Below are 72,089 nucleotides of genomic sequence, written 5' to 3' on the forward strand. Positions count from 1 at the left end.
GCTCATTGTAAAGAACTCTCCATGGGGAATAAAAAAATGATAATGATGATGTCATAGGTGCCTCCATTTTGACGTCATAATTCGACAAGTAGAAAACTTCATCCGATCAAGATGAAATTTCTTGAGTGTACTCTTGGAATGAATTAGTATAGGAAAAAATAATTATGACGTCATCGGTCACTTGGTTCAGCCGCCATATTTGTTTTAACACTGAAGCCTTAAAAAACACTGAAAATACATCCTGGCGAAGGTTTGCAATCTCCGATTGCTCTTTCTTGTTCTCGTTGTTATGGGGTTGGCTCAAGAAAGGTCATGGCTTTTCATGAAGACAATTTCAAGAGAGATTTTCTTACCGTTACCATAGAGACTGAACCTTACGATGTGCCTTCCTGTATTCTTCATGAATCCTAAGGTCTTCGTTCCATTTCCCAAACCCCACCTACGTGTGGACACAGCAGCCAACAACACCAACAACTTACACACACCGAGCGATTCGTGTTCTGATGGGAGCTGTTCTGGTGCGTCGCGTGCTGGTTTGTCTCCGTCTATTTATTACGTACTTCTGATGGTGGAGTATGGGTTGGGTCGAAGAAGATGCGTGCAGTGCCACGTGACATCATTCCCGACATATTTTGGTGATTCATTCCCCACATATTTTGGTTCTTCGTTCCCGACATATTTTGATTCATTCCCCACATATTTGTTTGTTCATTCCCGACATATTTTCGTGATTCATTCCCGCCATATTTTGTTCTTTTTCTCGACATAATTTGGTGATTCCTTCCGACCATATTTTTAGTTTTTTTTTAAACAAAACCCGGAATGTTTTTAATGAAATGTTATATCTGTGTCGAATCTGCGGCTTCGAAATTTTGAATAAACTCTTGAATAATCGTTTGGGCGCTCAGTCCAACATGGTGTTGTTCGACTGCACTGCACTGCACTGTACTGCACTGTGAGTGTGAGGTACCTTGAGGTACTGTACTGCACTGCGAGGCTGTATTGTACAGTGTACTCCACTGTGAGGTACTGTACTGCACTGCGAGGCACTGTACTGTACTGTGGGGTATTGCACCGTACCGTATTGTACTCTACCGTACTGCACTGTACTAGTACTGTACGTCATGAAGCGAGATCTCTCCGGTGAGGAACACAGCGCGAACCCCCCGGGATCCCCGATCTGCCCCGATGGAGGAAACGCGCTCATTCCGGGAGCTTGTGATGGGGTCCACGGGTCGAGGGTCGGTCCATCCGAGGACATGGAGTTGGGACCCGGTACGTGACCTTCCTATTTATCCTCAAGTTCTGTTTACTTTGCTCTTCTGGATTTCGTACGGTAATGAGATCCGTGCTGTGCAATATTTTAGTAAAACGAACTTTGTCTCTGTTTCTGGCCTATTGCACGCAACGTTATTTATTTATTTATTTTGTATACAGAATCGAGGCTCATGTAACTGTAAGAGCTAACACATGAAACATGAAAACATGCACAGACACATAAAACATACAATAAAGTGAGCAGGAGGCAAGAGGGGGAGATAGATGGAAGCACACAAGCACAACAACAGTAGAGAACAGGGACGTCGGTAGATCTGTGGAAGGGGGCGGGCTGGGGAGGGGGAGGGGACATTTGCTTTATACCATGCTTATACATGGTATAAAGCAAATTAACACGACTAGGAATTTCAGGAAATAAGTTGGGAATTGAAAGAGGTGGATTTGCGGTGTTTTAATGGGGGCAGAAAAGATCAAGGTTTTGGATGGGGAGAGATAAGAGATGGTTTAAAGACCTGGAGGGAGGAGTGGGATTGAAGAGAGTGTGGGAGTTTGTTCCAGAGGTGGGAGAGAAGAGGAATGAAGGAGTGAAGGTGAGCAGAGAGTCTTGATTTTGGCAGTTTCACCAGAAGAATGATCATCAAGTGATTGGCTAAACCTGTAGAATTTTTCATGCTGATTATGACGTCATCGGTCACGTGGTATGGGCGCCATCTTGGGAAAAACCTTCAAATTTGCCCCTTTATCTCCAAAATGACTCGATGGAAAATGTTGAATCATGGCTCATTCTAAAGAACTCTGCATTGGAAACAAAAAATGTATACATCGAGATAGCCGAAAGTGCTGACGTTACGAGGTTAGAAATCGACAAATAGAACCCTTGATCCCACGTATATAACATTTTTTGTGCATGCACTAACGAAAAATAAATTCAGAAATCCAATTTTTTTTGGCGTGATAGACACGTGGTTCGGCCGCCATATTAATTTTTTTTCATGAAAAACACAAAAGCATTTTTCTCCAAAACGGCTGAACATATTGAAGCCAAACTTTGCGTGCATGATTGCATATCCATGCCGAAGAAAAGTTATCGTGACATCATAGGTCACATGGTTTAGGAGTTACGACGTTTTGAAGCAGAAACTTTGAAACCTATCTCCTCACTCATTTTTGAAGTTATAGAGGGGAACGTTCATGGGTATGTTCTCCATGACTGGAAGTTAAAACCTTATTTGGGAAGTTGCGATAAGTCGCATGGTTTGGCCGCAATAATTAATTGATCGAAAATCTTAAAAACCTATCTCTTGAACCGCTGCATTGATTGACTTGAACCTTCAATGTAATGTCACTGTCATCAAGGGGAATAAGTGTTTAAAATTACAACATGATTGGTTGTACGGTCTGGAAACCAATTGTTATTGTTGGAAGAAGAAGAAGAAGAAACTACATTTTTTTTCTTCTCAGGCCATGTCAATGATTGCGCCACTGTCAATTTTCGGATTTATTTCCTTTAAAAATCATTTTCTCTGCAGTGGTTGGACAGATTGACAATACATTTTCACCATAGGAGTGCCTCGGGTTGTAGAATCTTTTAATGGTAATTATGACCGCCCGTCACGTGGTATGGGCGCCATCTTGGAAAAAAACGAAAGACTTTGCACCTCTATATCTTCAAAAGCGCTGCGTAGAAAAGTTTGAGACGTGGCTCTTTGTAAAGAAATCTCCATTCAGAATAACATGTGAATGATAATGTCATAGGTGCCTCCATGATGACGTCATAATTCGTGAAGGAAAGAACTTCATCCGATCAGGATGAAATTTCATGAGCATCATCTCGGGATAAATTGATGGGAAAAAAAGAAAAGATAATGACGTCATGGGTCATGTGGTTCGGCCACCATATTGGTTTGGAGAAAGCCTTAAAAACCACTAAAATCCCTTCTCCGAAATGGCTGAACAGATTGAGGCCCAACTTTACAAGCAGCACCACATACCCGAACAAAAAGTTCAGGGGTGCTGCTGTCGAAGGTCGCATGGTTTGGGAGCTATAATTTTTTGAAGCAAATACCTTTAAAAGCTATCTCCTCACTCATTCGAGAACATATCGAGTGAAAACTTCAGAAATAGGTTCCGCATGTCTGGGTGCTAAAACGACCTTTTGGAATTTGCGAGAGGTCACATGGTTTGGCAGCGATAAATAATTCAATGGGAATCTTACAACATTGATCCGCTTCATTGATCGATGTGAAATGATCAATGGAAAAAGTGGATAAAAGTTCAACATTATAGATTGTTCGGTTTGGCAGCCATAAATTAATTGAAGGCAAATATTTAATTTTATTTATTTATCTTGAACCACCTGATTGATCAGAGTGAAACGTCAAACTAATGTAGATGTCATCAATTGAAATAAGTGTTTAAAATTTCAACATGATTGGTTGTACGGTCTGGAAGGTAGCCGTTTTTATTGTGTGAAGAAGAAGAAACTTTACATTTTATCTTCTCCAGCCATGTGACTTTCGGTTGAGCTTTAATTATGATGAAAGTTGGGTTGTATCAAAGCGATGTATAAACGCAAGGTTGTATCAAAGTGTGTCCGATGAAAGCGGGGTTGTATCAAAGCGTGTGCGATGAAAGCGAGGTTGTATCAAAGCAATGTTGTTTCAACGTGAGGTTGTATTAAAGCGTGTCCAATGAAAGCGAGGTTGTATCAAAGCGGGGTTGTATGAAAGTGGGGTGTAACAAAGTGGGGTTGTATCATTGTGTGTCCAATGAAAGCGGGGTTATTTCAAAGCTTGTCCGATGAAAGCAGGGTTGTATCAAAGCGTGTCCGATGAAAGCAGGGTTGTATCAAAGCGTGGCTGGCGAAAGCGGGGTTGTATCAAAGCGGGGTTGCATCAAAGTGTGTCCAATGAAAGCGGGGTTGTATCAAAGCGTGTCCGATGAAAGCGGGGTTGTATCAAAGTGGGGTGTAACCAAGCGGGGTTGTATCATAGTGGGGTGTAGAAAAGCGGGGTTGTATCAAAGCGTGTCCAATGAAAGCGAGGTTCTATCAAAGTGGGTTGTAACAAAGCGGGGTTGTATCAAAGTGGGGTGTAACAAAGCGGGGTTGTATCAAAGCGTGTCCAATGAAAGCGAGGTTGTATCAAAGCGGGGTTTTATCAAAGTGTGTCCAATGAAAGCAAGGTTGTATCAAAGTGAGGTTTTATTAAAGCGGGTTTGTATCAAAGCGTGTCCAATGAAAGCGAGGTTGTATCAAAGCGGGGTTTTATCAAAGCGTGTCCAATGAAAGCGAGGTTGTATCAAAGTGAGGTGGTATTAAAGTGGGTTTGTATCAAAGCGTGTCCAATGAAAGCGAGGTTGTGTCAAAGCGAGGTATCAAAGCGTGTCCGATGAAAGCGAGGTTGTATCAAAGTGGGGTGTAACAAAGCGGGGTTGTATCAAAGTGGGGTGTAACAAAGCGGGGTTGTATCAAAGCGTGTCCAATGAAAGCGAGGTTGTATCAAAGTGGGTTGTAACAAAGCGGGGTTGTATCAACGTGGGGTGGAACAAAGCGGGGTTGTATCAAAGCGTGTCCAATGAAAGCGAGGTTGTATCAAAGCGGGGTTTTATCAAAGCATGTCCAATGAAAGCGAGGTTGTATCAAAGTGAGGTGGTATTAAAGCGGGTTTGTATCAAAGCGTGTCCAATGAAAGCGAGGTTGTATCAAAGCGGGGTTTTATCAAAGCGTGTCCAATGAAAGCGAGGTTGTATCAAAGTGAGGTGGTATTAAAGCGGGTTTGTATCAAAGCGTGTCCAATGAAAGCGAGGTTGTATCAAAGCGTGTCCGATGAAAGCGAGGTTGTATCAAAGCGGGGTTTTATCAAAGCGTGTGCAATGAAAGCGAGATTGTCTCAAAGTGAGGTTGTGTTAAAGCGGGTTTATATCAAAGTGTGTCCAATGAAAGCGAGGTTGTATCAAAGCGAGGTTGTGTTAAAGCGGGTTTGTATCAAAGCGTGTCCGATGAAAGCGAGGTTGTATCAAAGCGGGGTTTTATCAAAGCGTGTCCAATGAAAGCGAGGTTGTATCAAAGTGGGTTGTAACAAAGCGGGGTTGTATCAAAGTGGGGTGTAACAAAGCGGGGTTGTATCAAAGCGTGTCCAATGAAAGTGAGGTTGTATCAAAGTGAGGTTGTATTAAAGCGGGGTTTTATCAAAGCATGTCCAATGAAAGCGAGGTTGTATCAAAGTGAGGTTGTGTTAAAGTGGGTTTGTATTAAAGCGTGTCCAATGAAAGCGAGGTTGTATCAAAGCGAGGTTGTATCAAAGTGTATCCGATGAAAGCGAGGTTGTATCAAAGCGGGGTTGTATGAAAGTGGGGTGTAGCAAAGTGGGGTTGTATCATCGCGTGTCCAATGAAAGCGGGGTTATTTCAAAGCTTGTCCGATGAAAGTAGGGTTGTATCAAAGCGTGTCCGATGAAAGCAGGGTTGTATCAAAGCGTGGCTGGCGAAAGCGGGGTTGTATCAAAGCGGGGTTGCATCAAAGCGTGTCCAATGAAAGCGGGGTTGTATCAAAGCGTGTCCGATGAAAGCGGGGTTGTATCAAAGCGGGGTGTAACCAAGCGGGGTTGTATCAAAGTGGGGTGTAACAAAACGGGGTTGTATCAAAGTGGGGTGTAACAAAGCAGGGTTGTATCAAAGCATGTCCAATGAAAGCGGGGTTGTATCAAAGTGGGGTGTAACAAAGCGGGGTGTAACAAAGCGGGGTTGTATCAAAGCGTGTCCAATGAAAGCGAGGTTGTATCAAAGCGGGGTTTTATCAAAGCGTGTCCAATGAAAGCGAGGTTGTATCAAAGTGAGGTTTTATTAAAGCGGGTTTGTATCAAAGCGTGTCCAATGAAAGCGAGGTTGTATCAAAGTGGGGTTTTATCAAAGCGTGTCCAATGAAAGCGAGGTTGTATCAAAGTGAGGTGGTATTAAAGCGGGTTTGTATCAAAGCGTGTCCAATGAAAGCGAGGTTGTATCAAAGCGAGGTTGTATCAAAGCGTGTCCGATGAAAGCAAGGTTGTATCAAAGCGGGGTTTTATCGAAGCGTGTGCAATGAAAGCGAGATTGTCTCAAAGTGAGGTTGTGTTAAAGTGGGTTTATATCAAAGTGTGTCCAATGAAAGCGAGGTTGTATCAAAGCGAGGTTGTGTTAAAGCGGGTTTGTATCAAAGCGTGTCCGATGAAAGCGAGGTTGCATCAAAGCGGGGTTTTATCAAAGCGTGTCCAATGAAAGTGAGGTTGTATTAAAGCGGGGTTTTATCAAAGCGTGTCCAATGAAAGCGAGGTTGTATCAAAGCAAGGTTGTATCAAAGTGTGTCCGATGAAAGTGAGATTGTATCAAAGTGGTGTTGTATCAAAGCGGGGTTGAATCAAAGCATTTCCGATGAAAGTGGAGTTGTATCAAAGCGTGTCGGATGAAAGGCGGCTGTATCAAAGCGTGTTCGATGAAAGTGGTGTTGTATCAGATGAAAGCGGGGTTGTATCAGTTCAAAGCGGGGTTGGTTCAAAGCGGGGTTGTATCAAAGCGGGGTTGAATCAAAGCGGGGTTGTATCAAAGCGGGGTTGTATCAAAGGGGGGTTGTATCAAAGTGGGGTTGTATCAAAGGGGGGTTGTATCAAAGTGGGGTTGTATCAAAGTGGGGTTGTATCAAAGCGGGGTTGTATCAAAGCGGGGTTGTATCAAAGCGGGGTTGTATCAAAGCGGGGTTGTATCAAAGCGGGGTTGTATCAAAGTGGGTTTGTATCAAAGCGGGGTTGTATCAATGCGTGTTCGATGAAAGGGTGGTTGTATCAAAGCGTGTTCGATGAAAGTGGGGTTGTATCAGATGAAAGCGGGGTTGGTTCAAAGCGGGGTTGTATCAAAGCGGGGTTGTATCAAAGTGGGGTTGTATCAAAGTGGGGTTGTACAAAGCTGGAAGGCGGAGGAAACAGGACATCACTGCCAGCAGTTATAAAGTGTTGTTCTAGTTTAATTTTTTTTATTATTTCAGTAATTATTCCCGATTGAGAAATGGGTGTAGTCGAGGAATGAGAGATGTGGGACATTCCCCACTGCCAATTTTACCTGTAAGTTCAATGATTACAGGGCATAATTAATATGTGTTCAAAATGATTCACATATGAAATGTATGTATCTTTGTAAACACCTCAACAACCATCGCCCATCATATAATAAAACACACTGATCATTTGATGCAAAAATATGTTTTCTATCCTCCAAAAATATTCACCCTATTAAACGCAAATGTTGATATATTGTCATCTTATCTTGGAACATCTAACATCAACACATTAATTAATTAATTAATTAATTGTATAGAATGTCTCTTTGGACATTAAACTCTGAAGAAAGGTCATAGGGACTATTGTTATTACCTGTTATTAGTCCCCTACCGGTGTACACCGGAGGGGACTATAGGTTTGCACGCCGTTCGTCCGTCCGTCAGTCTGTCAGTCTGTCAGCCCGTCAGTCCGTCACGCAAAGAACAGTTTTCCGGACTTTTTTTCTAAACGCTTAATGCTAATGATTTCAAACTTGGCACATGGTCTCCTCATGATAAGTTACAGGTCAAGTTCGAACTTCACGACGTTTCGATCATTAACAAAGTTATGGCACTTTGAACTTTGGGAATTCTGATAATTCTGATGATCCTTAACTCAGTGCCATTTTAAGTTTTAATTTCCTTTAAAAAAGATTTTCTCTGCAATAATAGGACCGATTGAGATCAAATTTTCATCATAGGAGGGACTCGGTCTGTAGAATATTTTAATGGTAATTATGACGTCACAGGTCACGTGGTTCGGGCGCCATATTGTTTTTCGTGAAAACACGAAAACCCCTTTTTCTCTGCAACGGCTGAACAGATCGAGGCCAAACTTTGCAGGCAGAATCGCATACCCATGACGAACAAAAAAGTCAGCGAGCATGACGTCATGCGTCACATGGTTTCAGAGTTATGACGGTTTTAAGCATGAACCTTTAAAACCGAGCCTCTCCCTCATTTTTGATCCAATCGAGGGGAAACTTCACAGATCTGTTCCGCATGTCAGTCTACTAAAATGTCCTTTTGGAATTTGCGATAGCTCACGTGGTTTGGCAGATATCGTTAATTAAACGAAAATATTTTTAAAATGGATATCTCTTGTATCGCTTTATTGATCGACGTGAAACTTCATACTATAGTAGAAGTCATGAAGAGTAACAAGTGTGCAAAATGTCAAGATGATTGGATGTACGGTCTGGAAGCTAGAAGTTGTTATTGCGTGAAGAAGAAGAGGCGTCTAGTGTGCGGATTTAATTATTTATCACATGTACAGACTGAAAGCATCGTTGGACACGACCTGTCGCGGTCATTTTAACCTCAAATAAAATTCTAATTTAAGATTTGTCAATAGCTGAGGTATATTAACAAACGAATAAAACAGATTTGGTCAAATTCTGACTTTTTAAACTCGATCACATTTGACAGAGTTGTGACAAGCTGAGGAAGAAGAAACCTAGCATTGGCTTCTCCAATGTGCCATAAAAAAAATGGATATCTCTTGAATTGCGAGTACCTCAGACCGTGAGTTGGTAATAATTTATATAATTCACACAGTGCCCTGGTGTTGGGCTAGCGGCTAGGGTGCCGGCTTAGGATCCCAGGATCCTGGGTTCGAATCCCGGTCGATCGCTGAATTAACGCCAGGGGGGTTGACTCAGCCTGTCATCCTTCCGAGGTCGGCTAATTGAGTACCAGTTCACTGGTAATTCCCTGTTTGTCGTTAAAGGCGGCAAAAAGGGTTGGCGTCAGGAAGGGCATCCGGCCGTAAAACATTGCTTCAAAAAGGGGACCAAAAAACAACAACAACCACGGTTCCCGAAAAAGGCCAACCCCCGCTTGCGGGGAAAAATGGCCTCTAAAGGTGGTTTTTTTTTTTAACACAGTGCAATACGTGCAGGCCGCTCCACGGAGCGACCTTGCGGGCTTATCAACGAGGCGAGGCATGACACACGTGTCTCAGCATTCCTCAGATCAGGTTTGAAAACCAGCATCAACCGTGCATAAATTTGCATATTCGATCATTTTTGACAAAGTTATGGCACTTTGAACTTTGGTAGGGGACATGTATTGCAGCGCAATACTCAGAATGCTTGTTTCATCTTTTTTTAACTTGTATAATTTACATATTTACATGTTGATTTGTAATACTGAGAGAGAGAGAGAGAGAGAGAGAGAGAGAGAGAGAGAGAGAGAGAGAGAGAGAGAGAGAGAGAGAGAGGGAGAGAGAGAGAGAGAGAAAGAGAAAGAGAAAGAGAAAGAGAAAGAAAGAGGATGAGAAGCTTGTTACATACACGTCAGGTGGGTCGACGACAACCGTTGACTACCTGATGGTGCGTAGGCGAGATAGGGGGCACCTCCGGGACACAAAGGTGATCCCGGGGGAGGAGGCTGTTTCACAGCACCACTTGGTTGTCTGCGACATAAGGTTGAAAGGTGCGAGGAGAGCTCGGCGGGTGAAGTACCAACCGAGAATGAAGGTGTGGAGGTTGAAAGAGGTGACAGTAAGGGAGGCATTAAAAGAGAGGCTGAGTAGGGTAGAGGATGATGTGGTTGAGCTTGAAAGTGGTTGAGCTTGAAAGTGGTTGGATGTCAATGAAAGCTAGTCAGTTGGGAGCCGTTGGTGAGGTATGTGGATGGACAAAAGGACCACCGAGGCACTCGGAAACATGGTGGTGGGATGATGAAGTTGGAAAGAGGATTGACGAGAAGAGGAAGAAGTTCAAGGAGTGGCAGAAGGCGAAGGGCACGGGAGCAGAAAAAGCAAAGCATGAAAGTTATAAGGCAGCCAAGAAGGCTGCAAAGAAAGAGGTAGCAAAGGCGCAGGAGGCATGTAGGAAAATGTTCGGAGAACGCTTGGATGCGGAAGAGGGTCAGAGAGCGGTATTCAGGATTGCAAAGCAGATAGCGAAAGAGAGGTGTGATGTGATGGGGGTGAGTTGCTTGAAGGATGAAGTGGGACAAATCGTTGTGGACCCAGATGGAATTAAAGGAAGATGGAAAAGATATACGGAAATGCTGTTGAATACAGAGAATGAATGGGATGGCAACATAGAGAGTAACCCAGTTTTAGGACCGGCAGAGAAGATAACCGAGAAGGAAGTTGAGGAAGCAATAAAAGCAATGAAGAGTAGAAAAGCAGGAGGGCTGATGGGAGTTGTGGGAGATATGTTGAAGGCAGCAGGAAGTTGGGGTGTGAAGAGAATGACAGAGATCTGTAATCTGGTGGTGAAAGAAGGCCGCATTCCAGTGGATTGGGAACTGAGTACCCTCGTCCCTCCATACAAGGGGAAAGGTGACCCTCTGGAGTGTGGCTCGTATCAAGCGATAAAGTTATTGGAGCATGGAATGAAGGTATTGGAAAGGGTGTTGGAGAGGAGGATAAGGAAGAAGGTGAAGATCGACGAAATGCAGTTTGGATTTATGCCAGGAAGAGGAACGACAGACGCGCTCTTTATTGTGAGGCAGTTGCAGGGGAAGTACATGGAGAAGACGAAAGAAGTTGTTTCTTGGGCTTGTTGATCTGGAGAGAGCATTCGATAGGGTTCCACGCGAAGTATTGACATGGGCATTGAGGAAGTTAGGAGTGGAGGAATGGTTGATCAGAGTGGTGATGGCAATGTACAAAAGAGCGCACACAGCTGTGAGGACGAAGGACGGGAACAGTGGTGAGTTTGAGGTGAAGGTGGGAGGGCATCAGGGGTCGGTACCAAGTCCACTACTATTTGTAGCTGTGATGGAGGTGCTGGCTCAGAACGTAATGGAGGGTTTACCGTGGGAGTTGTTGTATGCAGATGATCTGGTGTTTATTGTGGAAAGTATGGATGGACTGAAGGAAAAGATGAACAAGTGGAAGGAATGTATGGAGACAAAAGGTCTGAAGGTGAATATAGGAAAGACGAAGGTGATGGCAAGTGGTAAAGCATGTGGTGAGGTGGAAAGAACTGGGAAGTGGCCATGTGCTGTGTGCAGGAAGGGTGTCAGAGTGAACTCCATTCAATGTACAATGTGCGCTGAGTGGGTTCATCAAAAATGTAGTGGTCTGAGAGGGTCATTAACCAGTGTGGCAGCTGCATTCAAATGTAAGGTGTGCACAGAGGGAGCTGCAGATGGAGGAAATGTTGAGTTGGATCTTGGAGACAGCGTGAAGCTGGAAGGTGTGAAAACATTTTGCTACCTCGGAGACATGCTGAATGGAGGAGGTGGATCAGACAGCAACAGTTGCTAGAGTGAGATGTGCATGGAAGAAGTTTTGGGAACTGAGTGGCGTGCTGATGAGAAGGGGAGTTTCGTTGAAGCTGAAGGGAAAGGTGTATGCTGCATGTGTGAGAAGTGTTGTGATTTATGGGAGCGAGACATGGGTAATGAACGTTGAGCAGCAACGAAGGCTGGAAAGGGTGGAAATGCGAATGGTTCGGTGGATGTGCGGAGTATCGTTGAGAGAGAGGAAGACAAATGATGAATTGCGAAAGATGATGGGAATAGAGCCTGTGATTGATGCTGTGAAGAGGAACAGGTTGAGATGGTTTGGTCATGTGTCGAGGAAGGATGAAAGTGACTGGTTGAGAAGAGTGATGGAAATGAATGTAGAAGGAAGTAGAGGACGGGGAAGACCGAGAAAGACTTGGCTAAAGATGGTGGAAGAAGAAATGCGGGCAAGGGGGTTAACAAGGAGAGATGCAGAAAGGGCAAAATGGAGAAGATTGTCATGGGGACCGCAAGGCTAACCCCCGCTCCAGCAGGGAAAATGGCCTTAAAATGCATGTTGTTGTTGTTGTTCTTGTATAATTTACATATTTTATTACTTGGCACAAAAGTGATTCTTTACTCTTAAATATCTTAACACTTACCGTGCCTTCAGAAAGTATTCACACCCCTTGACTTTTTCACATTTTGTTGTGTGGGGTAGTTTAATTTATTAACCTGTGGGTTAACACCTTATTAACATTTATTAACCTGTGGCTGTGTGGGTTCACACCCAAGTTGGCAGAACCATGTTTACTGACCTGTGGGTCGTGCACATGACCGTTTTAGCTCAACCAATGTGATTGCAGTTTGATCCTCGCATCGGCGACCACAAAGGTGCTGGTAATTATGGTATTAAATTTATCCCCTTCATTATTTTAGATCCCTCCAGGAAAGCCAAAGAGCCGAAAAAATGTTTGAGTTGCGAGGAAATGCAAAGCAAAGCAGACACGGCTGGAGTACCGCAAGGCAGTGTTCTGGGCACATTCTTTTTCCTGATCTTCATCAATGATCTCCCTGACTCTGGAAAATCCTCTATATTGATGTGCTGATGAGTCCACCCTCAGCGGTGACATCCCTCATCCTTCAGATTGGCAAGCTGTGGGCTCTTCCCTTTTCCTCAGACCTAAATAAAATAACAAGCTGGTTGAACACTTGGAATATGTCTTTCATTCCTGACAAATCTGTCACTCTCACTATCTCTTCCAAAAGGAACGTCTGGCAAACACTCCTATCTGCTTTCTTAACAATCCTCTTTAGAGGACGTTCAGTGATTTAATCTCCTGGTTCTCACTATCAGCCATGTTATTTCTTGGGCAACCCACTTTTTAAAGTTGGCCACCAAAGCCAGATGCTAACTGGGCATCCTCCATTGTACAGTGCCCTTCCTTGGCACACCTGAACTCCGAGCCACCTACAAGGCCTTCATCTGCAGCTTTATAAAGTACTGCTCTCCCCTCTGGCCTGCCTCTCCTGCTCTCTCCTCTGAGCTGGCTCCCCTGCTTCACATATTGCTCGGATTGATGCCATGGAAATGAAGGTGTTAAGGTCATTGGAATCTCCAAAAAGATCATTGGAGTCAATTGGTCAATCAATTTGCCATTGCAGACTGGTCGGTGGTCTCTGTCTTCTACCACTTCCTTTTTGGTGTTGTACCCTCTGCTCTTCCCATGCTTTGGCCCTCCCAGGTTTCTGCAGGGCTCACACAGTCCACCATCAATGGTGAAACTACCTTAATCCAGGATCACTGTTCACCTCTACTCATTTGTTCCTCTTTTCATCCACCTGTGGAATCAACTTCCACATCCACCGCAATCTCACTCTTCCCTCCAGGTCTGCAAGGCAGCTGTTCACCACCATCACAGACCATCCCCGATCCTAAACAATGATCTTTTCTGTTCTCGTTAACCCCACCCAAGTCCATCCTCCTTGCAATTTTCCAGTTTTCCCTCTTTGGAGTTTCCTTCTGTATCCATTTTGTTCAAGCCATGCATGTGTGTCTTGTGTCCTGTTTTTGTTTATGTTCTGATCCGTTCACTGAAATAGCTCTTCGATGAGTTACGCCAGTGTATTCAAAAAAGAAAAATCACCATACACCTTCGAAAGCAGAGGTAATAAGAAATTACACTGAAGAAAGCTACCTTTACTCCGCTATCCCGAATGTCAACTTTTTTTTTGTTCTTTTTTTTTTTTTTTTTACTGAATCGAGGCTCGTGAAAGAGCTAACATTTACTTCACAAACAAATCAACCAGACAAACAAAATATATAAAAAGAGGGAGCGGAAGATAAGATGGGGAGAGAAGGGGAAGTGCACAAACACAACATTTGAGAGCAGGGAGGTGTGTGGGAGGGAGAGGGCTTGGGGGGAGGAGGCGTGGGAAGGGGGTGGGAGAAGTATAAAACACAAGGACACCAAGGACCTCCAGGACAGAAGTTGGTATTTCAAAAAAGTGGAATTGGGGTGAAATTAGTGGCGGTAGAAAAGATCAAGGTTTTGGATGGGGAAGACAAGAGATGGTGGTGAACAGCTGTTTTAAAGACCTGGAGGGTGGAGTGGGATTGAAGAGAGTGAGGGAGTTTGTTCCAGAGGCAGGAGAAAAGTGGAATGAAGGAGTGAAGGTGAGCAGAGAGCCTTGATTTTGTCAGTTTAACCATAAGAGGGTTGCAGGCAGATCTTGTGCGACCTGTAGGAATATTTGCGGGACAGAGCCCAGAGAGAGCTGGTGGGGCAAGGCCAGAGAGTAGTCGGTAGAAGACGGAAAGACCACCAACCTGCCTGCTGTGAGTGAGTGAGAGGCCCTTGGAGTTAGCTTCATCGCGGGAGATTCCAATGATTCTGAACGCTTTGGTTTCAACAGCGTGAAGACGAGCTAGGTGTGAGGCAGGAGCACCAGCCCAGAGGGGAGAGCAGTATTCCATTGAGCTGCGGATGAAAGTCTTGTATGTGGTGAGGAGCTCAGGTGTGCCAAGGAAGGACTTCGCACGACGGAGGATGCCCAGTCGGCGACTGGCTTTGGAGGCCAGATTTGAAATGTGGTTTTCCCAGGAAAGATCATGGCAGATAGTGAGACCCAAAAGCTTGAGTGACAGAACTTCTTGGAGAGGATTATTCAGAAAGTGGATGGGAGGGTTGTCCAGTCGGTCTTCTCGGAGAGACATCGTAAGAGTGTGAGATTTGTCAGGATTGAAAGACATGTTCCACTTGTTTGCCCAGTCTGTGATTTTGTCCAGGTCTGCAGAGAGTGAGGAGGCTGCAGACTGCCGATCTGAGGGATGTAGAATGGAGCTACAGAGAGTAGAGTCATCAGCAAAGAGATAGAGAGGATTTTCAAGAGAGTCAGAGAGATCATTGATGAAGACCAGAAAAAGCACAGGGCCCAGAACACTGACTTGGGGAACTCCAGCCTGAACAGGAAGAGGAGATGAGAGAAACCCATTCAGGGCCACACGTTGACTACGACTAGAGAGGAAGTCCGCCAGCCATGCGTGGAGATTTCCATGGATACCAAAAGAGGAGAGTTTGGTGAGCAGAGCGGGGTGCCAGACCGTATCGAAGGCACGTGATATGTCAAGGGAGACAGCTCTAATTTCCTGTTTGGCATTAAGGACCTCCATACATTGTTGAGAAAGCAGAAGCAGCATGTCCAGAGTAGAGTGACCAGGTCTGAAACCAAATTGATGATCAGAGATCAAGCAATTGAATTGATCAAGCAGATCAAGTTGAGTGAGAGGGTTCGAGAGACGAGTGAGAAGGTACAGATGAGAAGAGAAGGAGCTGGGGTGCGCTACGAACTGGCATCTCCCCCATGAGCCATTTATTACATACGGAGCATCCCAGTCCCACCGCTATATGCAACGTCCGCTCGCTGTCAACGATACGCGCTCGCTGCCTGCCAGGCTTTTCCCGCCACGACGCGAGTCGACTCCTGGAGCCGGACCTCGACGCCTACTGTCTGCCTGGGCCTTCTCATTCCTTGCAGTCATTCCTGCCTGCTATTCCCCTTTCGTGTAAGTCTGTGTGTTTGTCCTGGTCGTTGATAATTAAGACTGTTTTAAGGTTTGCCCTGTGTATCTGCTTTTTCCTATTTGTAAATGCCCTTCTTTCGTTTCCTCCTTTAGAATAGAAATAAACCTGTGTTCTTCTTTTACCCTTTTTGGTTCTTTGGCTTCCTCTCATCCGGTCGCTTTTGTCTTTTCCCTGATTGAATACCTGTGGCACGATTCGGCCAAACGCTCAGAATCGGGTTAGTCGATTGCTAACGGCTCGAATCGCGGATTGCTAAACCGCTCGGCAAATACCATCTTGTCCGTGGTTCGAGCGGTACTTGTCTCCCTGCTTTGCGGAGGGATTGGTAAAGGTGTTCGGGAGAACACCTTGACCAATAACCCTGACCAATTTCACCCCGCAAAGGAGCGTTATAAGTACCAGGACTAGAGACGGCCAGCTTAACAGGCCAAGGGGATTAACCCCCCCTTGCTTAGGGGAGTGCCGTCTCTGAGATCCGTAACAATTGGTCTTAACAAGAATATCTTAACAATATCTTAACAAGCCTTGTACATACTAACTTGTGGTCACTTGTCCCAAATTGCACTCTTACTTCCACCTCCTCCACCATATTGTGATAATTACTTCGAAAGATGTCATACACTGCACCCTTCCCCTCTCCCTGATCATGGACCCAATATATCCCTGGCAAATTGAAATCCCCAATAATTAATACTCTTCCCTTTCCCCGTATCCTTCTGATTTCTTCACCAACCCTTCTTTCCTGCTCTTCCCTCCCACAAAGAGCCCAATCGAAGCATTCTGTGAGAAGGGTAGTGGCTTATTCCAGCACATAACTAGTGGTCTTTGTTGGTGGCACAGGACGACATAAAACAAAACAATATAACTCTCCATTTTGTTCCATTGCATTCTGCTGCAGCTCTTCCATGAGCTTCAACCATCTCTTCAAAAAAATGGAAAACCGCAATGTGTGAGCACAGACTACCAAAAGCAGTATTCTGTGGAGGACTTTCATCTAGCTCTAGAGCAAGAGGCAGTCAGCGGTTGCGGTACAAATACGTTGTCGGCACAAAAATGCATCTCGTGGCAGCCGGTGTTGTGTACAGTGGCATCACCTGGTCCGATATGGAGCATTACATGCTGAGTAAACTTAGACCCTGAAGAAACAAGCTGGCCTCCAAAGGGACCAATGAAGCTTTGATCAACCCCGCTCCGGCTACCATCAGATCTGCACACTGTGCGTATCACTTTTGGGCCCTCATTGGCCTTCACTCTCACCAAATTGCTTTCCACTGTTGAAACTGTCTTCTCCTTCACTCATGTCATCGTCAAAGTAAATATCCAGCTACACCATTTCTTGTAGTGTCTCCCTTGTTCTCTGTGATCATGTAATCATTGTGCTGTTTTGATTCATTAGCTGCCGCTATTGTAGTTAAGCTTCAGTCGTTCATTCCACCGGTCAATAAATTACTTGCTGGACTTGTGTTGTGATTATGAGTTTGTTTAGAAATACCCCTTAAAGAGTTTTGAATGGTATGTTTTTGTTTTCAGATTTTATTATTGAAGTGAAGGTGGAGTCCGAGTTCATTGATGATTATTCTTCGCTTGTCAAAGGTCTGCACAACAAAAACCTCAACAATCCTCCTGTTATAGTTCAATGTGAATAACATTGATACAAATGCATTCAGGAGTAAAAATAACTACCTGTTTTATGGTTTGCAGGTGATGCTCACCTGGTTAAGTCCCAAAAATTCAAAAGTTCCTTTCTTCAGACTTCCCAGGATGCTTTGAACAATGAGCGTGTAAAGCTGGAAGTACGTGATTCTCCTCCCAGGGAGTCCAGCAAAGCTGCTCAGCTGCTCGAAGGTAAGCCGAGCTTCATCAAGAACACGTCATATTGTTTACTTGTTTCACTTGTTCTTTGGATAACAAAATGACTTCAAATCCCTCCACAATTACAAATCCATTTGAATGATTTTCACCCAAGTGGAGTTGTTTGTGTGATCGAGACATGTACAGTCACGTCAAAAAGTAAGTACAGTACACCCCATGTAAAGATTTGACTTTTTCAACATATTTCAACATACAGCTATTTGATCTTCATTTCAACAATATTGATAGATAAAGGTGATATAATACAACAAATATCATGAAATATTTACATTTTGTAGTCGATTGTATAATTTAAATAAACATAAATGCAAATTTTGCATGTGGAAAAAGTAAGTACACCCCAACATTTATCACCACTTCAAATACCTAAAATTAGAATCAGGTGCACCAGCTCAGGTGCAAATGATTAGAACATCGTTAGAGAGGATCTTGGAGGAACCCGTCTTATTTAAACCTCAGACATTTCGTTTGGTTAGCACTTTGTTGTTGAAGTGTGTGGCGTCACCATGCCTAGATCAAAAGAGCTCTCTGAGGCCTTCAAAAAGAAGGTTATGGGTGCCTACGAGTCTGGGAAGGGATTTAAAAAGATCTCCAAACAATTTGAAATCAATCATACGACTGTCCGGAAGATCATCTACAAGTGGAGAAGATTCCAAACAACTGCCAACTTGTTCAGGCCAGGCCGCCCCAGCAAGTTCAGCCCGAGAGCAGACCGCAATATGCTGAAAGAAGTCTCCAAGAACCCCCAGAATGTCATCACGGGACCTACAGGTAGCTCTTGCCACTGTTGATGTCAAAGTGCACGAGTCTACCATTAGAAAGAGGCTGCACAAATTTGATCTACATGGGAGGTGTGCCAGGAGGAAACCTATGCTGTCCAGAAAGAACATCAGGGCATGACGAAAGTTTGCCAATGAACACCTCGGCAAAGACCAGCACTTCTGAAACAATGTGCTCTGGACAGATGAGTCAAAGGTAGAGCGATTTGGCCACAGTACCAGAAGACATGTTTGGCGAAAACCAAAGACAGCATTTGACCACAAGAACCTGATACCAACTGTAAAGCATGGTGGTGGAAATATTATGGTTTGGGGCAGCTTTGCTGCATCAGGGCCTGGGCAGCTCACCATCATATAATCCACTATGAATTCCTCATTGTACCAGAGGGTGCTTGAGGATAATGTGAGGCCATCTGTCGGAAAGTTGAAGCTCAACCGAAGGTGGACCTTGCAACATGACAATGACCCTAAACATACCAGTAAATCCACCAAGGAATGGCTGAAAAGAAAGAAATGGAGGGTTCTGGAATGGCTGTCAAAGCCGGGATCTAAATCCCATTGAGATGTTGTGGGGGGATTTGAAACGAGCTGTGCATGCAAGAAAGCCCTCAAACATCGCACAGCTGAAAGAATTCTGCATGGAGGAGTGGGCAAAAATTTCTCTCAGTCGATGTCAGAGACTGGTAGACAGTAATAAGAAACGCCTACTTGAGGTTTTTTTTTTTTTTTTTTTTTTTTTTTTTTGTATACAGAATCGAGGCTCGTGAAAGAGCTAACATTTATTTCGCAAACAAATCAACCAGACAAACAAAATATATAAAAAGAGGGAGTGGAAGACAAGATGGGGAGAGAAGGGGAGGCACACAAACACAACATTTGAGAGCAGGGAGATGTGTGGGAGGGAGAGGGCTTGGGGGGAGGAGGCGTGGGAAGGGGGGGGGGGGGGGGACCAAGGGGTTGTTTCTGCCAAAGGGGGTAATACCACCTATTAGGACCAAGTGGGACCAAGGGGTTGTTTCTGCCAAAGGGGGCAATACCACCTATTAGAGGCAAGGGTGTACTTACTTTTTCCACATGCGAAATTTGCATTTATGTTTATTTAAATTATACAATGGACTTCAAAATGTAAATGTTTCATGATATTTGTTATATTATATCACCTTTATCTATCAATATTGTTGAAATGAAGATCAACTAGCTGTATGTTGAAATATGTTGGAAAAGTCAAAACTTTACATGGGGTGTACTTACTTTTTCACGTGACTGTATATCGGATGCATTTCAAATACCCAGAAAGAATTTTGAACTTTGTGTTTCTGGCCTTTGCTAAGGGTTTATTTGACACATGAATCCAAAGTTTGAAACATCTGAGTTTCACCAATGCATGGCACGCTGTGGAAATAGTGTTGGAAATCAATTGAGATTACGTTGATTCATCAAGTTTGAAAGACATGTAAATGACTTTCTAATCATTTGATATGAGATGCGTATTCAAGATTGTTTCATCACATCGGACAAGTCTGTCACAGTCAATTCAAAAACTTGTGACCGAGTTCCTCATTGTTAAACTCACTTACATGTCTTGCGGAATTGTGTTCTGTAACCCAGTTACGTGATAATCTTGAACACATCTACGATCTGCTCGTTCCTCAACTGCAATGCAGTAAACCTGGACACTTTCCTCCAACATCTTAGATCAGTTTTTATGGGCTGAAATTGAAAATCCACGATATTTTGGGTGGGTAATCCTCGGACCCCCTGGAGTAAAATAGGCCATATTGTTTTTCCAAGTTTTCCAATTTTCCCAAACACGATGGAATAATATTTATTTTTTGCGGTACCGTTTTTGCGGTACCTTCGAACGGACAGACGGACAGACAGACGGACGGACATTTGGTGACTTATAGTAAGATTGGTCACAGTTTTGACCTCACTGTTTTTCTGGAAAACCGTTGTCATTTCATTGGCCATCTGATAGAACTTAACAATCCCTCTGTTTTTTTTGTTTTTTTTGTATACAAGATCGAGGCTCAGAAAGCTAACATTACTCACAAAAAAAAAATGGACACATAAAACATAAAATAAAGGGAGCGGGAGACAAGATGGGGAGAGAAAGGGATGCACACAAGCACAACATTTGAGAGCAGGGACATCGGGAGAACTGTGGGAGGGAGAGGGCTTAGGGGGAGTAGGCATGGGAAGGGGGAGTGGGAGGGCGTGGGGGGTGGGGGAGGTATAAAGCACCTAGACACTGCTAGGACTTCCAGGAAAGAAGTCGGTATTTCAAAAAAGTTGATCTGGGGTGAATTAACGGGGGTAGAAAAGATCAAGGTTTTGGATGGGGGAAGACAAGAGATGGCGGTGAACAGCTGTTTTAAAGACCTGGACGGAGTGAAGAGAGTGAGGGAGTTTGTTCCAGAGGTGGGAGAAAAGAGGAATGAAAGAGTGAAGGTGAGCAGAGAATCTTGATTTTGGCAATTTCACCAGAAGAGGGTTGCTGCAGATCTTGTGCGACCTGTAGGAATATTTGGGGCACAGAACACAGACAAAGCTGGGGGAGCTAGGCCGGAGAGGAGTCGGTAGAAGACAGAAAGACCACCAACCTGCCTGGGGTGAGCGAGTGAAATGCTCTCGGAGTTAGCTTCATCGCGGGAGATTCCAATGATTCTGAAAGCTTTCGTTTCAACAGCGTGAAGCCGAGCTAGGTGTGAGACAGGAGCACTGGCCCAGAGGGGAGAACAGTATTCCATTGAGCTGCGGATGAAAGCCTTGTATGTGGTGAGGAGCTCAAGTGTGCCAAGGAAGGACTTTGCACGATGGAGGATGCCCAGTTGGTGACGGGCTTTGGAGGCCAGCTTGGAAATCTGGTTTTCCCAGGAAATATCATGGCAGATAGTGAGATGCAAAAGCTTGAGTGACAGAACTTCTTGGAGAGGATTGTTGAAAAAGGAGATGGGAGGGTTGTCCAGTCGGACTTTTCGGAGAGACAAAGTGAGAGTGTGAGATTTGTGAGGATTGAAAGACATGTTCCACTTGTTTGACCAGTCTGTGATTTTGTCCAGGTCTGCAGAGAGTTAGGATGCTGCAGACTGCCGATCTGAGGGTTGAGGTATAAAGTGACAGAGAGTGGAGTCATCAGCAAGTTCCTTGGGGAGATCCAGCCTGAACAGGAAGGGGAGATGAGAGATATCCATTCAGGGCCACACGTTGACTACTAACAGAACGGAAGTAGGCAAGCCATGCGTGGAGATTTCCATGGATACCATAGGAGGAGAGTTTGGTGAGCAGTGCGGGGTGCCAGACCGTATCGAAGGCACGTGATATGTCAAGGGAGACGGTTCTGATTTCCTATTTGGCATTGAGGACCTTCATCCATTGTTGAGACAGCAGAAGCAGTATGTCCAGAGTTGAGTGAACTGGTCTGAAACCAAATTTATGATCGGAGATCAAGCCATTGGAGAAGAGGAAGGATTTGATATCCGAAGCAATGATGGATTCCATGGCTTTGCTGAGAATTGGGAGCAGGCTGATTGGTCTGTAGTTGCAAGGATCTGTTTTTGCACCTTTTTTGTGTAAAGCGGTAATGATGGCTGATTTTCAAGCTGATGGCAGATGACCTTGAGCAAAAGAGAGGGTGAAGAGAACAAAGAGAGGGTGAATAGAACAAAGAGGGTGTGAAGGAGCGGCAGAGCAGGATTTTAGGACCCGTGGGCTGATACACTCTGGTCCAGTTTCAGAATCAGAGTCGAGGATTGACAGAAACTTCTCCACCTTGTCAGGAGAGAAGGACACAGAGTCCAGGAGCAGTTGGTTATGACTGGGTACGGTGGGTGCAGAGAGAGACGCGTTTGGGACACAAGATCTTGAGGCAAACACAGAGTTGTCATTCTGCTTTTTCATTCAGAAACAGATTTGATCAGATGCTACCAGGATTTGGAAGAGGGAGACAGGTTTGAGAGTTCATTTTTGAGAGTGTAGAGATAGTGTTTCCTGGCTCTCCTGAGGGTGGACACACACTTGTTCCGGGCTTTGTGAAAGGAAATGATATTTCCTTCCGTTGGATTTGCTTTCCAGGAGGCGAAGGCAAGTTGTTTCAGGGCAACTGCCTCACCACAACATTCCGTGTACCATGGACGGGAGGAAGGGTATGACAACTGAAGACGAGATGGGATAAATCTGTGCATGAGAGAGAGCAATTTACTTTGGAAGAATTCCCAGGAAGAGTTGATTTCAGAGGCAGTGGAGATGCGAGACCAGTCCAGATGATTGACGGCTGCTTAAAGACCGTTCCAGTCAGCCTGAGTGAAATGCCAGACTCGTCGGCACTGAGGAGGCTCTCTGAGAATGGCCAGAGAGATGTCCACTTTAACATGCATGTGGTCAGATGAACCGATTGGAGCATAAGAAGAGCAGCAGACATTTGCAGGGAAGTTTATCATAACCAGGTCTATAAGGGAATAAGCTCCGTTGACTGAGATCCAGGTCGGCAAATTGACAGATTGTGTCAGTCCCAGTTGGTCGCAGAAGGCCTTTGCTGAGGTGCCATGGCTGGTGTTACGGGGTCCTCCCCTATCACCTGGTCTCGGTAAACCTCCGGACCCCGAGAGGGTCCCCGGCAGAAAAATATGTTATCCTTTGTTGAAATTAATCAATAATGAAACTCTCAATGAAACCATCAAATGAAACAATTAAATCAATAATGAAACCACACCAAGGGTTATGAACAAATATAATATTAAAAGCACACCAAAAAGCACCCTACAACAAAGGGGCAATCAACCCTGCGATCCAATCTTAAGATGGTACCCCAGCTCAGACTCACGGCACCCCCAGGGACTGGAGCAGAGCCCTTCTCAATGTCTCCAAAACACAACGGTGCTCCCGGCGTAGAGGCGATGGCGATGAGGCGGGAACGGAGATGTAGGTAAGGCGGGGACCGTCACGTGGTCCCAGCCAACCGCAATTGGCGGTGGAAAGAGGAATCCCCAAATACGCTATCCAAACGTGCACCGACACCGTGTAGTCGCAAACCGCACCGTATTCTTCAAAGGCCGCTGTCGCGCACCCACATCTTCAGCAAACCACCGGAGGGCTGGACCAGCGGATGTGACTAATCAAGGGTCCGTGAACGACGCGTGAGGTCCCCAAAATGGCGGTATCTTCTTCCTCGGGTCGCAGCCGCTAGGCGAAGATTCTCCGGAATCTCCTACCTGTACCTGGCTTCACAGGCTTTTCCACGACACCAGCGGTATCAACGATCGCACGAGATTCCTTTCCAGGACTCAAAGTTCCCTCTCCATGGACGCTCGACCAAGCTGGGTGCGGAGCTGTTCCCCCAACACCTCCTTTTTTTTTTCGCCTTGCACGCTCTTCTTCCTCGCTCCCTTTTGCCTTCCGGGTCACCATCCGATTTCCGGCCACATTTTACCAGGAGCGCTTTTAAACCTTTTAACCACAATAACCCTTACTGAGAACCAACAATAAGAATAATACCAACAATAATTAGGGCCGAATCCGTAACACTTCCCCCCCATCAAGAAAGAAAGTTTGAACACAGCGAAAACTTTCTTTGTCGGCAAATTCTTGAAACCAACACAAGCAAACAATGTTTCCCCAAAAATAAAGCAACAACTTCGAACAACTTACAGAGATTTCCAAAGTTAATTCACTGGCCAAAGCATCAGCAACGACATTGTCCCTGCCCTTTACATGTTCAATTTCCAAGTTACCCCTGCAAAGCCAAACTCCCTCTCATCGACCTCTGATTTTTACTTTTAGTTTCTTTTGAATGAAGGTTAAGGGGTTGATCAAAAATCCAAAGTCAAGCAACTCGATAGCACTTTCACTGGGAGGCCAAGCTGAGGGCCAGGTTCCATGGTGGTTGGGTGGTGAGGCCTGGACATTTTCACTACATGGACGCCTTTCGGAACGTGGAGTTCACGGTTAGTCCGTGTAGGAAAGTTCACTACATGGACGCCTTTAGGAACGTGGCGTTCACGGTTAATCCATGTCGGAATCTTGGCTCGGCTGCTCCGCAGCATTCAGTGCTTCCACTCTTTCTAGCTTTCCTCACAATCACGGTTGGACCACTTGTCACTGTAGTCACATGAATGGCCGTCTCCTTCTCGGCCACTGCTCTGATATAATCCTTCCTTCGGGAGCTGCCATAACTCTGGAAGCCTCCATAATAATATCGATTGCGGCCACCACCACCACTACTCCGTGGTCCTCCTCTGTAGCCCCCTCGACCCCAAGGAAATGCCTTCCCTACTGTGATGGTCCGACCATCCAACTCCTTGCTATTCAGATCCTTTTCTGCAACTCTGGCGTCCTTTGAGTTTTCAAACATGACAAAGCCAAACCCTCTTGACTTTTGTGTTTCCCTGTCTTTTATCAGCAGCACTTCCAGAAGCGGTCCATATTTGCTGAAAGCAGACTCCAGAACCTCTTCCTTTGTTTTGAAGTTCAGTCCCCATACAAAGAGCTTGCCAATATTGCCTCCATCCCTGACGTGCGTGTGCCGACACCTGGTCTCCGGGTATTTCCTCTTCTCTTCAGGGCGCTTCCTACTCGGCTTTTCAGCAAACATCGGGTTACCAGAAACTTGGCCACCGGCCAAATCATTCCCGATAACAAAAGATACTCCTTCTACAGGAAGAGTGGCTTGTAAACCGACGGTGACCCGTCCTGACACCAAATCAGACTCCAAATGGATGACATGAAGTGGAGCACTAACACAGCCACCAATCCCCTGTAAACGAACACTATCCCCAGTTGCCGTCTCCTCGGACAATGGCAAGATGCCTTCAAGCATTAAAGATTGATGTGCTCCTGTGTCTCTCAATATCCTAACAGGTCTCCGGTTAGTCGAGTCTCCATCCAGTGACAAAAACCCCTCTGAAATAAATGGTTGGTAACCCTTTTGAGGGCGATTTCTCACAATGGCCATTGCATTTGGAGTCGTACTAGTCGAACTCCGCTCCTGATTTCCCTTTCCCAGAGCATAACAGTTGGACATCAAGTGTCCAGGTTTATGGCAAAAAGTGCAAGTAGGCCCGGAGGAGAACCTCGTGGTCTGCCAAGGCATGGGGGCGGCGGTCTGCCTCGAGCCCCCCGGACGATAGGTCTGTCTTGGAACCGCAGTCTTCTGATTTCTAGAAGTCGTGGTGTCAGAGTGGTCCTCATTTTCATCTCGAGGCCGCCCCCATGGATTTTCATTCTCCACCCCTGATGTACCATAGCTCCCCTGGCTAGGTCTGGGCGAGAAGTTCGGTTTGTGGAACCCCATCCTGTGTGTTAAGGCATTGTCATCTGCCATGGTTGCTGCCTCATACAACTTTGGTACTTTCCTTTCCTCCAGATGTACTTTAATGTCCTCGTGGACACACTGTTGGAATTCCTCCACCAGGATCAATTGTCGCAATAGTTCGAAGTCTTTCCCCACTCCTTTTGAATCACACCACCTATCAAACATGGTTTCTTTCAATCTGGCAAACTCCACATGGGTCTCACTCTCCCTCCTCCTGGCATTCCGGAATTTTTGCCGGTAAGCTTCCGGGACCAATTCATAGGCTTTGAGAATGTGTTTCTTCAATACCTCGTAAACTGCACATTGGTCAATCGGTAAAGCCGAATAAATCTCTTGAGCTTTACCCACCAGAACACTTTGCACTAGTATTGACCAGTACCCCTCAGGCCAGTTTAACAGTCGAGCCACTTTCTCAAAGTGTGGAAAAAACTTGGTTACCTCCTTTTCATTGAAGTGTGGAACCAGCCTCACATGTCTGCCAACATCCCAGGTGTTCTGACTAGGTGTCGAACCAGTCGGCATGGATGGTACCTCTCCCCGTTCTTTCATTACATCCAGCTCCTTGAGTTAAATTTCCTGCTGAAGGGCCATTTCACGATCCCTTAACTCCCTTTCGGCTTTTCTCTCCTCTGTTTTTTTTTTCTCTAACCTTTCCTGGAGTTCTCGTTCCACTCTCCTTTCCTCTGCTTGTTTCTCTTCTCTTCTCTCTTCTGCTTTCCTTTCCTCTGCTTTTAATCTTTCCTGGAGTTCTCGTTCCTCTGCTTTTAATCTTTCCTGGAGTTCTCGTTCCACTCTCCTTTCCTCTGCTTTTTTGTCTTCCAACCTTTCCTGGAGTACTCTTTCCTGTTCTGCTCTTTCCTTTTCTGCTTTCCTTTCCTCTGCTTTTTCCCTTTCCTGGCTCTGTAATTGCATCTCCAGTTTACGGAGCTCCACATTTTCTTGCTCTTCTGGTAACCAATCCCAGGCTACCTCTTCCCATGTTTCTAATCCCACCATAGATTGTATCACCACTGTCTGCAACTCTGCCTTCTTCATATTAGTTCGGACCTCCAAGCTAAAATGTTTGGCCAATTTCAAGAGGTCCGTTTTACTAACGCTCTGAACTGTGCTTCACAAGGGGTCACTGTAAACTTCTCAGCATCAAACTCCATGGTGACTACTGTTAACACCTGTTAACCTTCACACAAGAAAAAAAAAAAAATGTTTTGTTTGTTTTTGGAAACATTTGGGAATGTTGGAAAAAGTTCCAAATTTGGGAATTCTGGGAATGTTAGGGAATTCTTTCCCGGAATAAATTTAGGAAATTTTAGATCCCGGACGCAGACCCAATTTCGAGCCCACGAGTCAATTGGACGAGCCCCCAATTTCTGTTACGGGGTCCTCCCCTATCCCCAGGTCTCGGTAAACCTCCGAACCCCAAGAGGGTCCCCGGCAGAAAAATATGTCATCAGTTGTTGAAATTAATCAATAATGAAACTCTCAATTAAACCATCAAATGAAACAATTAAATCGATAATGAAACCACACCAAGGGTTATGAACAAATATTATGTTAAAAGCACACCAAAAAGCACCCTACAACAAAGGGGCAATCACCCCTGCAATCCAATCTTAACATGGTACCCCAGCTCAGACTCACGGCACCCCCAGGGACTGGAGCAGAGCCCTTCTCAATGTCTCCAGCACACAACGGTGCTCCCGGCATAGAGGCGATGGCGATGAGGCGGGAACGGAGATGTAGGTAAGGCGGGGACCGTCACGTGGTCCCAGCCAACCCCAATTGGCGGTGGAAAGAGAAATCCCCAAAGACGCTATCCAAACGTGCACCTACACCGTGTAGTCGCGAACCGCACCGTATTCTTCAAAGGCCGCTGTCGCGCACCCACATCCTCGGCAAACCACCGGAGGGCTGGACCAGCGGACGCGACTAATCAAGGGTCCGCGAACGACGCGCGAGGTCCCCAAAATGGCGGTATCTTCTTCCTCGGGTCGCAGCCGCTAGGCGAAGATTCTCCGGAATCTCCCACCTGTACCTGGCTTCACAGGCTTTTCCACGACACCAGCGGTATCAACACGATCGCACGAGATTCCTTTCCAGGACTCAAAGTTCCCTCTCCATGGACGCTCGACCAAGCTGGGTGCGGAGCTGTTCCCCAACACCTCCTTTTTTTTTTCGCCTTGCACGCTCTTCTTCCTCGCTCCCTTTTGCCTTCCGGGTCACCATCCGATTTCCGGCCACATTTTACCAGGAGCGCTTTTAAACCTTTTAACCACAATAACCCTTACTGAGAACCAACAATAAGAATAATACCAACAATAATTCTGGCCGAATCCGTAACACTGGGGAGAGAGGAACCCACACCCAGCCAGCTGGCATTATGACAGCTGAAATCACCACAGATGAGGAAGCGAGAGTTGGGATGAGTAGATGGAAGTTGGTCCATGATATCAGACAGCGAGATGTAGATGGAGTCATCACTGTTTGGTGGACGGTACAACACACATATGAACAAAAGGTGGTAGTGAAGGTGAAGCCGTAGCCAGAGGTACTCCTGGGGGTGAGGTGGAGAGAGGGCAGTGCAGGGTGAGTGAGGAAAAGTTTTTGATAAAGATCATAACCCCACCTCCAGGACTCAGGTCTGGTCTATCATACCAGAGGAGGGAGTAACCAGGTAGAGATATTAACGAATCAGAGACATCTTGAAGGAGAAATGTTTCTGTTAAGCAGATCAAGTCTGGTTTGTCAGAAGCAACCTGTATGGAGAGATCAATCAGGTTTGAGCGAAGGCCCTGGATGTTTGAGGTCCATACCGTTAAAGAAGAGGAAGGGGGAGCATCGGATACAGGACAGGGGAGGGGACGGGTAGGGTAAGATGAGGAAGAGGAGGAGGAGGTTGGCGGAGAGCTGTTGATAGTGTGTCGGAAATTTCAGAAGAGCGAGGAGAAAGGGAAGGATGAGGAGGACAAAAGGTTTGATGGTGATTGGATGAGGCACAGTGATGTATTGTTTGAGGGGGTGGGGGCGGAGCGAGGACGAAGGTTGGAGGAGATGGAGGTAAGAGTTGGTAGGGGGAGGAAGCGGGGAGGACACTTTGAGGAGAAAATTTCTTCCAAAAAATTGTTGAAATAAAAAAATATTTTGGTATCTACATATGTATTTCTTTGGTTTTCAGTGGAACAAAACAAAAAAAGCTGAAAAAATTACTAAACCTTAGCTTATTCAGCACAGAAATCCTAAAATGGCCCGGACAATATTATTGACACCTTTAAGAAGTTGTTAGAAATAATTAGATTTAAAGCAGGCGATTCTCCTTTACTCTGGAATTGAACTCACCTATGGTGAGTTGCAGGTGCTTGCAATATAAAAATCACTCATTCGTCCAGTTTGAATGGAGAAAAGGAATCATTCTGCTGTTTTGTGTCACTGTGTGTACCGCAATGAGCAGGGAGAAAAGAAATAAAACCATAGAATTGTCAGAGGAGGTCAGACACAGATTGTAGCCAAGCATGGACAATCTCAAGGCTACAAGTCCATCTCCAGAGACCTTGATGTTCCTGTGTCCACTGTACGCAATGTTATCAGGAAGTTTAAGGCCCATGGCATTGTAGCCAACCTCCCTGGACGTGGCCGCAAGAGAAAACTTGACTGAAGATTGCAGCGAAGGATGGTTCGAATGGTGGAGAAAGCACCTCGATCAACTGCCACAAGATAAAACTTGTGGTGGTTAAATTGAATTGAAATTGATCAAAACTTGTGCAATTCGATTGGTGGCACAGAAATCCAGTTCAAGTGGTTGTTTACTTCCAAGCTTGCTTGAAAACACTCCCGTGCATGCCGGGTGGATAAGACACAGGGGAAAGGAGGGGGGAATCTCTCCCGGTGACTTTGAAATGGGATGGGCCTTCCCCCCTGTCCTGCACACCAGAGGCCACTTGCCTGTTTGTAAAGGGAAAGATGTGGGTTTTTCAAGTGAATATTGTAATAATCTATATAAATCTTATAATCATGAAGACATCAGTATTTAGCACGTACATTGACCACACTTACATTCTATGTGTAAGCTTGAATAAGGGAGGACCTATTCACGTTAACAGTTGCGTTTTCATAATTAGATATATCGCGCCATTTATATGAAAAACATCAGACGAAGCAAGGACATAAGCTGAGAAAGTTCCTTTTCATCTTCGGCTAAGAAAATGAAATAAACCTACAAAGTTTATACTGGTTTACCAACTGTGAAGCCTTGCTGTGTAAATATATTGTCACGTTTCTGGCGATTTAAAATCTTTCCAAGGAACGGATTGCCGAACAAGCTGTTTTTTTTTTGTTTTTTTTGGTATGCAAGATCGAGGCTCGTGAAAGAGCTAACATCGCAAAAAAAGTCAAACCGACACATAAAACACAAAATAAGGGGAGCGGTAGACAAGATGGGGAGAGAGGGGGAAGGGAGAGCAGGGACAAACACATCATTTGAGAGCAGGGACATCGAGAGAAATGTGGGAGGAAGAGGGCTTGGGGGGAGGTGGGAGAGGTATAAAACATATGGACACTGCAAGGACGTCCAGGAAAGAAGTTGGAATTTCAAAAAAGTGTATCTGGGGTGAATTAGCGGGGGTAGAAAAGATCAAGGTTTTGGATGGGGGAAGATAAGAGATGGTGGTGAACAGCTGTTTCAAAGAACTGGAGGGAGGAGTAGGATTGAAGGGAGTGGGAGAGTTTGTTCCAGAGGCGGGAGAAAAGGGGAATGAAAGAGTGAAGGTGAGCAGAGAGCCTAGATTTTGGCAATTTAACCATAAGAGGGTTGCTGGCAGATCTTGTGCGACCTGTCGGAATATTTGGGGGACAGAGCACAGAGAGAGCTGGGGGAGCAAGGCCGGAGAGGAGTCAGTAGAAGACAGAAAGACCACCAACCTGCCTGCGGTGAGTGGGTGGAAGGCCCTCGGACTTAGCTTCATTGCAGGAGATTCCAATCATTCTGAAAGCTTTGGTTTCAACAGCATGAAGCCGGCTTGGTGTGAGGCACTTCAAAGCGTTCAGTTCAATATGTTGCGGAGTTAATACACGCGGCGGGGAGAAAGAGGAGGAGAATGAGGGGGAGGAGGATGCTGCTGAAGAGGACTTACCTGCATGGATCCCACCAGCAGTCTCCAAACCCTGCAATAAATAAACTCAACTCAATAAACCGAGGCGAGATTAAAATGTACAAAAATGCCGGCTTTATTAATGAGATGCCGGTCACAAAGAAAAATACGATAAAACTAAAACTCCTAAATGGGACGTCGCCACAAACAGACTTGAAATGTGGACAAAGGGAAAGATAACTGAAAATAATGTGTGTGTGTGGGTGCACTTAACTCTTATCACTGGTGGGGTCTCGTCAGGAATCGTTCAGGCCCTGGCCTGGGCGCGCAGTCTGGACGCGGCTAGGGTGTTGGCGGGAAATCCGCTCGCTCCTGCGCTGCCTGACCTCCATACGCCCTCGTTCACTCACCCGCGCCCGCTAGCGCGCAACAGGCCTTCTGCGCAAATTGAACGGGCTGCGTGCAGCTCGCTCCTCCAGCCATGCCTGTCTTCATTGTCTTTGGTGGGAAACTGCAGTCCTTGGTCCGCGGCTCTGCCTCTGCACATCTGCAAGTGGTGTCTCCGAACACGGTCGGTCCGATCGCTTCCTGGAGCCCGTCGTCCAAGCACAATCGTTTGCTTTATTGTCCAGAACGAGAGGGATCAATGCTGACTGCCGCGATCCAGACCAGACCAGACACAAAGAGCAGAGAGCAGAGAGAAGCGAAGAAGAAGATAGAAGCGAAGAAGAAGAGAACGAAATGTCCACTAGCGCGTTCTTTTATCACCCAGACTCTTATGTCATTTGTTTAAGTATCACTCAGCCAATCAGCGAGTTGCTTTTTACCAGTCCTGTCGATCAAGAACCCTGGCCAATCACTGTTCCTCGGGGCATGGCCTCGGCCTGCCCATCCTGTGTGTGCCTCCAAAGTCAGGGTTGTCAGTGGTAGGGCTTAACTTCCTGGCTTCCGGTATGTTTTATTATTGAGAGCCATTAAATGCGTGATTCTAACTCGTGTCTAATGCGGTGCCATAAGGGACATAGGGATAAATCGCAGAGGGAACCACATACAAGGGATTAATTAACATAATCCCTGAGCTAATTAAAATACCGTTTTTCATCACTGTGGGGTATTTCATCACATATTGGGCCAGTAACCCTTTATCCCACATCTCCTTTTTGGACATTGCAGAGGCAAAAGCTCTGAAAATTTTTCTACATTGCCAGACGGGTTGAACAATGGATGTATTTCACGGAATGTTGATCGAAGTGTGCTGCTTGCCATATGAAGCAAGGATAAGGTGACGTTTCAGGCAGTAACTCTTAGCCGAAGTAAACTTTTTCCTTGCCATATATTGTCCATAAAAATTGAATACCTTCTGTTGAGGTAGCTTGTTTGTGCTCAGAAAATGTCTGATCCATTTGGGCAGGTCCAAAATTCTTCCATTGTTGAATGCTTAATCTGGAGTGACTCTTGAATGGAAGACAGAATTATGGGCAACATTCAATCCAAATTGAGTGAAATACTTGTTGACTATGCTACATTTTCAAAGTTGGAATGATTGTTTGATGCTTTTTTGCTTTACAGACAAACAACAGAAACTCGTTTGTTGTTGCAAGTGTTCCCAGTTCTTTGACCTGGAAGTTTTCAATCCACACATGCCCCGGAACGCTTGTCAAGAAACTGTGTCCACCTACCACACTTGCATGAGTTGCACAGAGACCATCAAGAATAACCAACGAAGTGAGAGACCACACAAGTACAACATCGCAAATGGAGACCAACACAAGAAGGCACACAAGTGCTCAATCTGCAGCAAGACTTTTGCTTTTATCTCGCAATTGAAAATACATCAAATAATACACACGGATGTGAAGCTGTTCAATTGCTCTATCTGCATGAAGGCGTTTCGTAGTTCTTCACATTTAAATCTTCATCAAAGAATACACATGGCTGAGAAGCCGTACAAGTGCTCTATCTGCAACAAAGCGTTTCGTCGTTCTTCACATTTATGTGAACATCAAAGAACGCACACGGGTGAGAAACCGTACAAGTGCTCTCTCTGCATGAAGGCGTTTGCTCGTTCATCATGTTTAAATGTTCATCAACGAATACACATGGGTGAGAAGCCGAACAAGTGCTCTATCTGCAACAAAGCGTTTCGTCGTTCTTCACATTTATGTGAACATCAAAGAACGCAGACGGGTGAGAAACCATTCAAGTGCTCTCTCTGCATGAAGGCGTTTGCTCGTTCATCATGTTTAAATATTCATCAACGAATACACATGGCTGAGAAGCCGTACAAGTGCTCTATCTGCAACAAAGCGTTTCGTCGTTCTTCACATTTATGTGAACATCAAAGAACGCACACGGGTGAGAAACCATTCAAGTGCTCTCTCTGCATGAAGGCGTTTGCTCGTTCATCATGTTTAAATATTCATCAACGAATACACATGGGTGAGAAGTCGAAGAAGTGTACGATCTGCATGAAGGTGTTTGCTCGTTCATCATGTTTAAATGTTCATCAAAGAACACACACGGGTGAGAAGCCGTACAAGTGCTCTATCTGCATGAAGGCCTTCACTTGTTCTTCACATTTAAATGTTCATCAAAGATCACACACCGGTGAGAAGCCATACAAGTGTTCTGTGTGCAATAAAGTGTTTGCTCATTCATCAACTTTACATAATCATCAAAAATTACACACTGGAGAGAAAAAAAACTTGAGCATGAAGATGAAAAAAAAGAGCTTGACATAATAGAGATTGAGCAGGAAGGCTCATTTTTTTTTTCTTTTTTTTTTTTTGGCTACAGAATCGAGGCTCATGAAAGAGCTAACATTTATCACACAAACAAATCCAACAGACAAACAAAATATATAAAAAGCGGTAGACAAGATGGGGAGAGAAGGGGAAGCGCACAAGCACAACATTTGAGAGCAGGGACATCGGGAGATGTGTGGGAGGTAGAGGGCTTGGGGGGAGGAGGCGTGGGAAGCGGGAGGGGGGTGGGAGAAGTATAAAACACAAGGACACCAAGGACTTCCAGGAAAGAAGTTGGTATTTAAAAAAAGTGGATTTGGGGTGAAATTAGCGGGGGTAGAAAAGATCAAGGTTTTGGATGGGGGAAGATAAGAGATGGTGGTGAACGGCTGTTTTAAAGACCTGGATGGAGGAGTGGGATTGAAGAGAGTGAGGGAGTTTGTTCCAGAGGTGGGAGAAAAGAGGAATGAAGGAGTGAAGGTGAGCAGAGAGTCTTGATTTTGGCAGTTTAACCATAAGAGGGTTGCAGGCAGATCTTGTGCGACCTGCAGGAATATTTGGGGGACAGAGCTTTGAGAGAGCTGGGGGAGCAAGGCCGGAGAGGAGTCGGTAGAAGATGGAAAGACCCTCGGAGTTAGCTTCATCGCGGGAGATTCCAATGATTCTGAACGCTTTCGTTTCAACAGCGAAACATTGGAATGGCTAAGAAGAGGTCAAATTAATTGGGATGGAGAATGAGTCATCATAATGCCCAACACCAGGGACTACATTAATGGCTTCAAGAAAATGGCGGGATTGAGCTAATCGGACAAATGTGGGTTTTACAGGACCAGTTGCCTCCTTTTGGGATGTAAAAAAACAACTCATGTCAAAACAGTTGCACACAGAAAGACATGACAGCGTCTGTAGAGTAATCCATTGGCACATCTGTGAACATTTCAACATTCCCGTTGCAGAACAATCATGGACCAAATCCGATCCTTGAAAATGAACAAGTAGTGCTCACTCATAACAAGATGATCCCATCAAGTGTGGACATTGCAAACAAAGCATTGTGTCCGGGCATTAGTGCTCAAACACAAAAAGGAAAATACGGCATTGTTGATTGAGGTTTCGTTTCCCAATGACTGCAATAAATGCTTCAGAAACCAAGAAAATGCTCAAATACCAGGATCTGAAAAATGAGGTCAAGAGGACTTGGAAATTGAAGAAAGCTGAAATTGTACCAGTGATAGTCGGAGCAACAGGGATGATCAAGAAAACCCTAATGGAGTACTTAAAAATCATTCAGGGGAATATCACGACAAACGAGATTCAAGTGGAGGCTGTCAGAGGTTCAGTGCGGATTCTAACAAGAGTCCTTGGAACGAAGCTATGAGAATGAAGTTTCACAAGCTGATTCATAAATAATGATCCTTTACAGAAAAAGGAGGTGGAGATTTTGAGTTCTGGGAGAACTTCCTCACACCTCCTACAACCCACATATAGAGATAACGACCAACGAGAGAATTGCACAGATCAATGAATACGGCCACAATGATTGCAAAGAAGACCAAGGAAAAATACAAGATGAAATATCAACAAATATATATGCCGTCTACTGGAAAAACGATAGAAGAGCAGGAGGATTCAAAAAAGGAAGAGCTGAGACAGATTGGGAATTGACCAAAGTCACCATAACAAAAATGGCGGGACTGTGTCAATCGGACAAGTGTAGGTTTTGCAAGCTATAAAGAGAAAGCCACATCCTAAAAAATAGGACCAAGGGTCTTGAAGCTCACCAGATGAGAAGCAGCAGTCACTCAAACCCCCCGCAGACCCTCTCAGACCCTGATATTTTTAATGCCGTGAACAAACTTTGGTACATCATGGGCGATGAAGGTTGTGATCAAGTTTAATTGAAAGTGTGTGTGCATTTTCAGAAAAGAGCTCAAATACCTTTTTTTGGGGTGGGTCAAACACCAAGACCCCCTTAATCAATGTAGATTTTGATGCGGTCAATCGATGCCTTCCTTGGGCATCAGATATGAAGCTTGTGGTCAAGTTTCATTAAAACCCTGTGTTTGGTTCAAGCAATTATTACTGAAGTGTTTACGGACTCACGGACTCGAATAATTTTCAAAATAAATAATGCAAAACGAGCTCGTACGTAATAAAGGTTGGCATGACGAAGAGATATAAAGGTATGTCATGCCTTCGATAAGTGGAGGATAACTGTATTTAAAATATACAATTAATAAAATGAAGGGAAAGTGGTCCAAGAGCATTTTGCAGCGCCTAAAATTTGTAATTCATACAAAAGCATGAAGCCAACATTCCCCAATTTGTGATGCAGGAAATATTTAAACACATATTTTATTGTATTTATCCAGGCAACGCTGGGTACTTCAGATCGTTGTGTATAAATCTAGATATTTCAATAAGACTATTTTCATCAAGATTATTTGCATTGAACACAAAGTTTCAGTTTCCTTCTGTATCAGAAGAGAAAAAAATGCAAATTTTCTGAGACTTTTGCACAGCAGTATTCATTACATCCATACCTTGATGATGGGTCCCAGGATCCGCAGGATCAAAGCCAAACAAAGCAGGAGGCGGTGCCATAAGGGACATAGGGATAAATTGCAGAGGGAACCACATACAAGGGATTAATTAACATAATCCTTGAGCTAATTAAAATACCGTTTTTCATCACTGTGGGGTATTTCATCACATATTGGGCCAGTAACCCTTTATCCCACAAAGTTTGCCAACGGTTCTGCACACACCATTCATTAAATCATCATTCCACATACCTGTAAAAGAGAACATCTGTATGGATCATTTCAACTAACCATCTCAGCTCATCCACCAAGGACTTCGTACCACTTGTTACCAAACCATGGTATCTCCACGATCATATGAGAGTGAAGCAAACTACTGCATGTTCACATTTGAGCCTTTATTCGATGTTTCCACCCTCTGTTTTCAGTCATAATGTTCTTTTTTGTGTTGTGTAGGCCATAAGCGCTTCGTTTATGTTTATACGGGAAAAGCACCTCCACAATTCACATCAGGTCACGGCACCAGAACGTGTGTGAGAAGTCGAGGGAAGAATATTTCTTGTCTTGTGATTTTGCTTTGTCTTTCCCTCGTGGTTTGAGTCTGAAGGCGTTTTAGATAATCATGGTTCCCATTCTTCCTTGACTCATAGGTGGGTATGATCGGTTCGAAGGTGAGGGGTTTAATTATTGACAAGCAAATACAACGGGAATATTAATAGGGAAGAGGGAGAGAGGAGGGGTGGGAAAGCGAGGTTGGGGAAGGGAAGAGTGAGGATGGGTCTCGGAGGGTTGGGGGGGAAAGAAGGGTGGGAGCTAAGAAAGGGGGGGTGTAGAGGGAGGAAGAGGTGTAGAGGGAGGAAGGGGTGGAGAGGGAGGAAGGTAGGGGTGGGGGAGCGAGGAAGGGGGGGGAAAGCAAGGAATGGAGGGGGGGGGGGAGAGCGAGGAAGGGGGAGAGCAATCTCTCAGAACACTATACACTCCGGAGGGAGTGGTGCAAGGAGGGGGATGGGAGTGGGAGAGAAGAGGGAAAGAGAGGAGAAGGCAGCTGGCGGAAAACAACTTTTGAAACTCGCTCCTGCTGTTTAACACGAAACTGAAAGGGAGGAAGCCCGGGTTGTGCTCTTTTACCAAGCAGCTAGCTGGTGCTTGCCAAGCCAGCCGTTCCTTAATGGTTTTGAATGGAGTGCTTGCTCGAATGCTTTGACCACTTGGCGATCTCTCCACAAGAAACTTGGTAAATGAACACACACCCAATGTTCTTGAGACCCAACCATAGATCGACTGTAATCTATATACCCCAAAGAGGAATGACCCTTCTTGCCGCTCCCGTAGTGGGCGGGTGTACTGGTTTACACAAATACACAGTTTTCATTTATGAACTCCCTTTAAATTCCCTTAATTGTTTCATGCACATTTGAAAGCCACCAGCTTTCATAGTTTGGGAGTTATGGAGGAGACACACCGACACACACGCCGACACACACACTTATTACCTCCACCACCAAAGGTGGATGGAGATTAAATTTTCACCTCTGTCTGTCCGTTTGTGAACAAAATATCTCAAAAACTTGTGGACGGATTCGGACGAAATTTGGCAGAGATGTAGCATATGTGACACCGACGAAATGATTCGATTTTGGTGAAGATCCGGAAATCGAATTTTTAAAGTAATTCTTCACCATTGGGAGATATGGCCAAAACGATAAATAGCAGGATATCTCAAAATGTTGTGGACGCATTTGGACGAAACTTGGTGGACCGGTTGGGTGTGTGACAAGGACGATGCGATTCGATTTTGGTGAAGATCTGAATATGGATTCGGATATGAGAATTTTTTTTTTTTTTAAGTGATTCTTCATCTTTGAGTGATATGGCCAACAAGGCGGAGGTATGCTCTCTACTGAGTGCCGTTCTAGTTATTATAGATTTATTGTTTCTTATCGACTGTTATTTGCACTTGCTCATCCTGTTCCCTCACCGTGCCATTCTTGTCATTAAACCTGACTTGGTCTCGGGTGAATTCTCAATCGGGTGGACAATCAGTTATTTCACTGAAATAAAGAACGACAGAGGGTGACGTGCTCCCACCTGGGATTCCAGCATCAAACACCATAGGTCTGAACAGATTATAACGTCAAACATTCAACCCAAGAACAGATTTCTCTTCATTCTCAGGGAAGTGTTTGTGGAGGAATGAATGCTTCCGTACCTTGATAAAACATAATTGCGCTGAAAGTTTGTTGGAGATTTTGAGGAAGATGGAAAAAGTAAATCCCCAAACGTTCTGCAGGACAAAAACAGGTACATCACTTGTTAAATTTATTTCACACCAAACACACCAACACTTCTGAATGACTAAACACAAAACCCACAGCATTATTCAGTAATTTTACACCAAACTCACAATATTAGTCATGGGCAGGGCCCCGTGGAATTTCCATATCATGTAAAATACGACTTCAACTCCTCAACGCTGCCACACCCTCACAAGCACAAAGAGCTCAACCTCTGCCTGCTCACCCCAGGTCCTCCACCTCCAAACCCCAGGTCCTCACCCTTCCCCTCTCAACCCAAAGGCCTCAATCCTGTCTATCACAGCGATTTCTATTTTCTCCTCCGACCAAATAAAACTCTTCCATTTGTTATGGATTCGGCCCTAATGATTGTTGTTATGATTATTGTTGTTGGTTCCAAGTATTCTGGTGATGGTGGTTGAAGGGAAATGGTTATTATAGTTAAAACTTCCTCTTTATTATAGAAGTTACTTCTTATTATAGAAGTTGACTTCCGTTTCCGGTCTTGCTGGTGAGGGTTCGTTTTTTCGCAGCTCCACACGCTCTCCATCGAAATCGAAGTTAAGTAATTGTTCCCATTTGTATTTTCGTTATAACTGTATTTCTTTTATGGTGTATGTACGTATATTGTCCCGACAAAGATTTTCGGTGCAAATCTTTCATACCTGTATTGAAAATCGTGTTAATTCGTGTCGTCTTGAGGCCTTGCACAGTGTACACTGTACAACCTTGAGGCTTTGTTTTTCTCTCAGCGCCTGTCGTTTGTGATCCAATAACTTTCGTTCTCTGTTTTCGCAGTCTTTCCACCCCAAAGCCTACTTCCTTATGTAAATCTCAACTCAAAAAAACCAAAAAAAAAGACATTACCTTCTCTGTGCTCATTCGTTTATTCATTCTTATTCGTTCGTTCGTTCTTCGACCACGTGTTTCTCCCCCATTTCCCCAGATAGATTGTCAAATTTCAACTCGTTATTTTATCGTCCATGCGATATTGTTTGATTATAGTTAGTTTTGGTTTGAATTTCCTGTAACTCGTAATTAATTAATCGTGTTCTGCTCCTCGTGTGTGGCCTTGTAGTTGTACCCCCGTTGGTGTTTTGTTAACTTAAGCGTGTTTTGCTTGGCTCTTGGTTTTTTCCCTTCTACCCCGAACATAATACTGTCTAACGTTCTAAATCCCCACCCCCCCCCCCCCCCCCAAAAAAACAAAAAAAACAAAAACATTTATTTTCTTTTCTCCACGTGTACTGTTGTCTCATCCTGTATTTTCTGTCCAGGTGTGCTGTTCGCCCCACCCCCATTATCTCCTTGCCATCCACCATTTGCCCTGTTCACGTGACTCGTGGTGGTCCCTCTCGGCTCTCCCCCCGTTGGTATTTTTGTGCATATAAGATTGTTCATAGTTCTGTTTAAATATTATTTAAATATGTTTAACCTTTCCCCTTCTGTGTTTTATTCAGTGGTATATTACAACACGCTGTTTTTCTTCCTATTTAAAAGGTTTTTCTCAATTTCCTCTCCAACTCATTCCACTTCAAAAAAAAGAAATTCAATATCTTATACGTCTCCCTCACTACATGGTCTAAATTCACATTCATTCCATCCCTCCTCCATCGTTCTGAATCGGATTGCTAACTTGAAAATCACAACAAACCCAATTTGTTATCAATGTTCGTCTTTCATTAATCATCCACTTTCTAAACTCCCCTCTTGCCCCTCCCATCCAAATCCCCCCCCTTGCACCTACACTCCGAAACTTCCCCCTTGCCACTCCACTCTTAAACTCCCCCCTTGCCCCTCCACTCCTGAACTCCCCCCTTGCCCTTCCCCTCCTAAACTCCCCCTTTGCCCCTCCCCTCCTAATCCCCCCCCTTGCCCCTCCACTCCTGATCTCCCCCCTTGCCCCTTCCCTCCAAAACTCCCCCCTTGCCCCTCCCCTCCTAAACTCCCCCCTCACTCCTCCCCTTCAAAACTCCCCCCCAATCCCTCCCATTCAATTCTCCCCCCATACCATTCCTCTCCAATTCTCTCTCCTCCCCCCTCCTCCTCCAAGCTGCCTCCTCCCCACTTCATCTCCCTTCTATCTCATACCTCCACCCCCCCAAACCTTCTACTTTCCTCTGCCCCCCCTCAAACAACCCCTCACTGTGCCGCATCCCTTCACCATCAAACCTTTCATCCTCCTCATCCTTCCCTTTCTTGGAACTCTTCTGCAACATCTGAAACACTATCAACTGCTCTCCCTACCTCCCCCTCTCATCCTTCATCTTACCCTACTCCTCCCCTCCCCTGTCCTGTACCCGATGCTCCCCCTCTCTCTTCATTAACGGTATGGACCTCAAACATCCGGGGCCTTCGCTCAAACCTGACTGATCTCTCCATACAGGTTGCTTCTGACAATCCAGACTTGATCTGCTTAACAGAGACTTTCCTCCTTCAAGATGTCTCTGATTCCTTAATATCTCTTCCTGGTTACTCCCTCCTCCGGTATGATAGACCTGAGCCTCGGCCTGGTGGTGGGGTGGCTATCTTTGTCAAAAACTCTCTTCCTCACTCTCCTTGCACTGCTCTCTTTCCTCCTCACCCGCAGGAGTACCTCTGGTTACGGCTTCCTCTCCGCTCCCACCTTTTGTTCATATGTGTTCTGTACCGTCCCCCAAACAGTGATGACTCCATCTACATTTCAATGTCTGACAACATGGACCAACTTCTATCCACTCATCCCAACTCTCTCTTCCTCATATGTGGTGACTTCAACTGTCATCATGCCACCTGGTTGGGTGTGGGCTCCTCTCTCACCAGTCATGGCACCTCAGCAAAGGACTTCTGTGACTCACTGGGATTGACACAATCTGTCAATTTCCCGACCCGGATCTCAGCCAATGGAGTATCTTCTCTTCTAGACTTGGTTATGACAAACTTCCCTGCTAATGTCTGCTGCTCTTCTTCTGCTCCAATCGGTTCTTCTGATCATGTGCTTGTCAAAGTGGAAATCTCTCTGGCCATTCTCAGAGAGCCTCCTCAGCGTCGACGAGTCTGGCATTTCACTCAGGCCGACTGGGACGGTCTTCAAGCAGCCATCAATCGTCTGGATTGGTCTCCCATCTCCACTGCCTCTGACATCAATTCTTCCTGGGAATTCTTCCAAAGCAAACTGCTCTCTCTCATGCACAGATTTATCCCATCTCGTCTTCAGTTGTCTTACCCTTCCTCCCGTCCATGGTACACTGAATCTTGTGGTGAGGCAGTTGCCCTGAAACAACTTGCCTTTGCCTCTTGGAAGGCTAATCCAACTGAAGGAAATCTCAGTTCCTTCCACCAAGCTCGGAACAAGTGTGTGTCTACCCTCAGGAGTGCCAGGAAGCACTATCTCTCCTCACTCAAGAATGAACTCTCAAACCTGTCTCCTTCCTCCAAATCCTGGTGGCGTCTGGTCAAATCCGTTTCTGGTGTTTGTTCCCCCTCCATCCCCTCCCTTACCTCAAATGGCCACAGAGTTGACATCGCACGTGACAAAGCCGAATGCCTCAACTCTGTGTTTGCCTCAAAATCCTTAGTCCCAAACCCATCTCTCTCTGTTCCCACCTTTCCCAGTCGAACCCAACTGCTCCTGGACTCTGTGTCCTTCTCTCCTGACAAGGTGGAGGAGTTTTTGTCAAACCTCGACTCTGATTCTGCAACTGGACCAGACGGCATCAGCCCACGGGTCCTAAAATCCTGCTCTGCCGCTCTATCTCACCCTCTCTCTGTTCTTTTCACCCTATCTTTTGCTCAAGGTCATCTGCCAGCATCCTGGAAATCAGCTAACATTACCGCTTTACCCAAAAAAGGTGCAAAAACAGATCCTTGCAACTACAGACCAATCAGCCTGCTCCCAATTATCAGCAAAGTCATGGAATCCATCATTGCTTCGGATATTAAATCTTTCCTCTTCTCCAATGGCTTGATCTCTGATCATCAATTTGGTTTCAGACCAGGTCACTCTACTCTGGACATGCTGCTTCTGCTGTCTCAACAATGGATGGAGGTCCTCAATGCCAAACAGGAAATCAGAGCTGTCTCCCTTGACATATCACGGGCCTTTGATACGGTCTGGCACCCAGCTCTGCTCACCAAACTCTCCTCCTATGGTATCCATGGAAATCTCCATGCATGGCTTGCGGACTTCCTCTCTGGTCGTAGTCAACGTGTGGCCCTGAATGGATTTCTCTCATCTCCCCTTCCTGTTCAGGCTGGAGTTCCCCAAGGAAGTGTGCTGGGCCCTGTGCTTTTTCTGGTCTTTATCAATGATCTCTCCGACTCTCTGGAAAATCCTCTCTATCTCTTTGCTGATGACTCCACTCTCTGCCGCTCCATTCCTCTTCCCTCAGATCGGCAGTCTGCAGCCTCCTCACTCTCTGAAGACCTGGACAAAATCACAGACTGGTCAAACAAGTGGAACATGTCTTTCAATCCTGACAAATCTCACTCTCTTACTATGTCTCTCCGAAAAGATCGACTGGACAACCCTCCCATCTACTTTCTCAACAATCCTCTCCAAGAAGTTCTGTCACTCAAGCTTTTGGGTCTCACTATCTGCCATGATCTTTCTTGGGAAAACCACATTTCCAAGCTGGCCTCCAAAGCCAGTCGCCGACTGGGCATCCTCTGTCGTGCGAAGTCCTTCCTCGGCACACCTGAGCTCCTCACCACATACAAGGCTTTCATCCGCAGCTCAATGGAATACTGTTCTCCCCTATGGGCTGGTGCTCCTGCCTCACACCTGGCTCGGCTTCACGCTGTTGAATCCAAAGCTTTCAAAATCATTGGAATCTCCCGCGATGAAGCTATCTCTGAGGGCCTTTCACTCACTCACCGCAGGCAGGTAGGTGGCCTTTCTGTCTTCTACCGACTCCTCTCCGGCCTTGCTCCCCCAGCTCTCTCTGTGCTCTGTCCCCCAAATATTCCTACAGGTCGCACAAGATCTGCCAGCAACCCTCTGATGGTTAAACTGCCGAAATCTCGGCTCTCTGCTCACCTTCACTCTTTCATTCCTCTTTTCTCCCGCCTGTGGAACAAACTCCCACACTCCCTTCAATCCCTCTCCTCCCTCCAGGTCTTTAAAACAGCTGTTCACCACCATCTCTTATCTTCCCCCATCCATAACCTTGATCTTTTCTACCCCCACTAATTCACCCCAGATCCACCTTGTTTGAAATTCCAACTTCTTTCCTGGAAATCCTGGCAGTGTCCATATGTTTATACCTCTCCCACCCCCCCCCCCCCCTTTCACATGCCTTCCCCCCTTCACATGCCTCCCCCCCAAAGCCCTCTCCCTCCCACAGATCTCTCGATGTCTCCATGTCTCTCGGTCCCTGCTCTCAAATGTTGTGTTTGTGTCCTTCCCCCTCTCTCCCCATCTTGTCTACCGCTCCCGATGTTATTTATTTTATGTGTCTGTTTGTCTTTCTGTGTGATTAATGTTCGCTCTTTCACGAGCCTCGATCTTGTATACAAAAAAAAAAAAAAAAAAAAAAAAAAGATTTAAAAGCGCTCCTGGTAAAAATGTGGCCAAAAATCCGGATCATGACCGGAAGAGGTGGAGCGAGGAAGAAGAGGCGGTAGGAGATCGTGAAGAGACGTGGTTGTTGAAGCTCCGGACCGAGCGGTCGACGTACAGTGCGAGTGAACTTTGCGTCCTTGAAGGGAAGTTCGGGCGATAAGAGATATCGCCGGAGTGCGTGGAGCCTGTGTCGTCGGGTATCCTCATTGAGGTTCCAGAGGATCCTGGCCTCAAAGCCCGGGTTCGAATGAAAGCCGTCCGCCATCTTCGCCACGCGAGCAACCTGCAGTGAACCAGTTTTGGTCTTGTCGGCTGGGCATTATTCCCCGGTGGTTTGCCGGGGACAGCTGTGCAAGAAAGGGCACGTGATAATTATACGGAGGCTTGCGGATTGAACCGCAAACGTGTACGTCGGAGCGCGTCTTTCTGAGGTTCCTTTCCACCGCTGTATTGCTGGGTGCTGAACAACGTGACCTCGGGGTCGCCTCGATCGCCTACGCCTTGATTGACTTTGATCGGGCCTTGACTCCCCGATCGTGGGAGCGCACAGAGACATTGGGACTTCGCCTTGGAGGGGTGCAGAGACATTGGGGAGGTGCCATGAGTTTGGGGTTAAGGGGCTTGATATTTCCCCCATTGTTGTATGGCTCTTTTTGTGTGATTTCTAATATATTATTTTTGTTCATAACCTGGTGTGGTTGCATTATTGATTTGACTGTTTCATTTGCTGGTTCCATTGAGGGTTTCATTATTTGCTTGATTTCAACCAAGGATAACACATCTTTCTGCCGGGGACCCTCTCGGGGTTCGGAGGTCTACTGAGACCAGAGGTAAGGGGAGCACTCCGTAACACATTCGCTCCCTTGTACAGGAGTGGGGGATAATCGAAAAGGTGGAAGGGGGGACATGTCTTGAGTCTCTCTATACGAGGAGTGACAATTTGGAATTAGAAGCCATTTTGTATCTAAAGAGGAGGTCGCTCCAAACCTGCGCCCATCGTGCGTGAAGCGTAATGTGTCCATTTTCTGATATGAGCTCTTTCTCTGTACCAGCTCAAAATGGAGATTACATTTATTGATTAATTATTTAAGATCTTCCAACGCGTTTGAATAAGCATACAATGAGATAGGATTGATTTAACTTAAAAACATGTCGCAGAAAGCAAGACGAAACGAAGTGTAACGAGGGAGTAAAGGTTCACACTGATGGGTGTTTTAGCAAGTGACAATAACAAACACATCGGTAGTGACAGAATGGAGAACTTTGAAAGAACTGGAAGAAGGAAAACTGGTTACATATGTGTTTATCCTCGTCGGTTGGAAAGTGTGGACACACATATATATATATAATATATATATATATATATATGTATGTATCTATATTATAATAGCCGTAGATGATTCTGTCTGTCTGTCTGTCTATCTGTTGGGTGTCTGTCCGGGGTGTGGCTTACTCGGTTTGCAGAGTAGCTCCACCCATAGCTCCACCCATTCTGGGAGTGGCTATAAACAAATATCCACCATTTTATTAACTCGCATAGCTTTGAGTCCTGTTTTGTAGGCCCGTGGTGTCTTGCTCTCCCCCAGTTTTATTTCAAATCAAATTCGATAAACCATTTCATTTTTCACAGTCGCTAACATAGTTTTAGACTCGGTTGAAAAAAAACGGGAAGAAAATCCGATGAAAGTTGCCGTTTATAGAACGAAATGAATTCTCAAAGGCCTGTAACTTCAAGGCCATTGAGTCTCTCTCACGCCTTTATCTCCAATCTAACTCACCATATGATTTCATTTTTATCGATGGTTTTACTTTTAGACTCGGTGTCAGCAATAATTGAGAACAATCCACACACGCGGGAAAATGCAGAGATATATTTTTTTAAATCGCGTCATGGTGTATCATACACCGCCCAACATGACACCGCCGGCAATGTGTCGATATATATTAAAAATTCGCTTTTGCTTTTCCGTTATGATATATTACTATTTCGTTTGATGATAGTCGTCACAAAAACGTCAACAATGATGCCGACATATATTTCTTCGTTTTTATTTCATTCAACATATTAGCCGGAAGTAAAATATGTTTCAGGAAATTACCGAGAGATATTTCTTCGTTTTTTTTATTAGTTATGTGCGCATACACTTTAAATAGGTTTATTTGAAATCTTTAATTTTCCACAATATAATTTACTTGCCATTTATCATTTGATGATTACGAGACAAATTCCTCTTGAGGATCGTGACAATTCATGCGCTGCGTGGAAACTTCCATTTCCAAAATGAATGAGACGATCGATGAAGAACGACTCGGTGTCACCAACGCGGGAAAATGCAGAGATATATTTTTTAAAATACACCATATCACCGCACAACACCGCCCAACAGCCAACAAGTATCATACACCGCCCAACAGCCAACGAGTATCATACACCGCCCAACATGACACAGACAGCAACATGTCGACATTATCGCTTTTTCTTTAAACCGAGTGAACCGAGCCGAACCGAATACACCGCGTGAATTCACCGAGCGATTTTCAGCCAATTCCACCTATTTCTTCGTTTTTATTTTATTCGTTACCAGCAGAAGTACCCAGCGTTGCCGGGCGGGGGAGGGGGGAAGGGCACGTACACTTTAAACATGTATATACATGTGGGATGTGGGATATATACATGTGGGACATGTGTACGTGTGTACGTGTGTGTGTGTGTGTGTGTGTGTGTGTGCGCGCGCGTGAATATGTGTGTGTGTGTATATATGTGTGTGTATGTGTATGTAGGCTAACCCCCGCTCTAGCAGGGAAAATGGCCTTAAAATGCATGTTGTTGTTGTATGTGTATATACATGTCTGTGTGTGTGTGTTTGTGTGTATATGTGTCTGTACGTGTGTGTGTGTGTGTCTGTTTTTGTGTGTGTGTGTGTGTGTGTGTGTGCGGAGATGTATATATGTGTATATATGTGTATATGTGGATACATATGTGTATACATATTTGCATATGTGCATATGTGTATATGTGTCTGTACGTGTGTGTGTGTGTGTGTGTGTGTGTGTGTGTGTGTGTGTGTGTGTGTGTGTGTGTGTGTGTGTGTGTGTGTGTGTGTGTGTGTGTGTGTGTGTGTGTGTGTGTGCATGTGTGTCGATGTACGTGTGTGTGTATGTGTATATGTGTGTGGGTGTATATGTGTGTGTGTGTGTATATGTAAACATGGGCCGGTGTGTGTGTAAAGTGTGAGGAGGTATTGGAGAGGAAAATGCAGAGATATATTTTTTTAAATCGCGCCATGATGATAAACGAAAATACACCGCCTAAAATAACAGTCGACATATATTTAAAATTCGCCATACACATCCATGCGGGAATCCCACGGGCATGGATGTGTGTGACATTTCGACATATTGAGTTAGATGCTGCGCCTGCACATTCAGTTATATAAGATGGTTACTGGCAATTGATCACATCCACAAATGATGTAATCCACACAATTTATGTACTTTACATAACGTTAATAGGAATACATGCCCGTGTAGATGGGAATGACATATAATTCACCGAAAACGTTGAAGCAACCGCATAATATTACGGTGATGTTTAACTCTGAGAATAGTTCTAAATTTAAAAAAACTTTCTTCTGATATTTGTGATTTATTTCAAACAAACTGTATTTCCCAGCTACACGGGCATGTATTCCTATTAACGTTATGTAAAGTACATAAATTGTGTGGATTACATCATTTGTGGATGTGATCAATTACCAGTAACCATTTTATATAACTGAATGTGCAGGTGCAGCATCTAACTCAATATGTCGAAATGTCACACACGTCCATGCCCGTGGGATTCCCACGGGTGACCCCGCTAGTATATATATATATATATATAAAACACAGTTTGTGTGTGTGTGTGTGTGTGTAATGTTACCGATAGACTCCTAAACGGAGAGGCTTACGTGCTTGATATTTGGCATAGACATGGCCATTGAGCCTGGGACGAACATGGCCGAACTCAAAATATTTGACGATCCATATTTTTTTTCATATTTACCTCAGCGCATTTCAGCGCACGGAATCAACGGAATCAGAGCAGGTGGGCGCTGATTCGCTCAGAGCGATCACGTGATGACGCTATGAACGCTATGACGCTATGAAAAAAAAAATCGCTATGAAACGCTATGAACGCTATGAACGATATGACGCGATGACGCTATGAAAAAAAAAAAATCGCTACGACGCTATGAAACGCTATGAACGCTATGACGCTATGACGCTATGAAAAAAAAAATCGCTATGACGCTATGAAACGCTATGACGCTATGATGCTATGAAAAAAAAATCGCTCGCTTTGCCAAGGGGCTCGCTCCCCCCCCCCCCCCCCGTTCCCCTCCCCTCCCCCCGTTCCCCTCCCCTCCCCTCCCCTTCCCCCTCCCCCGCCTGGCAATGCCGGGTACTTCTGCTAGTATATATATATATATATATATATATATATATATATATATATATATATATATGTATATATATGTATATATATGTATATATATGTATATATATGTATATATATGTATATATATGTATATATATATATGTATATATATATTGTTACGGACACGACTTATTAAGATGTTATGCTGGGCCGAGCGGAATGGCCGCCGTGTTCGCACAGTTTACCCGATTATACTCGAACGTTGGCCGAATCGCGCTATGCTAAATCAATAAAGGAAAGGACACAACGGCTGGGTTAAATGACACGACACCAGGGGTACAGTTCTCAAGACCTCCGGAGGAGGTTATAATATGGGTTTGCAGAACGTTTAGATTACACGGACAAGAGGTACAGCACAGGAAGGTGGGCACTTAAACACGGTCTTATCTTAGCCCCGACAGACCACAGATAAACGGGACAAGACTGACTCACACAGGGATTGATGGCAAGGAGGGGCAGGTAGTCGAGGGCTGAAGGTGCACCTTGGCTCAGGGGCAGAATCGACCCGGTCCGGTCCAAAGATGCGGGGAGGTATCGTCGCGCTGGAGGTGGCGTCCTTTTCTCTCCAAGCTCAGGCGCATCTGACGTCACCTCCGGTAAGTGGCTGCGTATATCCAGCGGGGAGTGACACGCCCTCGGCTCGTTAGCTCCGCCCCAGATGGAATCGGTCCGCCGCTTCTTATTGGGTGCGGGGGGGGGGGGGGGTTACCGGGCTCCGCCCTTGACGAGGAGCTGACAGTCAGCCCCTGTGTGGTAACCCCGTCGGAGCACATGGGCAATGGCGGCTAACCAAGCCGGAGTGAGGACGCACACTCCCCGCGCCGCCGCCGCGCCGCCCCCCGCTGTTGTTGTAGTTGTTGTTGTTGTTGTAGTTCCATGAGGAAGAGATGCGGGGAGGTATTGGGAGGTCCTAAACTTACTACTGGTGCCATACAATCACATTCTGGTGCAACGAAGAGTCAGAATTAATGGAAACGAGTCCTTAACTGACATAGACTAAGAATAACTAGCAAGATGTCCGAAAGTTGTCTACGTGAGATGCGGTGGACCTGGGCACGACATTTAATGGGGGAAAAAGGGGAAGGTCGGTTCTACAGAGTGTTGTTTACAGACAATGGGACTAGGGAATGGGGGATTGGGGATAGTTGGGGAGTATTGGGGAAATAGGGGAATATTTACAAGCGGATATGGATGGAGGCCAAATCCCATATCCGCAACAATATATATATTGTTACAGATCGCGGATTAAGATGTTAGTTACCGAGCGGTTTGGTATTGCCGCGACCGTTACAGGATCCCTGACTCACCCGATTCACCCAGAACTTTGGCCGTATCGCTCCACAGCTGCTCAATGAGGGAAAAGACAAAAACGACGCAATGCAAGAGGAAAAGGAATAAAACGAGAAGACGTACAGACGAGTAATGGGGTTTATTATTTACACACACAAGCAAAAAGGAGCAATCAAGTTTTATTTACAACACATAAGACGCAGGTGACACAGTGCAAATTTTAGCTTACCTACAGACTTAATTAAATACCCAGGGACAGAACAAACAAAACAAACTCACGTATACAAGAAGGATGGAATGGAATGAATGTTGGAAGGAGGGATGGGAAGGTTCAGCTGGGGCAGATGGTTCGGGCTTGATCCCGCACGGGACGTCGGCTGGACCTCGACGGCCACCGATGCCACCGCTATTTGGTCCCCGCGGGGTAACGGGTTGAAGCTGCCTGGTGGAGTCAACGCTGCCTCTCTGGCTCAGCTCAGGGCGCGTCTGCCGTCTCTGGCGCAACTGCTGGTAATGGCCCTTGGCCCACTTCTCACCACCGACTTCTTACCACCGCAACCAACGCAACCACTGACCCTCCTCTGGCAACCGACTCAGACCAACTCACTACTCACTTCCGTTTGCGCCTTTTATAACGCCTCCAGCGATTACGCCGCCGGCGTTTTGGACACGCCCATCGGGGTGCTCACCTCGGCCCTGGTTGGTCGCGCGACCCTCGGGCTCCGCCCTGGATGACGACGGGCGGGCACGCCCCTCCTCCCCTCTGACGAGGTGGAGACACGCCTTTCTTCTCCGACTCAAGCACATGGTCAATGGCGGTTATTGGAGGGGAGGTGATTGGGAATCGAGGGCTCAGCAATGACGAGAGGGGATGTAATATGGAAATGGAGGTTTTGGGGATGGGAAGGAAAGGGAGATTTTGGGGATGGGAAGGAAAGGGGATCTATTCTCTTTCACTGGTGCAATGGAGTACTTCAATTAATGGAAGACACAGCCTTACACTAATACACATAATAAGGATATAACTGTCAAAAAGATATATCGTGTCCTGCATGTATGTTTTATGGACTAACTACGGGAACGCCCTTTGACCTTTATACAACCACAAACGGAGGGAGGAGGGGTGATATTTTACAACAACCTTTTACAACAACATTTTACCACAACAATAAAATAAAAAAACATTCTCATATCCACAACAATATATATATATATTAGTGGGGCAGATATGTAACAAAAATTGCACGAGATGTTCACATCCGGCAGAAAGTTTGAAATTTTGCATACAGGGGTATTTTGACATGCTGAGTTCAAAAATTGGCGGATCCAAGAGGTCTGACCAATGGACAGGCCGCCATCTTGAATTCCAATATGGCTGCCAAGACGAAATGTTGATAATCCCTATCTTGGGTTCTAAATGACCTGTGGTGCTCAAATTTTGTACACAAGGGTATGTTGACATGCTGAGTTCAATAAGGCAATAATTTGAAATGTCTGACAAATGGTATGGCCGCCATTTTGAATTCCAATATGGCCGCCAAGACGAAATGTTGAAAATCCCGGGTTCTTTGCAAAAGCAATACCAATTCAATGGATCCCTAGTTGACAAATCATATAACAAGTCAAAGAGCTCATTTCAAAGTATATTTCGTACCAGTTGGCAGCCGTAACATGCTGCAAGCTTTTTTCCATCCGTTTTACTTCTCCTACTGCTCATCTCGGAAGCATTGTCCAGAGCAGAAACATAGTTCTGTGCATGGTAGATTAGCAGCAGCACATTTGCAATTTCCAGCACACCGTTTTTTACACTTGCACTTGATCAGCTCTCGGCACCCTTTTGACGCCTCTGGCATTACTGTCCAAAATGGATGCCAGACATCATCTGCATTTTTAGCCCATCCCCAATCTGCAGGTGAAAGCAGCTCTGGGTTAGCAATTTGGGACTGTCCCCAGATGTGACCGGCCTGAAAGACTGCCCTCTTCACATGTTGACGCAGTGCCTCTTTTGTCGGTGGAATATTTTCCGATTGCCGATTTCCCTGAGCAAACAGCTGCTTGCGTGCTTCGTTCACTTTCTTCAGAGGGGAAGTTCTACTGTACAGAACAACGAAGAACCTCTCTATGTTGTCCATGTCATCATCTGTTACTTCCGCTGGTGCATGTGAGAGATGATTGAAGACCTCCCCCAAGTTTGGCATGGAATTCCATATGCTCCACACAGTCTTTTTGCCAATCCCACATATGGCAGAAACAGTATCGCATCTGGAAACAGTATGCAGGAATAGAAGCCCCCATGAGCGTTCAGGGCCAATGTGAGTCGCAATAGTGTGAGCAGCAATGTGCCTGAAATAGTTTCCATGTCCAAATGCCAACCACATTGCACAACCGTCCATAATGCTTGCCATTGCGATAGCCAACACAACCACATCCGTGTCTGTTGCATGAATGACGATACTTCTGTACCCCTGCTGATATGCATGCCAAGCATGTAGCATCATTCGTGAATCAGCCTCTTCATGCGTACATGGTTGAATTTGAGAAACATCAGAAGGGGGCTTTGATTTAACCTCCACTTCTAAGGTTGTAAGAAGTGTTTTTCCCTCTGGAATAGGCATCGTTTGCAGGGAATCAGCAAGGAAACTGAATAATGTCTTTTTGTTGGAATCTACACGAAGGAAGCTGCTCCAGTTTCGTGGCACGGATGTCTGTTCAGTCACATGGAGTGGTATGCCAGTGCCACGACCAAGCCTGGTGCCTTCTTTGAGACTGTCCGTTCTGTAGGTGTCCCACACCACATCAACACGCATCACAGTCCCCTCATTTAACTTTCGGGCAATGTACGGAAGGACCTGTTTCTGTGCATAGTCACCAAATGTCCTGATCACACTGTTGCACTTCTTAGGCTCCAAATGATGGACTAAGGCAGCCCCATCGAAAATACGAACTTCTCCTTTGGGCGCATCACGAGGACGTTGTGCTAAAGCTTCCAAACAGGGCAAAAGATCAGCCTTGCCGGTTGGTGGCCGCATTGTATTGATACCTTCAGCCAATGCAGGTGGCCACCCATGACACTCATATTCATAAAATGTGTTAAGATCACCATCTCTAGTTTGGCAAGAAATGTACATTCGTGAGAAGAGCTCCACATTACTTTTCATACGTGTAATCTTCGCCTCAGACTTTCCAGGTGTTTTCTTGGGCTTCGATTTCAACAGTGGCAGATTGTTCTTTGAAATGCTATCATAGAAATTGTCAGAAGGATCCTTGATTCGCTGCCCCACAAATCCGTCAAATTGTGTTTTGCCAGTGTCCTCCATGGATCGCACTGCGGCTATCACTTCATCAGGCATGATGACCTTTGTGTCAAGCACATACAAGTCATTACTGTCTTCTGCAAACGGGTTTCCAAGTTTTTCAAAGGAACTGATTGCATTATTGAGATCTGATGCAAAGGATTTCTGGACACTAGGCAATTGTTCGTGGTGGCGGACATCAGTTTGCCTCTGTCTTTGAAACTGGTCCTCAAACTCATTCAGGATTCTGGCTATTTCTGCACCAGCTACCATCCACCGGCGAAGAGCCCCTTCATTCTCAGTAATTCCAATGACTCCACCATCACCTTTCACATAAGCGTTCTGCTGTTCGTGTATCTGATCGTGTGCCATAGCAGAGAACTTGTGTGATGACTTCTGAGTGACAAAGTTCCCCTTGACAAATTCACGATGGATATCCATGGAATCGTTTGAAAGTTCCTGAAGGTCTGTTACATGCACTGTCAACCATCTGGCGTAATGGTAATGGTCCATGGCAAACACCACGGAATGATCGCCGTGAGAGTCTCCACATAGAGCGTGTAGTTGGCTTCCCGTTGTGATCTTATGAATGCCAAGAGAAGACACTCAAACTGCAGGACTTTATTCCAGTAGCAAAACTGGGGGTACTTTGTAGCCATCTTCTTGCTCCAAAGATCAAATGATTGTAAATCTTCAGTTTCACATGTTTTCCGGTAGTCATCGTATGCCTTTCGCTGCAGAGCGTACAACGCCGCTACTGTGACTTGGTGTGCCCATTGTGACCTCGATATTTGCGAACCTTTGTGAAGACTATCTGCTCTTCCCTCTGTTGTTACACCAGCACTGGTCATTACACTTGCCCAGCCACTCCCCTCCAGGAAGCTGCCGATCGCTTTCAACAAGGCTATCTCTACATGAAGTCCTCCCATCATCACAACAAACTTGTCTTCACCATATATACCTGGCCAAGTCCATTGAATCTTCTTTGCAATTGCATAGAGTGGTTGATCAACGGTCAGAACTGGAACTTGTCCGGGGTTTACTAGTTCTGTCGCCTGCTTGATTAAATTCATTCCATGCTTCACCATTGCCAATGTGTGAGCACTCTCGCGGAACAGAGGTAGCAGTCCTGTAATTGCAGGAGGCCGAGGAACTTCAACCTGCAGATTTGCCATGTATGCTGACCAGGAGATATTATCTTCACTCTCAAGACCTTCCTTCTCCTGCAGACTTTGTACAAACGAAAGCCACTGACTTTCTTTGTCCTGTATTCCGGAGGACACACTTGGAGTGGATGGACCTTTTGGTTTTCTTGGAATGGGATTATTAGTTGGAAATGTTTCAGGAGGCACATCACTGTAAGATGCAGGAAGGGCGGCTATGGTTTTGGAGCGCTGTTTGTTCTCATTCTCAGTGACATTCTCATGATTTCGAATGCTGCCACTTTTGTCATGTGAAACATGTTGTGTCAGTGATAACGCGGTTCCATGAAATGAACTTTGTGCTGATGCTGATGATGGGTTGTGATCTATGTTGTCTAGGTTGCCTGTTGTGAATATTCCACTTCGCAATTTTGTTGGACACACAACGCCGTCATGTTTGTATATTTCTATGACTCTGTTGGCCTCATCTGTGGATACCTCCAGTATGCAATCATAGGAAACACACAAACCATGTTGAAAAAGAACGTCAACGAGATCCCGTTTCCTTGTTTTGCTATGAATGAGAAGACCCAGGTAAAGTGGCAGTGATGTTTCACGTTTCAAATTGTGACGTACTGCTGTAGTTTCCAACCTTCCTCGTTTCATAGTGTTGAATGTTACAAGTTGAGTTAAGGATTGCACAGAGACGCCTCCCTTGTTGTTTGCGTTTTGTTTTTGTATGTTTGTACCAGCAAGAATCATTTCCATCAACGCTGCCAATGATGGTGGTGAGTTGTTATATGATTCGTTAACTAGGGATCCATTGAATTGGTATTGCTTTTGCAAAATATCTTTGCGCACAATCTGGGCAGCTCTCATGAGAATGACCGCGTCGTTGTCAGAGCTTTGTCTACAAGCATGCAATAAAGCTTCACCAATGTCCTCTTTGAATGACAGTGCCACTTCATGGTTGCTCTTATGTGCCTCAAGTTGCGGAAGGTGTCTGAGAAGCTTGTCCTTAAGGTGAGTTGAATTAATCCTCTTTGAGATATCACCTCCCAGTTGTGCCAGACGTTCTGTATAAAGCTTTGTGAGATCGGCTAACTTGAAAGTGTAACTGTCATCTGTACACTTCATTTCTTCCAAATAGGCTATCAATTCGGCCAAAGCTACTGATTCTGGTGGCATATTTTCACTTGAACTGGCTTCCTCATTCTTTCTTACAAATGATCTGTATCGAGTGTGGAGAACAGTCATGCACTTCTTGTGATAAACAGCATCTGATGCCGTCATATCACCTACAGACAATCTAGCCAGGAGTTTTGTATCCCTCAATTCTGTTGCCATCAATCGAACATTGGAATCTACATTTTTTGTTGCCGCTCTGTGGACTATTTCTTCATTACTGATAATGCTATCACAAAAGAAACATGTGCTAGCAGTACTCTGTTCAACGGATGGAGATTTGAAACTTGTTCTGAGTCTTTTCTTAACAGGCGAGTAAGTTTCTTCACCAAGTTTAAGGTCTGAACTTTGCTTTCTTTCCCTTGATTCAGCCCTGGCCACACGAGAGCTGCTGCACTGCACATAACAGTTTTTGTGCCATTTGGCAGCATGCGCAGCTAGGGTTTCTGCAATACCGCAACCATCATCTAGTCGGGAAATGTTTATCCCGCAAGGCAAGGCACCTAAATCATTCAATGCCTTGAGATTTTGAGCAAGATTCTCGTAGACGTCTAGACACGACTGATTGCTGCCCTTACGTGCATCTCTTAGTGGTTCATTTTCAGAACGTTTCTGGCAAAGAGCGCAAATGTTCCAGTCTGTTGGCATTGGAATTGTTGACGATGTTTTCTTTGATTTCGACATTGGATCTGAAAGAGAAAAAACATTAAAAAAATAAATTATTGGAATGTCATGTGAATGTTCAGTTCCGGCAGAAAGTGTTAAATTTCACATACAGGGGTATTTTGGGGCGCTGAATTTCCCAAATTTCTACTGCCTTCGACAAAATTACAAACCCATCAGTAGATTTGAGATGCAACAATTTTCCAGTTATCATAATAATGCTCAAATGATTTAACATTATGACATTACCGTACACTGTGCTATTAAAGCAATGAAAACATCGATGTTTGTCTTGGCGGCCATATTGGAATTTAAAATGGCGGCCATACCGTTTGTCAGACATTTCAAATTATTGCATTATTGAACTCAGCATGTCAACATACCCTTGTGTACCAAATTTCAGCGCCACAGGTCATTTAGAACCCAAGATAGGGAATTTCAACATTTCGTCTTGGCGGCCATATTGGAATTCAAGATGGCGGCCGGTCCATTGGTTAGATCTCTTGGATCCGCCAATTTTTGAAATCAGCGCCCCAAAATACCCCTGTATGCGAAATTTCACACTTTCTGCCGGAAATGAACATCTTTTTCACATATCTGCCCCACTATATATATTGTTGCGAATATGGAATTTGGCCTCCATATCCGCTTGTAAATATTCCCCTATTTCTCCAATACTCCCCAACTTTCCCCAATCCCCCATTCCCTAGTCCCATTGCATGTAAATAACACTCAGTAGAGCCGACCTTCCCCTTATTCCCCCATTAAATGTCGTGCCCAGGTCCACCGCACCACACGTAGACAACTTTTGGACATCTTGCTAGTTATTCTTAGTCTATGTCAGTTAAGGCCTCGTTTCCATTAATTATGACTCTTCGTTGCACCAGAATGTGATTATATGGCATCAGTAGTGAGTTTAGGACCTTTCCCATACCTCCTTCCATCTTCTTCCCCAACAATTACAACAACAACAGAGGAGATGGCGGCGGCGCGGGGGAGGATGCGTCCTCACACCGGCTCGGCGCTCCACGGGGTTACCAGAGGGGCTGGCTGTCAGCTCCTCGTCAAGGGCGGAGCCTGGTAACCCCCCCGCACCCAATCAGAAGGGCGGACCGATTCCATCTGGGGCGGAGCTAACGAGCCGAGGGCGTGTCACTCCCCGCCGGATATATGTGGCGACTTAGCGGACGTGACGAGAGATGCGCCCCCAGCCGGAGTAAGAAAGGACCTGCGAGCGCTGATGAGCCTGAGTTTGGAGAGGCCTGAGAGAGACGCGCCCCGCCTGTGAAAGAACGTCACCCCTGAGCGCTGCGACGATACCTACCCGTATCTCTGGACCGGGTCGACCCTGTCCTTGAGCCAAGAGTGCACCTTGAGCCATCGATACCCGCTTTCCTAGCCATCAAACCCCGTGTGAGTCAGCTTTGTCCCGTTTATCTGTCGTCTGTTGGGAATAATATAAGATTGTGTCTAAGTGCTTGTCTTTCTATGTTGTACCTCTCGTCCCTGTAATCTGACCTTCCGAACGAATATAATCTCCTCCGGAGGTCTTGAGAACTGAACCCTGGGTGTCGTGTCATTTGAAACCCAGCCGTGTCTTCTTTTTCCTTATTGAGCCAGCGTGGCGCGGCTTCGTCAACGTTCGAGTACAATCGGGTAATTTGTGCGGACACGACGGCCATTCCGCTCGGCCCACCTTAACATCAAAGTCGTGTCTGTAACAATTGGTTGTCAGGAGTTGGATTCGAACCTGGGACTAAATTTATTTAGCCCAAATTTTGGAACACCAATTGTACTATTAGAGTAACAATTGGTGTCGAGGAGTGAGATTCGGACCCGGGACTAAATTAGTTAGGCCCAAATTTTGGGAGGGAAAATCGAGCCGGAGCGCGTACGGCGCTCGACCAAATCGATCCGGAGCGCGGTCCCGCGGTTACTGCGCTCGACGAAATTATAACAGCAAAATTTGGATTGGTGTTACGAAACTCGAATTTTGAAAGTCGCGCTATGGCGGATCAAGACGGCTGGGGTCCGGTAGGGGAGAGTGAAGCAGGGTCGGTCCAGGACCAAATTGAGGGACATGAGGGACAGGAGGAGAGCGAAGCAGCGAGGGTAGCAGACGCACAAAATAGCGTCGTTGTGCCCGACATTGCGGGAGCGCAAAATGGCGCCTCGCTGGTCACCGCGCCCGCGACCGTGGCAGCGCCCCTGGTGGATCCGAACCTTTTTATGTTGCAAATGGGGGTCCTTATGGAGAGGCTAGAAGCAAAAATGGGGGTAATGAATAACCAAATGGGGGTAATGGGAAACGAAATGGGGGTAATGAGGGACGAAGCGAGGGGTACCGGTGAGGGGTTAGACAATAATTTTAAGGGATTAGACAAGAAATTTGGGAAGTTAGACAATAATTTTGAGGAGTTAGACAAGAAATTTGGGAAGTTAGACAATAATTTTGAGGGGTTAGACAACGGGATAAAAGAGGTGAGAAATGGGTTAATAGGGTTAGAAAACAGTATGGAAGGCAAATTGAGGGACATGAGGGACCAAGCGGAAAGGGAAGTTAACCAAATGGGGCAGCAGATAGAGGGGGTCAGAATGGGGGTAGAAACCAAACTGGATGCTCACAGGGAGGAAATGGAGCAGATGAGGGTGGCATCTGGGCAGGAGATGCAAGTGATGGGAGAAGAGATCAGAAGAGGAGTGAGTGAGGAGGTCGGAGGAGTGCGCGAGGAGGTGAGGCACTGTGAGGAGCACATGGAGAAGGAGGTGAGAAAGGGGACTGTAAAGTTACAAGGGGGCATAGAGGACCTGACGCAGGAGGTGGAGCAGCTGACGGTGGGACAGACGGAGTTAGTGGAGCAGGTTCAAAGGAACACTGCGGTATTAGGAGGTTTAAAGGCGACACAGAAAGAACTAAAAGATGACTTGGTAGCGACGAAGAGGGAATGTCAGATGGTACGTGAGGGACTGACAACGAGGTTGGACGAGGTGATAGAGGTAATGGAGACGAAGGACCGGCAGGTGAGGACGCACATGGAAACGGTCAAGGTAGCCTTGGAGGACGAGCTTGAGGAGACGTACCGGGGAATAAAAGAGGTGAGGCACAAATTAGAAGAAGTGGAAGAAGGGGTGAGCGAAATTAAGAAGCGACGGAGAGGGGATAACAAAGAGATAAAAGAGGAGATAAAAGAATTGGTCCAAAGTCTGTGTTTGGATCGTGATGTGCTCGTTAACCGGATGAGGGATTCGCAGGTGATGGAGGAGAAGCGAAGAGGAAGAGGACCCGGTGTAGGTGGTGACCAATATGGTCGTGCGTATGATGCGCCAGGTGATTTAAGAGGCTTGGGGGTCGAGATAGACCCGGGTGTTCGTGAGAGGCCGTTGGTGAAGTGTGCGACAGGTCTGGTGTGCGAAAATGGAGGTGTGCAAGAAAGTCCGACTCTGGGGTGTGTGAGGAAAAAGTGCGTGCCAAGGAGTGAGTGTGCTGGCGAGAGTGAGTCGGTCGTAGCGCGTGTGCGAGGGAGCACATGGAAGCGTGCTGTGGTGAGTGTTACAGAGGGTGTGACGGGAGAGTGTGCGCGAGGAAGGTGTGTGACGGACAGGTGCATGGGGAAAGAGTGCGCTGTCAAAGGCAAGGAAGAATGCACACCTGTGGTGAGTGTTACAGAGGGTGTGACGGGAGAGTGTGTGCGAGGAAGGTGTGTGACGGACAGGTGCATGGGGAAAGAGTGCGCTGTCAAAGGCAAGGAAGAATGCACACCTGTGGTGAGTGTTACAGAGGGTGTGACGGGAGAGTGTGCGCGAGGAAGGTGTGTGACGGACAGGTGCATGGGGAAAGAGTGCGCTGTCAAAGGCAAGGAAGAATGCACACCTGTGGTGAGTGTTACAGAGGGTGTGACGGGAGAGTGTGCGCGAGGAAGGTGTGTGACGGACAGGTGCATGGGGAAAGAGTGCGCTGTCAAAGGCAAGGAAGAATGCACACCTGTGGTGAGTGTTACAGAGGGTGTGACGGGAGAGTGTGCGCAAGAAAGGTGTGTGACGGGCAGGTGCATGGGGAAAGAGTGCGCTGTTAAGAGTAAGGGTGAGTGCGCTGTCAGGAATGGAGGTGAAAGTAGTGAGAGTGACATGGAGCGTGAGTTAGTTGTGACAGGTGAGCGAGGATGTACACCTGGGATGGAAGGATGCACACCTGGAATGGTAGAGCGTGAGTGGGAATGCACGCTGGAGTTGGTGGTGAGGCACGTGGTTGGGTGTGCGAATGAGAGCACACCTGTGATTGTCACAGAGGAGGTGACCGAGGAGGGGGCGCGAAGCGGTGTATTGGTGAGGTGTGCGAGCAACGAATGTGTGCCAAAGTGTTCGGTGGTCAGGTGTGTGACCAAGGCTGTGAGTGGAATGGGTGTACCTGGGTGTGTAAGGAAGGGTACGAGGAGCATGGGCACAGCTGGATGTGTGAGCAAGGAACGGGTTGCGGGGTGTAAGCGTCCAGGTGAAGCATCGACGTTACACGGGTTAGAGGTTAGAGCGACTTTTAGCCGAAGCAGGCCCTCGGTGCGTGCCGGGCCTCGCTTTGAACGGCCGCGTCCAGGCTCCACTAGGCGGAGCTGGCAGCCCGATAGGAAGGGTCGTTATGGCGACCACGTTTTGTTGAGACGTGCCGGCAGGTCGAGATCGGGACATTGGATGGCTCCACGCCGAGGTGGTGCGTGGGATCTCGGCCCGGGTAAGCCCCCGTCCCTGCCCCGAATGCCGGACGCATCCAGCCGCTGGCACAAAACAACCAGCATCCATTGCTTGGCTTTACGAAGCCGGGCTTTGGACAGGGATTGGCGCACTGAGAGGTATTAGTGAGTCGACTGGGTGATGAGGTTAGTGTATTGGACCCAAAATTAGAGAAAAACAAAATTTGATGATTGGCAAGGGATTGGCAGTAGTGATTGGCAGATGATGGGTAGTGATTGGCAAATTTTTAATTTGTTGCAATTTGATGTGCAAAATTGGTAGTGAGAGACCCCCGATGGGGTGGGATGGCATCCCTGCCACCTTTCCCATATGGGGGCAAAGGAGCAATAGTTTATGGGGTGTATGGCAGTGAAAACTAGCCCGGGTGGGTTAGGATATGGTGTGTAGGGCCCTAGAAGATGACATTAGGTGACGTTAAGATTAGTTAGTGACTGATACCTGTAGTGGGGACGCAGGTAGATTAGTATGGATGATAATGACGAGGGAGCGCAATAGTTTAAAGGGACGACTGGGAAGCGCAAGTTTCAGAAGGGAGTAGTTAGATGAGATGATGCCGTGTGTGTGTGAGGATGGAACAGGTGTGATTGCACAGGTGTGCAACTGGACAGGTGTGTGGAGCAGTGTATGAGTAGTGAGTGTGTGGACCAGCGCGAATGCGCTTGGGGAGAGAAGGGTGCAGGTGGCACCAAGTGTGAGAGCACAGGTGTGCAAGTACAGGTGTGTGGAGAGAGTTGGAGTAAGTGGTACGGAGTGGTGTGCGAAGGTGTGGATGGGGGAAGAGTGGACCCCCTTTCACGAATACCCGGGGCGGGTAGTGTAAGTGTTAGGTAGAGGGTATAGGTAAGTTGTGGTTGGATATTGGCATTTGTGGTGCGGTTGCAGAATGGTGTTGTGAATGGGTGCATTAGTGTTGTGGAAATGGCGGGGCGTGTAGCCTGTTAGTGTGTGTAGTTGGTTGGGCACTCCACCACTGTGAGGATGTCGGCCAGGTGAGGCCGCAGGTGGGCTCTGGGAGCCGGTAGAGTTGTGGATGGGGCCCGAGGATCCGGAGGACGGACCCGGGTAGCCCAGTGCCAGAGAGGGCACCGAGTGGGGAGAGTGCCAGAGGGCCTTCCCCAGGTAGTTAGGTTAGGGCAAGGAGCAGGTAAGCTCGGAGGCAACTGCAGTGGTGGAGGTGTGCAGGTGGGTAGACCCACTGGGAGAGGTACACGCCGCAGCCCAGAAATTGTACGAGGGCACCGGGAGATGAATCGGGGGAGTGAGACCCCAAATTGAAGCGCACCACAGTTTGGCCAATGGGAATTGGTTTTTAGAACCCATAGTGTAAGAGGGCCAATGGTTTGGCCGGAGAAAGACCCCGGGTAGTGTAAAGTTGTTAAAGTCATTTAGGAAATAGTTAGGATTGATGAACCTGTCGCACCATACGCAGCCACTTACCTGTGGTGATGATGATGACTCCACACCTGTGTTTTCTTTGTTTTGTTGCAGGAAATGAGATTGCTGTGGATTTGTGAGACGCATCACGACGTGGATGAGACATTGGGGTGATTCCATCTCTCCCTCCCTAGGAGGGACTGATGATGAATTGGTAATGGCAAATTATGATGTTGAGTTGGAGATGGCAAATTTTGATGAGAGTTGAAAATGGCAAATTTGATTGGTTAGGAGGGAGAGAAGACGAATTTGGTATATGGGAGGAACGGGGAAGACAGTAGGGATGTTTGTTGATTTGTAAAGTAGATGTTTATGGGTAGTGTTGTGTTGTGTGGATACAGTAAGGGGTAAGGGAGGGGCCATGTAGGTTACCTGGTGGGGGGGGGGGGCGTACGATAGGAACGTACCTGTCTCACCTGGTTCCCATGTGCCCCCAGTGTGCATCACCTTACATTGCGTGCACTTTTGCGCCCTTACCACCTTACTCACTTGTCTGCTTCTTTTGTCTCCCACCTCCGAGGATCTGGCTTTGGGGTAGAGAGAGAGGAGAGAGAGGTGCTGGCTGCGCAGTTGTGGGCCTGCACTTTCGCTGTTTGCTGCCGGGATCGATACACCATATGGACCGCAATGTTTGTGGCCACCCACAATGGACCGCAGTTCGTTTGCGGCCAAGCACCACCCGGGGATGGACCTATGGGTCAACGTGGCACCTATGCCATACAGGTGAACCACTTTTAGTTAACACCAAGTGCACCACAAGAAGAGCAAGAGACACCTGCAGGGTTAGGGGTTGTCGAATTTATTTTTATTCCAATGAACAATGGTGACTGCACCGATTGGTGGTGGGGTGGTGCTTTTGAAGCTGGGAAAGGGTGCTCTGCACGTTATTAAAGGCCGTCGGCCACAGAGCACTCGTGGGTTGGTGTATCGATGCTGGCAAGCGCGCTCTCTCTATGCATAACATCTGCATGTGTTCCTCCAAAAACAGGTCCTGGATCGTAGTGTAAATAGCAGCGTAGTCGTGTAAATAATGCTCCCTACCGGCTGTATGTGTAGTTTGAGAATTCTTTCCGGATTCGGTTATCCTGTGGGTGTGTTTCTGTGAGGAGAAGGGTGCAACGTCGCAGGGGGACATATTTACTCATTTGTGAACATCTGTAAAACTGTCGCACTCAGGGTAGAGTTAATAGTAGAGGGACTACATCTGAGTGCCACACTAAACTAGGTAAAAATTTATCGGGTCGGGACGCCCCGAGGGTAGAGAAGGGTGCAATGTTGCGAATATGGAATTTGGCCTCCATATCCGCTTGTAAATATTCCCCTATTTCTCCAATACTCCCCAACTTTCCCCAATCCCCCATTCCCTAGTCCCATTGCATGTAAATAACACTCAGTAGAGCCGACCTTCCCCTTATTCCCCCATTAAATGTCGTGCCCAGGTCCACCGCACCACACGCAGACAACTTTCGGACATCTTGCTAGTTATTCTTAGTCTATGTCAGTTAAGGCCTCGTTTCCATTAATTATGACTTCGTTGCACCAGAATGTGATTATATGGCATCAGTAGTGAGTTTAGGACCTTTCCCATACCTCCTTCCATCTTCTTCCCCAACAATTACAACAACAACAGAGGAGATGGCGGCGGCGCGGGGGAGGATGCGTCCTCACACCGGCTCGGCGCTCCACGGGGTTACCAGAGGGGCTGGCTGTCAGCTCCTCGTCAAGGGCGGAGCCTGGTAACCCCCCCCGCACCCAATCAGAAGGGCGGACCGATTCCATCTGGGGCGGAGCTAACGAGCCGAGGGCGTGTCACTCCCCGCCGGATATACGTGGCGACTTAGCGGACGTGACGAGAGATGCGCCCCCAGCCGGAGTAAGAAAGGACCTGCGAGCGCTGATGAGCCTGAGTTTGGAGAGGCCTGAGAGAGACGCGCCCCGCCTGTGAAAGAACGTCACCCCTGAGCGCTGCGACGATACCTACCCGTATCTCTGGACCGGGTCGACCCTGTCCTTGAGCCAAGAGTGCACCTTGAGCCATCGATACCCGCTTTCCTAGCCATCAAACCCCGTGTGAGTCAGCTTTGTCCCGTTTATCTGTCGTCTGTTGGGAATAATATAAGATTGTGTCTAAGTGCTTGTCTTTCTATGTTGTACCTCTCGTCCCTGTAATCTGACCTTCCGAACGAATATAATCTCCTCCGGAGGTCTTGAGAACTGAACCCTGGGTGTCGTGTCATTTGAAACCCAGCCGTGTCTTCTTTTTCCTTATTGAGCCAGCGTGGCGCGGCTTCGTCAACGTTCGAGTACAATCGGGTAATTTGTGCGGACACGACGGCCATTCCGCTCGGCCCACCTTAACATCAAAGTCGTGTCTGTAACAATATATATATATATATATATATATATATATATATATATATATATATATATATATATATATATATATATATATATATATATGTACAGTCACGTGAAAAAGTAAGTACACCCCATGTAAAGTTTTGACTTTTTCAACATATTTCAACATACAGCTATTTGATCTTCATTTCAACAATATTGATAGATAAAGGTGATATAATATAACAAACTAGCAGAAGTATCCGGCATTGCCGGGCGGGGAGGGGAGGGGAACGGGGGGGAGGGGAGAAGAGAGGGGGAGGGGGAGAGGTGGAGAAGAGGGGGAGGGGGTGGGGGGGAGGGTGAGGGATGGGAGGGGGTGGGGGGGGAGGGTGAGGGATGGGAGGGGGTGGGGGGGGAGGGTGAGGGATGGGAGGGGGGAGGGTGAGGGATGGGAGGGGGGAGGGGAAAAGGGAGGGGGGGGGGTAGGGTGGAGGGAGGGGGAAGGGAGGGGAAGGGGAAGGCCAGTCAACAATGACGTTGCAGTTCTCATGGTCGGAGAGCAGCACAACAATCGCGACATCGTCCTGCATCTTCGCAAGAGCACGAAGCGGGTTTTGGAGACTCACCGATCCTGTGACCCACGCCCTCCAGTACCGGCGTTGCCGGGCGGGGGAAGGGAGACCCGTACATTCCCAACCCGTACATTCACCCTCTCGACTCAAGCTCGTATTCGATTCGTATTCGAAATCGAAAGGGGAAAGGGGAAATCCTTCGTATTCAAATTCGTAAACACGAAATATGAATTAAAATTTAATTCATAATCGCACAAAATCGACACAAAACACGATCGCATAAAGGTGAAAAAATGCAATCGCTTTTCGCCCTGAATTACGTGTGACGTGTGACGGGATGGAACATCACGTGATCGCTCTGAGCGAATCAGCGAGCTGTTCTGGCACTGGCTGAGATTAGCGGGTCCTTCGCTGAAATGCGCTGAGGTAAATATGAATAAAAAATATGGATCTCGTCAAATATGGTCTCGGCCATGTTCGTCCCAGGCTCAATGGCCATGTCTATGCCAAATATCAAGCACGTGAGCCTCTCCGTTTCGGAGTCTATCGGTAACATTACACACACACACACACACACACACACACACACACACACACACACACACACACACACACACACACACACACACACACACACACACACAAACTGTGTTTTATATATACAGTGGAACCTCGACTTACGAGTGCCCCAACTTACGAGTTTTTCGAGATACGAGCCGTCACTGGCAGTTTATTGCTTTGAGATGCGAGCCGAGATCCGAGTTACGAGCTTTCGCCACCCGGTCACGTGGTTATCTTGCCGTGCACGTACAGTATCTCCGGCGCAAAACGGCTCTCTCAGGGTCAAACTCGGTATCGTTTTGAGCGCACGGTTCAGACCTTCAAGAAAAAGTTTATTTTGTAAAAATCGAGCCACGCGTTCAAAAGATATGACTGGTTTTGTTCGCCGGCACGTCGGCGCTCGAATCGGCTCGCGGTAAAATCCAACACGTCCTTTGTCGGGTCCGTCTGAACCAACCACGGGGCCTAGAAGGCTGGGACTGGTCTCAAAAGTTAGGTCTGGATCATCTATCTATAATTCCAGTAATCTCTGTCTGTACGTTTGTACGTTTGTACGTTTGTACGTTTGTCTGTGACCGCTGTTTCTCGACAACCACGGGTCCGATATACTTTTAACTTGCCAGGTATATTGCTGGGGACCCGAGGATGTGCCTTTTCAAGGTTTCATATTAATCAGACAATTACTTACCGAGCTATGTCCAAAAAACGATTCAACCAATCAGAGAGCAGCGAACGATCGCGTGTGCCGAACGTGGCGGGCACACTCTGCCTCGGATGGCACATTTGACAGCGTATTCATTTATTTCACGTTTGCAAACTATGTTGGCGTTAAACTATGTTTTACAACTAATAAAAACGAATTTGCGATTCATTCGCTTTCCTGCGCGTTTGTGTACGCGATGGCGATTTCTTTACCAAACTCCGGAAGCCGTTCGCTTTGGACCGAACCATTGCATGTAAATAGAGGGGGGGGATTGTCACCACTCGCAAGCCGTTCGCTTTGGACCAAACCATTTCATGTAAATAGAGGGGGGGGATATAATTTTAGATATAGATATAGTACGGGCAATGCCCTAGTATCTCGAAACGCTGGAAGCTGCACCTCTCTGTGATAATCTTGTGGACCATGACAAGAGATCGTGCGACACGTGGTTATCTTGCCGTGTACGTACAGTATCTCTGTCGTAGTATAGCGCTGCATTTTAGTTTTCGCATTTCGGTTATTTTGAGTTTACGCAAAACGGCTCTCTCAGGGTCAAACTCGGTATCGTTTTGAGCGCACGGTTCAGCCCTTCAAGAAAACGTTTATTTTGTAAATATCGAGCCACGCGTTCAAAAGATATGACTGGTTTTGTTCGCCGGCACGTCGGTGCTCGAATCGGCTCGCGGTAAAATCCAACACGTCCTTTGTCGGGTCCGTCTGAGACAACCACCGGGCCTAGAACGCTGGGACCGGTCTCCTTGGATAGGCCTGGATCAGATCTCGAAACGCTGGATGCTGCACCTCTCTGTGATAATCTTGTGGACCATGACAAGAGATCGTGCGACACGTGGTTATCTTGCCGTGCAAGTACAGTATCTCTGCCGTCAACTTGTTCAGAGTGCCGGCGATAGCTCGCCTTCTCTTTGTGGAAAACACGGTGAGATCCTTAACATCCAACAACTAATGGGACGCAAACGGGGCGCCCAGTTTAGCGGTACACACATTGATGAATCACCCTGCCTGTGATTCACCCATGACAGGTTATAGCTGGGTCGGGATTCAAACCCAGGCTGGACAGTTTAGACTTTAGAGTCAAGTGTGCGTACCTCCAGTCCAGGCCATCCTGCCAGCTTGTATGCTGGCATACAGGTGAAATATAAAGCGCGAGATATTTTTATATATACTGTATATTTAAAAAAAAATTGGTGTGGTTTTTGGCGGGCTGGAACGGATTAATAGCATTTCAATGCATTTCAATGGGGAAATTTGATTTGAGATACGAGCAATTTGAGTTACGAGCTCGGTCACGGAACGGATTAAACTCGTAAGTCAAGGTTCCACTGTATATAGATATGAAACATTTACATTTTGTAGTCCATTGTATAATTTAAATAAACATAAATGCAAATTTCGCTTGTGGAAAAAGTAAGTACACCCCTACATTTATCACTACTTCAAATACCTAAAATTTGAATCAGGTGCACCAGCTCAGGAGTAAATGATTAGAACATCGTTAGAGAGGATCTTGGAGGAACCTGTCTTATTTAAACCTCAGACATTTTGTTTGGTTTGCTCTTTGTTGTTGAAGTGGGCGGCGTCACCATGCCTAGATCAAAAGAGCTCTCTGAGGCCTTCAGAAAGAAGGTTATAAATGCCTACGAGTCTGGGAAGGAATTTAAAAACATCTCCAAACAATTTGAAATCAATCATTCGACTGTCCGGAAGATCATCTACAAGTGGAGAAGATTCCAAACAACTGCCAACTTGTTCAGGCCAGGCCGCCCCAGCAAGTTCAGCCCGAGAGCAGACCGCAAGATGCTGAAAGAAGTCTCTAAGAACCCCAGAATGTCATCACGGGACCTACAGGTAGCTCTTGCCACTGTTGATGACAAAGTGCACGAGTCTACCATTACAAAGATGATGCACAAATTTGATTTACATGGGAGGTGTGCCAGGAGGAAACCTTTGCTGTCCAGAAAGAACATCCGGGCAAGATTAAAGTTTGCCAATGAACACCGAGGCAAAGACCAGCACTTCTGGAACAATGTGCTCTGGACAGATGAGTCAAAGGTAGAGCTATTTGGCCACAGTACCAGAAGACATGTTTGGCAAAAACCAAAGACAGCATTTGACCACAAGAACCTGATACCAACTGTAAAGCATGGTGGTGGAAATATGGTTTGGGGCAGCTTTGCTGCATCAGGGCCTGGGCAGCTCACCATCATATAATCCACTATGAATTTTCCATTGTACCAGAGGGTGCTTGAGGATAATGTGAGGCCATCTGTCGGAAAGTTGAAGCTCAACCGAAGGTGGACCTTGCAACATGACAATGACCCAAAACATACCAGTAAATCCACCAAGGAATGGCTCAAAAGAAAGAAATGGAGGATTTCTGGAATGGCCAAGTCAAAGCCCGGATCTAAATCCCATCGAGATGTTGTGGGGGGATTTGAAACAAGCTGTGCATGCAAGAAACCCCTCAAACATCGCACAGCTGAAAGAATTCTGCATGGAGGAGTGGGCAAAAATTTCTCCCAGTAGATGTCAGAGACTGGTAGACAGTTATAAGAAACGCCCACTTGAGGTTGTTTGTGCCAAAGGGGGCAATACCACCTATTAGAGCCAAGGGTGTACTTACTTTTTCCACATGCGGTATTTGCATTTATGTTTATTTATATTATACAATGTACTACAAAATGTAAATGTTTCATGATATTTGTTATATTATATCACCTTTATCTATCAATATTGTTGAAATGAAGATCAAATAGCTGTATGTTGAAACATGTTGAAAAAGTCAAAACTTTACATGGGGTGTACTTACTTTTTCACGTGACTGTATATACTAGCAGAAGTACCCGGCTTCGCTCGCTCGGTTTCATGGGAATTTGGGTTATGAGTGGGTTCCCAACAGCCACTCGGATTTTTTATTCCAGGTTTACTCCTGTAGGCATTTGGCACCTTTATGGCGAGGTGCACCCGCCTTGACACGATACCGTCATTGAGTATTGTGACCTTTTTTTAGAACGAAGAGCTGGCCAGACTCGCAGTCCAGCCACACTCTAATAGCACCACCACTGATGGTCCGCAACTGCTTATTAGTCATAGCTTATTTTGCAATTGACCTATATATCTATAGGACATTTTGGATAATTTAGCCCCACTTATGACGGGCAATTTCACTTCAGTATAGACGATGTTGTGAGTCGTTGCAGTTGGAGTGTAAATAAAAAGATTGCAGGGACTTCCAAGTCTGGAACAGCCTACATATAGCTGACCATGAGAAAAGGAAGACTCTTCCAGATGCAATCCTGCCACTGTTAATGTTTGCCCTTGTGATTTGTTGATAGACATGGCGAAACTGACCCTGACAGGAAACTGAAGTCTCTTGAACTGAAAGGGTAGGTCAGATGGTATGAGAGGAATGCGAGGAATGAAGACGTCCTCACCTTTGCCACTACCAGTGAGAATAGTGGCCTCAATAACATGGGGCATTAATTTCTTGACCACAAGTCTTGTGCCATTGCACAGTCGAGGCTGATCCAAATTGCGTAGCAGCATTATTGGTGTTCCTACTTTAAGTTCAAGCCGACGAGGAGGCAGGCCAGGTGGTTCTAGCGAATTAAGAAATTCAGTGGGGTAATTTACAACTTCAGATTGATCAACAACAGTGTCAACAGATTTGTATGTACGTGAGTCTCCAGGTATTGCTTGCAAGAGTTGCTCGTTTACTGCATTGACTGTGGTGTTTTTTGGTGCCAGAATTGCCCTCTCGCACAACCATTTGTGATTTTGATAATGGTGATGTAAGTTTGGGAACACCTTTCCTATGAAATCGTTGACTGAAATGACCACAGTGCTGATCACAGCTGGATTTATGGTACCATCAGCAAGTACAGTTACTCACCCTTCTCCAAGCTGTAGCAGATTCTGAGCAAACTGAGCAGAAAGCTGATCACCAAAAAGACGTGCTCTCATGTTTGTTGACAGGGTCATGGTCTAGACATGGTGCCACAAGAATGATGACTTCAGGCAAGCACGGATTTCATCAGCTCTGGTTCCCCTGGGAATTACAGGCAATGTCTGCCGGAAGTCACCTGACAGTAGAACAGTGACTCCTCCCATTGGGGCCTTGCAATTACACAAATCTTGTAATGTTCTGTCAAGTGCCTCTCATGCTCTTTTATGGGCCATTGTGCATTCATCCCAAACAATTAAGTGACATCTCTTTGGAACTTGACCAGCTCCAGAAGTTTTGGTAATCCTGCAAACAGTGGCATCATTGATGGCTATGTCTACCGGAAGCTTGAATGCAGAATGGGCAGTACGATCTCCTGGAAGTAAGGCGGCAGCATGCCTGAAGAAGGAACAGCAACAGCTATTCACTTCTGTTGGCGGACTTTGGCCAGCAATAGTTTAATGATGAAGGTTTTTCCTGTTCCTCCAGGAGCATCTAAGAAAAAGATACCTTCTTTCTGGTGGTGAACTCTGTCAATAATAGTAGAGTAAGCTGCCCTCTGATCTTCCAACATCATGGGTTCATTTTCATCGACATATCTTGTCAGTGCATCAATGTTGTATGAGGTCTCTCTTAAAACTTCAGTTGTGAGGTTGTTGAATTCAGTTTGGTTAGTGTGCGGGAGGCCAAATACATATAATTCTGGTCCATCCATTGATATGACCTGGTTTTCTATGTCTATTAAGGCAGCGTTGTATATCTCATCAGTATAACCTATTTCAATTTCAGGGAATCTTAGCTGAGCCTGATGTTTGAAGTCCTCTGCCAGATCATCTCTGTACTTGAGCCATAATGCTGGAGGATTGGCAAGTTCACAAGTTTTTAGAAGGATGGCAAAAAGATTTCTGAGACTTCTTGCTGTCTGGCATACTGAGGCTTCTGATAATGTTGCATCCCATTGAGTATCATCTTCTAGCAGGCCACGTCTAAAGCATGCCTCCATGTATGTAGCACAAACATGTTCATTGACAGTTCTGAGATCTTCAAACGATGTAGGACCTCTGACCTCGTGAAGAAGTAGTCGCAAGGAAAAGCACTCATGCTGACTGGGATGAACAGTGTAAACTCTGCCCAGAGAATTGTCAAACCTTATATCTGGATGACCTTGTACTGCAGCCCCTCTCTTTCTCCTGATCCATTGTTTGTTGTTCCATTTGTAGTACGATGGAACTTGAGGATATAACAATGTTCGAGCAAAGGGGTCTTGCTGACACAGCTTGAAAAATGCGGTCAGTGTGGTGTCCTTTGGAGCTAGTGCTTGCTGTGCAGCTGTCTCAGCAGTGAAGGAAACTCTCTGTCCATTCTCCAAGTGAACAGCAAGCTGCTGTATGGCAGGATGTCGTTCATGTATGAGAAAGGCAAAGATTCTCCAGAAAGCCTCGTTGCTGCTGATGTATCTGCCTTGCTGATATTGTGTAACCTCATCGCGAATATTTGGCTGCTGAAGTGCAAACATAGCAGCATCAGATCCTTTGTTCACATATTTACAAATATACTTCATTGACTTGACCGAATTGCAGAACTCAACGTTACTGTGTGCATGGAAGGTTTTCGTGAGCAGTGGGCAGTAGGGGACAATCCATCTGTTATCTATTTCATGTTGTCCAATCTTTGTCTGAACTCTTCCATCCTCAGGCCTTCTTCGTCGATGAGAGGGGTAGCCATCTTCTCCTGTTTGTGTCTCTTTCAAGAATTGCCTTGGAAAACGTTTGGTGCAGTTTGTGTCTTTCATGCATGGCGAGTTGTAGTTAAGTGAACCACAAGGACCATGAACCATCTGTGCTTTGACAATTTCAAACAGATCTTCGTCGTTCGTTGGATCTGGAAATTCTGCTGATATGATGGAGTCAATCTGGTTGGCACGAATTTTCGAGGAAAGCCAG

At 46.0% G+C, this 72,089-nt stretch overlaps 2 protein-coding genes across 2 annotated transcripts in view; one reads left to right on the forward strand and one right to left on the reverse strand.

The window, feature by feature from the left end:
• The first annotated feature begins 860 nt into the window (after positions 1-860).
• On the forward strand, positions 861-33,505 carry LOC137413693 (uncharacterized). Its single transcript, XM_078778457.1, has 4 exons — positions 861-1,275; positions 17,146-17,208; positions 17,317-17,460; positions 32,226-33,505. The coding sequence occupies exons 1-4, from the start codon at positions 1,125-1,127 to the stop codon at positions 33,395-33,397; spliced, it is 1,530 nt and encodes a 509-aa protein (XP_078634583.1). The 5' UTR covers positions 861-1,124; the 3' UTR covers positions 33,398-33,505.
• Positions 33,506-69,290: 35,785 nt separating this feature from the next.
• Positions 69,291-72,089, reverse strand: part of LOC137413692 (uncharacterized) — a 3,696-nt gene continuing 897 nt past the window's right edge. The window contains 4 exon segments of the mRNA XM_078777397.1: positions 69,291-69,957; positions 70,096-70,187; positions 70,461-70,522; positions 70,657-72,089. The exon segment at positions 70,657-72,089 is cut by the window's right edge and continues 74 nt beyond it. Of these exon segments, the coding sequence (XP_078633523.1) occupies positions 69,291-69,957; positions 70,096-70,187; positions 70,461-70,522; positions 70,657-72,089 (2,254 nt within the window).

This window comes from Myxine glutinosa, chromosome 5 (assembly GCF_964187855.1).
Source record: "Myxine glutinosa chromosome 5, kmMyxGlut1.1, whole genome shotgun sequence".
Classification (NCBI taxonomy): domain Eukaryota; kingdom Metazoa; phylum Chordata; class Myxini; order Myxiniformes; family Myxinidae; genus Myxine; species Myxine glutinosa.

Excerpts from the sequence above, each read along its gene's own strand:
- LOC137413693 (XM_078778457.1), top strand. The coding sequence starts at position 1,125 with ATGAAGCGAGATCTCTCCGGTGAGGAACACAGCGCGAACCCCCCGGGA. Across the intron at positions 1,276-17,145 it reads GGACATGGAGTTGGGACCCG|ATTTTATTATTGAAGTGAAG; the intron begins GTACGTGACCTT and ends TTTTGTTTTCAG. Across the intron at positions 17,209-17,316 it reads TTATTCTTCGCTTGTCAAAG|GTGATGCTCACCTGGTTAAG; the intron begins GTCTGCACAACA and ends TATGGTTTGCAG.